This window comes from Lichenostomus cassidix, chromosome 23 (genome assembly GCF_008360975.1).
Source record: "Lichenostomus cassidix isolate B80296 chromosome 23, HeHo_3.0, whole genome shotgun sequence".
Classification (NCBI taxonomy): domain Eukaryota; kingdom Metazoa; phylum Chordata; class Aves; order Passeriformes; family Meliphagidae; genus Lichenostomus; species Lichenostomus cassidix.
Genome location: NC_139503.1, coordinates 1,345,631 through 1,412,282, shown reverse-complemented (window position 1 = coordinate 1,412,282; position 66,652 = coordinate 1,345,631). Strand labels below are relative to the sequence as shown.

General features: G+C 59.6%; 5 protein-coding genes across 9 annotated transcripts; 1 reads left to right on the top strand and 4 right to left on the bottom strand.

Moving 5' to 3' along the window:
* Positions 1–11,107: 11,107 nt before the first annotated feature.
* Positions 11,108–22,903, bottom strand: NT5C1A (5'-nucleotidase, cytosolic IA). The gene is made up of 6 exons (XM_085081269.1): positions 22,670–22,903; positions 16,563–16,730; positions 15,728–15,857; positions 15,338–15,460; positions 14,735–14,919; positions 11,108–13,904 (listed from the first exon to the last, which is right to left on the bottom strand). The coding sequence occupies exons 1-6, from the start codon at positions 22,886–22,888 to the stop codon at positions 13,536–13,538; spliced, it is 1,194 nt and encodes a 397-aa protein (XP_084937395.1). The 5' UTR covers positions 22,889–22,903; the 3' UTR covers positions 11,108–13,535.
* Positions 22,904–24,708: 1,805 nt separating this feature from the next.
* On the bottom strand, positions 24,709–28,089 carry HPCAL4 (hippocalcin like 4). Its single transcript, XM_085081144.1, has 4 exons — positions 27,961–28,089; positions 26,087–26,256; positions 25,769–25,984; positions 24,709–25,534 (listed from the first exon to the last, which is right to left on the bottom strand). Exons 2-4 carry the CDS (start codon positions 26,246–26,248, stop codon positions 25,337–25,339), a joined length of 576 nt encoding a protein of 191 aa, XP_084937270.1. The 5' UTR covers positions 26,249–26,256; positions 27,961–28,089; the 3' UTR covers positions 24,709–25,336.
* Positions 28,090–30,441: 2,352 nt separating this feature from the next.
* Positions 30,442–37,924, top strand: LOC146427744 (CYFIP-related Rac1 interactor A-like). 5 transcript variants are annotated; one of them, XM_085081111.1, is made up of 14 exons: positions 30,442–30,623; positions 32,814–33,063; positions 33,208–33,292; positions 33,748–33,828; positions 34,999–35,078; positions 35,574–35,695; positions 35,771–35,876; positions 36,016–36,152; positions 36,242–36,319; positions 36,402–36,518; positions 36,612–36,691; positions 36,783–36,909; positions 37,093–37,163; positions 37,294–37,924. In XM_085081111.1, the coding sequence occupies exons 5-14, from the start codon at positions 35,006–35,008 to the stop codon at positions 37,355–37,357; spliced, it is 975 nt and encodes a 324-aa protein (XP_084937237.1). In that variant the 5' UTR covers positions 30,442–30,623; positions 32,814–33,063; positions 33,208–33,292; positions 33,748–33,828; positions 34,999–35,005; the 3' UTR covers positions 37,358–37,924. The 5 variants fall into 5 exon arrangements, with proteins under 5 accessions (XP_084937237.1, XP_084937236.1, XP_084937239.1 ...); XM_085081110.1 differs by lacking the exon at positions 32,814–33,063; XM_085081113.1 differs by lacking the exon at positions 34,999–35,078.
* A 4,101-nt stretch (positions 37,925–42,025) lies between these two features.
* On the bottom strand, positions 42,026–56,332 carry TRIT1 (tRNA isopentenyltransferase 1). The gene is made up of 11 exons (XM_085081483.1): positions 56,143–56,332; positions 50,846–50,986; positions 50,359–50,457; positions 50,025–50,173; positions 49,038–49,180; positions 48,701–48,812; positions 48,485–48,597; positions 47,449–47,526; positions 45,801–45,910; positions 45,380–45,494; positions 42,026–42,626 (listed from the first exon to the last, which is right to left on the bottom strand). The coding sequence occupies exons 1-11, from the start codon at positions 56,296–56,298 to the stop codon at positions 42,487–42,489; spliced, it is 1,356 nt and encodes a 451-aa protein (XP_084937609.1). The 5' UTR covers positions 56,299–56,332; the 3' UTR covers positions 42,026–42,486.
* A 2,201-nt stretch (positions 56,333–58,533) lies between these two features.
* Positions 58,534–63,231, bottom strand: MYCL (MYCL proto-oncogene, bHLH transcription factor). Its single transcript, XM_085081485.1, has 2 exons — positions 62,608–63,231; positions 58,534–60,316 (listed from the first exon to the last, which is right to left on the bottom strand). The coding sequence occupies exons 1-2, from the start codon at positions 63,110–63,112 to the stop codon at positions 59,751–59,753; spliced, it is 1,071 nt and encodes a 356-aa protein (XP_084937611.1). The 5' UTR covers positions 63,113–63,231; the 3' UTR covers positions 58,534–59,750.
* Between the last annotated feature and the right edge of the window lie 3,421 nt (positions 63,232–66,652).

The window sequence follows — 66,652 nt, the reverse complement described above, 5'->3', positions numbered from 1 at the left end:
CAGAAAACCGTGGGAAAGAGATGGGACTGATAAAGCCTTGAGTTGTTTCAGGGAAAAATCAACATCCAGCCCCACACGCACACACATGTCTGCCCGGCTCCGCGCGGCGCAGGCACTTCGCAGGCTCATGATTCAGATGGAAACCAGCTCGGCTCGGAGCGGTGCTGTTGGAGTTCGCCGCTCAAAGGGCTCTCGGCTGGGATTAAGCGGTGGCCGCAGCCCGGGGCAGGGTGGCAGCGGTGGCACCGCGCTCCGGACGGGTCCGGCACCACGCCGCGGTGGTCCCGCCGGGAGCTCGGCCCCCTGCCACCCTCCCACAGCCTCGGAGCCTCTTCAAGTGCCAGCTCATGGCGCTGCCAGGCTGTTTGACACCTTACCCTGTGCGACAAAACGGCTTTAGGCTTTGCAACACTGCGATGGATTGCTGTTTTCGGGTCTCTTTCCACAATGCTGGAAAGTTTAACCCACAGCATCCAGCGAGCATCTCCCTTTTCTCTACTGCAGGAAGGAGGGAGGAATCTGTTTTTCAGAGCCCTGCGCTGCTAAAATCCCCCAAGGCAGCAAAAACGTGTGCGTGTGGGAGAGAGAGAGAGAAAAGGGAGGAGGGAGAGCGCCGAAGTGGAGGTTCCCAGTACGAAAATAATGCCTTTTATTTTGAAAAAAACAATCAGCGCTGAGATCTGGCAACACGTGGGTTTCCCAAAGCCCTTTTGCAGAGACCGTGGCGGCGATAACAGCCCGTCGCCGCTCGGGCCAGCCAAGCCACCCCACCGCCCGTCTCCCGTGGCCTCCTGGGGTGCTCCCTATCTCCCTCAGCCATCTCTGCCAGCTCACCCACGCTGCACCCGCCAACCCCGAGGTGTCTGCAATTCCCCAGCAGCTCCGGAAAAGCCAAATCCAGGCTCCCGCCTGCCCTTCGCCCACGCCCAGTACAAAGCACGGCCCCCCCCGAGCAGTTTTTGGGACTGGACCTCACCGTGCTCCCCTTCCAAAGTGAAGCAGCAGGGACTTGGACCGGCTGTCCTGTGCTGGAGTGGAAAACTGACATCTCTGCAGTGTTTGTAAACTGAAAAAGAGAGTAAAACCTTTGCTTTAGGTCACAGCGCTTTGTTTCTCTAATTCTGATGTTTTGTTTTCACTATGAGAAGTGGTCAAGAAGCCGAGCTGTTATTAGCTTACATTTCCAAACGAAAAGTTACTTTGAACCAGGAGAGTTAGAAAAGTGTTATTTTAGCAGTTTGGAGACCCGCTCCTCCTCCCTTTCCAAAGGGATTTCAGTTAGAAACACATACGTCTCCAAACCAAACTTCCCATAAACATGTGTTTTTGAGAGATTAATATTCTTTCCACTGATAAAACCATTTAAATGGGATCCTGAGATTGGTTGTTTCAGGCTCTTGTTCATATCACAGCGAGCCTCAACCGAGCAGAGCCCAGACCTGCCACAGAGGAACACTTTTCTTCTCCATTAGAAAGGAATTCACTGTCCAGACTCCATCTTTTCTGGGCCTTGTCTAAGCATCATTATCTGGGTTCAATTGAAGTGTAATTGGCAACATGTTTTTCTAGGATTACACTTCATTATGAACAGAGCAGGGGCCCTGAAACCCACTTCTCCTGTAATCGGATCCGTTTTCCAGCCTGTGCTCCTGGAGAGTCGTTTATAATCGACCCCAGGGATCCCAGAGGGGATTGTGAGGGGCATCTGAACCACCCCCAGATGAGGCAGAGATGGTGCTGAGACCCCTCATGGGGTCAGGGAAGGATTAAACGGGTTTAGCTGCGAGTGGAGCTGGATTTCGGGAGTGTCACCCACGTCCCATGGCAGGGAGCAGCCAGACCTCCCCCTCTGCAGGCAGGAGGAGATTGGGGTGCAGAAATGGGAGTTCTGCCCCTCCTGACCTCTCACTGGGCGCCTCTGCAGCCAATTCCCACGGTGCAGTGACCCCAAGGGCAGAGCCACAAGCAGTGGGTGACCAACCTCTGCGCAGAGCCGATTCTCTCCTCCCTGGAGAGCTCCAGGCTTTGCCACAGCCAAGCCAGGGAATTATCAGAGGAAATCTCTCCCCGAGCCCTGAATTAACAACCCTGGTCCTCTGGGATGACAGCAAGCATTGCTGCAATGCCTGCCCCCATCCCCAGGACCCCTGTGAGACCCTGTGGGGCTCAGGAGCTGCTGAGAGTGTCCCCTGCTCGGGCTGGCTGTGCCTCTCCGCGGTGGGAACAGCTTCCAGAGGATGGGTGTCACGAGGACGGGGCTAAGCCATCCATCACACCCAGCACTAATTGGCTACCCTGCTTCAGAGGCCAAGGAATAAGTGAGCTGCAAAGATTGATGTCCCTTCCCTGCAGCAGGAAAAACTCTCCGGGCCAGGATTGAGGGTGGATCCTTGCCAGGGACCTGGGATTGCCTAGGTTTGCCTGTGCCAGGCCTGTCCCGGGGATGAAGGGCTCCAGACTGAATTTCCCTGGAGGGGAGATGGTCAGCATGGCCACCAACCCCCCTCCCAGGCTGGGACCACGCTGCTCCCTCCCCTCCCTCCTTCTCAGCTCTGGGAAATGTCCCAGGAGAGCGGCCAGCTGTGAAAAGCTGCAGCAGCTGGAATGTGGGAGGGAGGGCAAGGCTTCTGGAAAGCCAGAGGCAGCCGAGGAGCAGGACTTATCTGTTACCTCCCCGTGAACTGACACCTCTGATTTAACCCCGTGCATGCCTGGAATGCCCTGTCCGCACATCTTCAGTCAACATCACCTCCTAACCTCAGGTCCCGCCGCCGCCTGCCAGAGCCACAGCTGTAATTTCCACAGCGGAGGCCTCGCAGGGATGCTGGGCAGGATTCCTGGCTGCGGACAGGGATTGCTCTGCGGCTGAGCAGAGGGATTCACCACCGGGAGAAGCGGGCAGGGCTTTCAGGAGGTGATTGGGGATGAAAGCGCGGAGGTATGAATACCGTATCACCTCCGCGGTTTGTCAGATCTGGAGAGCAGCCAGGAGAGGATTGTTTGCCGTGGCTCTGCTCCAAGCCAGAGGCACCACAATTGCAAACTCCCCCCCACTTCCCCAGCCCACGCGATCCAGAGCCCGCCCAGCCGACTGCTACGGGCAGTCCAGGGGAGGGAAAAACAGCATTTTCCCACAAACCCGTGGCCTCACCCTTCCCCAGGCAGGGACAGGGCAGATCCCGGAGCTGAAATTCGGCACTGCCCTCACCGCCCCGGCAGGGCTGTCTGTGCCCTCACACCTATTGCCCCACGGCGGGGCTGGGAATGAGGCTCAGCCCTGCAAATCCCATGGGATGAGGAACCACCAGGCTGCACCTGCCGAGCTCCCGGCTGGGACACCTCGGAGGTGCTGCTGTCCCCTTGAGTCTGTGACACTCTGTGTCCCCCAGGGGCTGGGGGAAAGCCAGGGGCAGGATCACCATCCTGCTCTGCAACCAGCAGAGCATCCTGATGGTTTAGATCAGACACCACCAGCGGTTTAGACCCTTGATATGCCTCAGTTTCCCCACCCATAGCAATGCTGCTGCACTGGGGACTGGCTTTGCAGAGAAGCCACGATGAGTGATAATTAATATTGCCCAAACCCTGCTGACAGACAGGGTTACTGCTCGTCCAGGAGCCTGAACCGAGGTCAGGGAGAGATTCAGTGCCATCGGACCCCAGGCTGCTCCCCTCTGGTATTTCAGACCCAGAGAGGGTGACAAGGTGAGGGTGACAGACAAGGTGAGCTGCTGAGGCACAGGATGCTCCCCATGGCCACTGCAGCCCTGGGTTCCTCGGCTCTCAGGGACGGGATGAGCCAACCCTGGAGTTGCCAGCCCCACTGCCCTCTCTGGCCGCTGGAAAGCCTTGGATGGCCTTAGGGCTGCACCCGTGCTCGGAAACAGGAGGAGCTGGGCTGGGAAAACCCGTGGCTGGTGAAGCAAAGTCCTGGCCTTCCCCCGGGGCCAATCCCCAGGGCTCCGGGGAACACAATGCCTTTGTTTGGGACTTGGCCTGAGCAAGGAGCCCTTCCCTCGCTCAGCCCCAAAACACCAACCCTTCAAAAGGCCTGCGCTCCCCCTCCCCTTCCCCCAGCGATGCTAATGTGCCAGGCCTCTTCTCATGAACCCTGGGAGAGATCAGGCTGGTAGACAGTTTCACCACTTGTTAAATGTGTGTTTAGCGATCTTGTGAGTAGACAAGAACAAATACAAACAAGCCGGGCTGGAGAGCCCCTGCCCCTCCGCCCTGCCTGGAACGCACCAGCCCCAGAGCCTTTCTTCTCTAACCACTTCAAACTTTCATTTCTTCTGAAGCCACAACAAGGCACACTTTGTAAAGCAAATGAGTAAACAGCAACTTTCAGCTTAAAAGGAAAACAAGGGGGAGGGACTGTTTTTAATTACGGGATTTTAAAAAGGGCTTTATTCGGTTAATTGCTTTCTGTTGTAAAATGTTCTCCTGCGCACAGCCCCGGTTCTAGCTGCGCTGCTGCTGGCCAGATGGCACTGCAGAGGCAATGACAGCATGTGCCTTCGCTGCTCGGGTACACAAGTGCCTTCAACATTCGCAGACATCACCCCCCGAGCCCTGCCGGCCTCACGGAAGCGACACGAGGCACCGAGTCTCGCCCAGACACGGCCGGTGGTTTGGCGTGTCCAACCCGCGACACTTCCAGAGCATCGGCACGCACGGGAAAGCCTCGGCAGCGTTTCAGGCAGAGCTCCCAAAAGGGGCTAATTGCTGCTGACTGCCTTGGCTGCAGAGTGTCACCTCCCCAGTGCGGGGTGAGCCCCGATTGTCGTGCGAGGTGCTGAGCTCTGTCACACCCTCCGGCTCGGAGCTGCGGCTCTGGTGTGCGTGGAGGCATGCGGGGCTCTCCCCGCGCCTGTGGCTCGCTGCAGCGGTGCCAGAAGGATTCCGACTGCAGCCCTGATGATCACAACCGGCTTGGGAGACACCCCGAGCCCCTGGGGGCAGATGGATTAAAAATAGAGAGCTAAGGGATGCACGGGAGGATCTCGAGCAGTAGCGCCACCAGTGAGGCAGTCGCAGCGCTGGGGACAGATGGCACAGGGAAGGGACAGGGAGAGGAGGCAGCGGGAGACTCTTGTCCGGTTGGATTGGCCCCAAGAGGGGAAGAGTCAGGGAAAGAAAAGGAGCAGGGATGGCCTTGGGCTCCTGGCACAGGGGGATCCTGAAGCCCTCACTGGGTGCTGCAGGGCTTTCCACAAGGCTCTGGGTGCCCCAGAGGGGGTCAGGCAGTGCAGAGGAAGAGGGAGAGAGGTTTGTTCCCGACACGGAGCTCGCAGGAGTGTGTGCTCACCCCTCCTTTGCTGATCTCCCTGAGGGAGCTCAGACCCGTGTGGGGAAATAGGGAAAACGAGGCTCCCAGTCAGTAGGGAAGAGATCATCCCCTGCCCTTCGCAGCACAGAGGGGAAGTGCACATCCAGAGGGCTTCCAAAGCCACCAGCCCTCCGCCACAGAGGCCCCAGGGTCAGGGATCACCCAGAGTTCAGGGCAGAGGGTGGCCCGGGGGGAAGCCGCGGTGCTACTGCTCCCTCCGGCACTGCGAGCTCCTGCCTTTCCCTCCTGGAATGGCTGCTCCCCGCTCGGTGTGTCCCCCACCACCACCGGCTGCTGGTTTCCATGCTGCTTCTTCCCACAGAATCGTTAAAGTTGGAAAAGACCCTTAAAATCGAGTGTAACCATTAACACAGCACTGCCGTGCTCTCCACTAAACCGTGTCCCCAAGTGCCACATCCACACGTTTTTTGAGCCCTTCCAGGGATGGCGATTCCACCACTGCTCCGGGCAGCTTGTTCCAATGTTCCACCCTTTCAGTGAAGATTTTTTTCCCTAATATCCAACCTGAACTTCCCCCTGGCACAACTTGATGCCATTTCCTCTCCTCCTTCCCTGTCAGCAGAGCCTGACACCCCGCTGGTTGCACCCTTCTGTCAGGGAATCTATGGAGAGTCAGAATTTTCCCCCTGAGCCTCCTTTTCTCCAGGCTGAGCTCCTTTCCCAGCTCCCTCAGCCTCTCCTCATCCGACTCCTGCTCCGTGGAGCTGCTTTGATCAGGCAATCTCCTCTCAGAAAACAAACGCGGGAGAGAGCAGCGACAGCCAGAGGTTCTTCAGAGCCCGCCGTGCCCATGGCATCAGGCAGCTTTTCCTGCCTTTCCCTGCGCCCACCGCGGCGAGGGTTCTGCTCCTGCCAGCAGCCAGCAGCTGCTGCTGAATGCTCACTTTCTCTAATTGAATAGCAGGAAGTTAAATCTTGTTTCTTTGCCTTTCAGGCTGTCAGCTGGAACAATCGCCCACCTGTGGCACCACCCCGGGGATATAAATAAGGAACAAAACACAATCGCTGCCGGAGGAACGGCTGGCGTTCCCAGGAGGTGTCCCGATACCACAGTGCGTGCCCGCACTCGGGAGAGGTGTCCGAGCCGCGGCCGGACACACGGACAGCCCCGGGAGCGACTTCCGTGCGCTGGGAATGAGGCACAGCGCTCGGGATGGGATGCACGGAGCACATGGCACACGGCGAGGAGCGGCGTGGGGAGCTCCGCGAGGACTCGGGTGGCACTTCCCACGCCCAGCTCGATGCCAGGCTCTCCGCTGCGCTGCCCGCTGCTCCCACCCGCCGCCGGCACTGTCCGGCAGCTGCCCCACGCCTCCAGGACAGCGTCCAGCGTGTGCCGGTGGCTCCCTCGCTGCTTTCCCCCCGTTCCTCCGAGCGCTGCCAGAGCCGATCCGGAGCCAAGAGGCAGCGAGAGCTCTTTGCTGGAGCTGCGCCTCCCTCGCCGCCACCCAAGGCGCTTCCCCGCCACCTCCGGCGCTCGCACCATCAGTTCCCAGCCGGGCCCCGCCGTCCCGCCGGGATGCTGCCGAGGCCGCGGCCGGCACAGCTGGGCTGGATCTGACAGCTCCGCACAGCTGGAAGGAGCCCAGCTGAGGACAGGGATGGAGGGAGGATGCGGCGCGGATGCTCCGGGAAGGGGGGAGAGGCGGCTGGGAGGGCAGCGGGAGCCCCCAGCACACCCTCGCACAGGACAGCGCTGCTGCCACGAGAGGAAATTATTAATTTGCTGGGAATAAAGTCGGCAGTGAATCAAAACCCATCCTTCTCCCGATGTGCTGGGGAAAAGGCTCCCAGCCTGCCCTGTCACCCTCCCTGCCAGCAGCCCCGTCGGGAGGGACAGGCCTGGCACCATGTCCCCATGGGGATGGAATGTGGACAGGCACTGTCTCCCCATCCCGGGATGGAGCACATTTGGGATTCTCCCAGCCATGGGAGCCCTCGTGGGACTTGTGACACCCTGACCCGGGGGTGCTGCATGGCAGGGCTGTGTCCCCCTCCCTGCCACCCTTTGCCAGTCCCTCTGGTGACACCCACGGCGCTTCCCTGTTTGTTTTCCCACTGCTGCCATGCCACAGCCGCCCTCCCTCCGGCTCCCCGAGTGGAGCCAGGGTATTCAGGGCTCGGCAGCCTGAATGAAGCCATGAAGCCAGATCCCTGGACACATTCCTGTGGTTGTTTCTTTCTTTTTTTTTCTTTTTTTTTTTCCCTTCCCTTTTTCTCTTTCTTCCCCCCTCCTCTTCTCCCTCGCTTGGCACAAGCTAAAGGATTCAAAAGGAAGCCAGGCTTGGCAGACGCGGGGGGAGGAGGGAGTGGGGAGATGAAAGAAGGCTTCTCTCCAGCTTTCTCTTCCAGTTCCCACACTCAGCCGGCGCGGAGAGCTCCTAATGATTCCCAGCCGCACCTGGAGAGGCCGCCGAGGAAGCAGGGCCTGTTTGTGCAGCCCCCAGCACCCCGGCCGTGACCCCACAGCCCCACAGCCAGCTCACCCTGGGTGACAAAGTGGCACCTAAGGACACATGGCCAGAGCTGGCACTGAGGGAAACCTCTCCATGCCCAGCTCGGTGGGCTTCGAGCAGCTGACAGTCCCCACGGAGGTCATACCTCAGATGGGGTGGGTTGGGGACAGTTTGAGGGCTCAGGTGGCTGTGCTGAGGCAGAGATTCCCACCCACACTCCCCAAAAAAACAGGAGCACCAGGTGGCTCAGTGGAAGGTGGTGATGCCACTTGGGGCATGCTGGCCCATGAAGGACACCAAGGAGGGGGACATCGGCCACCAGGTCACTGCCAGCGGCACCACACAGCCCTCCACGCCCTCTCGTGGCACCTGCTCAGCACCACAACTGTCCCTGTCCTTGTCCCCATCCTGCCCTCACAGAAATGTTCTCTGGTTCCCTGGGGCAAACGCAGTTCCATCAGGATGGGCATGAATTCCAGCCCACGCAGCAATGCCCACTCGTGCTCCTATTCCCACCAAAAGTCAGTGTAGGGCGGGAAAGCCAAGCTTCCCTCACAGAGCAGTCAGAGCAGATTTTGCCTCATTTATCCTCCCTGGCATCCACAGCTTCTCTGGGTAACCAGTGCCAGGGCCTCAGCACCCTCAGAGGGAAACATTTCTCCCCAATATCCAATCTAAACCTACATTTCTCCACCTTAAACCATTCCCCCTTGTCCTGCCACTCCATGCCCTTGTCCAAAACCCCTCTCCAGCTCTCTTTCAGCCCCAGTAGGCCTTGAAACCCCCCTTTCCTCCCCTCTCCTCGCAGGGGGGATCATGGCACAGTCCCATCCGGCACAGCACTGCCAGCAGAGCTTTGAAGTGCAGCCCTGGAAACGGAGCCTTCCCTGCAGGAATGGGAAAACGCCAGGACAGGGAGCTCTCCGCCTCCGTCGCTCGCTGGTCTGGGCAGACCTGGGAAAACGAGGCAGTTTTTTTTTAAATGGGATGTCCAGACAGGCAACAGGGTGGGTTTGCTCTGTTTTTCCAAGATCTTTGCCCTCTGGTGTGTTGCTCCAGCCCTGCAGCCAAAGGGAATAGCGAAATTCCTACCAGCGTGGGTGGAAATGGTTCCCACAGAGCCATCCCAACAGAGCCATCCCACAGCTCCCTCAAGGACCAACACCGAGGGGTTCTGAGCACTCCCAGTCCGAGCTGGACAATTCCCAGTTCGGGGGAGGTGGATGGTGGATGCACCAGCTCCTCCCGGTGAGGAGCCAAGCCCTAAACACAAACCTTCCGGAGCATCTCCGAGGAGCTCTTGGCAGAGCGAGGCTCTGGCTCCTCCACACACCCCCCGTTGAGTCACAGCTTCGTTGGTGGCCCTGGCGGCACGGGGTGGCCCAGCCCAGCCCCGGGTGTGCTCACTGGGGACCATTTTAGGCACCGGTGACAGAGGCATCAGTGACCGCGGCTAAAAATAGCGGCGTGGAAGGGACGAGATGGTCAGGCTGCTGAAACGCTGGCACGGCCCTGCTGGTGCTGATAGCGAGTGCCCTTTGCTTGTTCTCCTGCCGCCAGGTCCTCTTATCTGTCCTGCCAGCTCCGGGTGTTTCTGTCACCCTGTCACCAGCTCCCCTGCCCTGACATTTGATCCCCCTGGGATGGCTGCAGGTCCCTGCCCGGGGTTGTTGGCGCCTGTTCTGCCCTCCAGGAAGGGTGTAAAGCTGAATGCGCTGCTGAGGAGTTCCCACCTGGGATTTCTCACGGCCAACGCCACAGGACAGAGCTGGATCTGCGTGGCTCCACACACCAGGACCTGCAGGGGTTTTGCTGCACATCAGAGCACTCCTGGGTTTCTGATTTTCCTCCCTAAGGAGCTGGAATTGTCCTCCAGACCTGACATTCCCTCTGGATTATTCACCAGTTTTGGGCTCACCAATCTAGGAAGTGTCCAAGGCCAGGCTGGGCAGGGCCTGGAGTAACTGGGATAGTGGATGGTGTCCCTGCCCATGGCAGGGGATGGAACTGGATGAACTTTAAGGTCTCTTCCAACCCAAACCAGTCTGGGATTCCCTGACTCATTCTGCTCTCTGTCACGGCGATGGGGAAACTGAGGCAGGGAGGTGTCACAACTTCCCTGATGCACGTGAAGGACCAGGAGAGCAGAGTCCTTGCCCTGCCTGACCTCCCTGCCATGGTCACCAGGGGTGTCCCACCCTCACCAGGACACCCCACAAGTTCTCGGGGTTAAATCCTGGATTCGTCACGAGAAGCAGCTCCTGCTATTCAGGGCTGTGATTACCTCGGGAACATCTGTGCTGACAATTGCTGAGTGGCAGCATAATTCCCACCAGCTCTGCCTCCTCCTCCTCCTCCACGGGCTTTATTCCCAAGCACGCTGCCTGCACAGCCCTGCCGTGCCTGGTGAGGGGAAAAGCTGGGAAAAACAGGCAGCAGGATCAAAATCTAGGGTTTGCAGCAAAGCCCAGCCAGACCTACCTGCACAAACCTCCCCCTGGCTCTCCCTGATCTCAGTTCAACCCTCACAATCAAGGGCTTGGGGTGGTCTTGGCAGCTTTGGGCTTTGCCGTGGACATCCCGACCTCTCAGGGCTGCCTGGACCCACCTGGACTTCCCCTGGCGCATCCCAGCCTGGAATCTGTGCTGGAATTTGATTTTTTTTTTCCCCTCCAGGCATCTGGTGGGAGCACACAGCAGGGCTGGGGATGGGCTGGGGGAAGGCATTCCGGCAAAGCTGAACAACGCTCTGCTGAGGGCCATCCACCCCTTAAATGAACACCCATAGCAGGGATGCTGCCCCGGGGCCTATGGACATTCCTTGGCTATATTTGGTGATGGATGGAGAATTTGTTGCTTCCCCTCAGCCCATCTGTTCCCCTCATTGGCAGGGAGGAGGCAGCGCCAGGGCTGCAGTGTCGCTGCTCGGATGAAGTCGGTACTTCAGCAGCCATAAATCTCCTCTGTTGAGCTTTTGCTGCCTCCCACCTGTTGGCTGGGAGAAGATCAAGTTGACAAAAAAAGTCTCCTGCCAAGCTGTATTTTTATCCAGGGCTTCATCACGAGCCCAGGTTCCCACAAAAGCCCCTCACAAAGCAGGGGAGGCTGTTGTACCACAACACATCCCACCTTGGGAATCCCACAGCTCTCCAGTCTCAAAGCAGGTGCCTTAATCCCATTTTCTGAATTCCCTTAAATCCCAAATTCCCCTTTTTCCTCCCTGTCATCCCCACCCCATCACCATAAAACCTGGGAGGTCCCAAGCAGGGAGTTCAGGCTGTGAGAATGGAGGGAGCCAGGCTGGGACCAACACAGTTTTATTACAGAAAAACACCCCGAGGGATTCCATCAACCACCAGAGGACAATGAAGTGAAATCCACAGCAACAACACACAGCAGGGGAAGTCCAGTTGGCAGCCAGGACAGCACGAGAAGCCCTGCTGGACAATCTGGCTGGGAGAAGTGCCCAGAGATGGCACCGAGGGGACATGAGGGAAGCACACAAGCAGCAAGTCCCTGTCTTCCAGTGATGGAGGAGACAAAAAAAAAAAAAAAAAAACCCAACAAAAAACCCAGAGGAAGCCACGTGGATGAAAGCAAAAGGGACAGCCATGGTGGGAATGGAAAATCCTCCCTGCTTGGGAAGGATTTGGGAGGTCTGGCTCACCTGGGGCTTCATTCCTGAGCCCCACATGTCCCTGGCAGCAGGAGGACCCCAGCAGGGTCACTCAGACTCTGTCCCCAGCTTGCACCCAGCTCCCTGTGCAGCTGAGAGCCTGGAGGGACAGCAGGAACCTGCCAAAATCCAAATTTTGCCCCAAAACCACCACCCATTGCTTCCCCGGAGCCAACAGCATTCCCAGCCAGGGCATCCTGACCTCTCCTCCTGCCAGCCCAGCCCTGCCAACACCAGCATTCCCCCTGGATCACCCCACAGACCCTGTCCCCAGCGCTGCTGGCACCCTGCCCTGCTCCCCAGGCCTGGCTGACAATTCCATTCCTCCTGCAACATCCTCTCCCCTGCACGAGCTGCGCTTGGCTGGGCTTCCTCCATCCTCAGGAAACACCTTGGAAATGTTTACAGGCTGGGCTCACCCTCCCAGCTGCCTGAAAGGTCTCCAAGATCCAGCTCAGACCCCCAAAAATCTTGGATTCACATTGAAAAGAAGAGACCTTTCTATAAACCTGACAGATGTGATACTCAGAGACTCGTTTCTCCCAAGATTTTTTTTGTTTGTTTGGATTTTAGATCTCCCTCTGAGGTGTTTGTCACACAGATGTGACAATTAACAGTCTGTCAGAGAATCTTTTGGGGGGGAAAAAAGTGCAATTTGCTTTTCACTGCTAGAAAAGCAGGATTTAGTGCAATGAGAAAAGTCTCCCAAGCCACTGAAGGCATCACCAGCTTGGTTGTTTATATATTCCTCAAAAGGGTGATAACTCCAGCTCCAGCCTCACTGTTTGAGCTGAAACTTCCCTGGAAAGAGCCAGACACACAACTTAAAAAATTTCAGCCCATGGAGTTTGTAGAAAGCTACTCTGATAATAACTGAGCATCTTTCCTGCTCAGCCGTGGGGTGTCATGCAAAAAAAAAAAATAAAAATTAAATAAATAAATAAAGATGAAAAAAATACCCACAAGGAAGGAACAATCTTTACATTTTCCTGCCGAGTGTCTCCTCTGGGACAGAGCTTTGAGCAGAAATGTCAGCGTGATTTTCACACCAGTTTCTCTCCAATTGATTTCCCATCCTGTTTTTTTAATCAGAGATTTGGTTCTCTCACAGCATCTCTAACAGAGGTGTCTATTTTAGGAAACACCAGAGGTTTTGAGAAGCTGAGGAGAAAAAGATTATCGACTCATATGGGCTCAGCCTAGAAAGGGAGAAAAAAAAAAAAATCCTTTAATTGAAATCCCCAGGCTGAAATTCTCTGCAGATTTACCTAAATGGACTTCAGAGGATGTCCCTAATATATCAGAGCCTGCATTTCACTCAATTCAAGCCCTGGGCATCTGTCTGCAGCCCTGGGACAAGCTGGGCTTTGGATGCCTCACTGAGGTTATTAGTTTCAAGTGCTAAATCATGCAAGTGTGAAACCCAAATATAAAAACCTGGGCCAAACGACACTGCAGCCCAAAGCTCCAAGCAGGAAACAGGATTTTTTTTTTTTTTTTTTTAAAGTATGTTAAGTATTTGTTTCTATTTTTCCAAATTCAAGCTGGCAAAATCTCGGTGAAAGGACAGACATTGAGTATTTTCAGGTTGGGGAGCAGCAGCTGGGGCTGTGAAGGAACAATATCACGGTTTAATTCCAGTTCAAAGGGACAAAAATTCTGTTTCAAAGCTGCTTGGAAGGTTTTTGGGGTGCTCCCAACTTTCCAGTTCAACAGTTCAGCCTAAACACTCACTCGGGAAGCACCAAAAGGCTTCGGGAGCCACTTGGGGTTTTAAATAAATAGGTAAAACCTGCCTGGCACAAAGATCCCACACAAGGCAGACCCATCCTGGAGGGATTTTGCCTGAAGCAAGCACAGAGCTGGGAAAACACCTCCTGGCACTGAGGAGCCTCCAGTCCCACGAGGAGCAGGGACAACATCCCACTTCACAGGAAGCTTCTCCTCATCCCCCTCCTCTCTCCCTGCCCCTGACTGGGGGATAATTCCCATTCCCATTCCCACCAGCATGGGGTGAGCACCACATCGGGGTCTGTGGGATCACCCAGCCCCGCTATTTGCTGTTTGGGGTTTGCTGCTCGTCCCTCGCCGGCCGCTTGTGCTTCTGCGCCACGCCGTAGGGCACGTGGGCAGCCACGGCGCCCATCTCCTGCGCGCCCTCCACGTGGAACATCTGGTCGTCAAAGAAGATGTGGGGCCGGATTTTCCTGAGCAGAGGACCTTTGGGAGCCCCGGCCAGGAACAGAGCCTCGTCCGTCTCCAGCCCCCAGCTGCGCAGAGTCTTTAGGGCGCGAGCTCCCGAGCTGGCGGCGCTGCGAGCTGTCACCAGGTAGGTGCGGATGGGACACTCCAGCCGCAGCCCCTTGGAGTAGAACTTCTTCTGCAGCTTGCCCAGAGCCTCCAGGAAGCCTTTCAGGGGGCCCTGACAGAGTGAGAGGAAAGCTCACCGTCATATTCTGATCCCAGATCTGCCGGATAATCCCTTCTCCCTCTGCGCCCCAAAAGGATGGAGTGAGAAGAAATCTCCCTGTCATGCTTCTGATCCCAGATCTGCCCAATAATCCCTTCTCCCTCTGCACCCCAAAAATGAAAGAGCTGGGAGGATATATGATAATCCCTGTCATACTTCTGATCCCAGATCTGCTGGATAATCCCTTCTCCCTCTGCGTCCCCAAAATCATGGAGTGAGAGGAAATCTCCCTGTCATCCTTTCAATCCCAGACCTGCTGGATAACCCCTTCTCCCTCTGTGCCCCAAAAATGACAGTGTGAGAGGAAACCTCCCTGTCATCATTCCGATCCCAGCCATGCTGGATAATCCCTTCTCTCTCTGCGCCCCAAAAATGACCCCACAGCCACCCCACAGCCCACCTCACACCCCACTCTGGATCATCTGCAGAGCAGGAAGGCCTTGCAAAGCAAGTGCCTTGTAAAATCCTTGCTCACTTCTGTTACTTTGGCTAACTAAGAAAGCATTCTGGGAATGATTCAGCTAAACTAGGGGGGGAAAACAGGTTACAGAATTGTAAAACAATTATAAAACCAATCAGTGCTCACACCATGGGGTTCACAGTTGGTTATACCTGATGCTTTTTCCTGTCGTGGTCTATGGTGGTTAATGAAGCACATTTGTTGTGCCTCACAAGTATGGAAACTCATAACAAACTAACAGCATAAGAACCCTGGATTTTTGCAGTAAAATATCTTCATGCCTCTCTCCCAGAACCTCTTCCCGCCACCATCCCAGCCCTACCTGAGCCAGGGGTTTGTTCTCGTGAGCCTTTTCGTGCTCAAAGAACATGTCCAAGCCGTGCGCCTTCACGATCTGCTCCGACTCGTCCGAGAAGAGCACGGCGTCGCCGTCAAACGCCACCCGCAGCTGCTTCTCCGACACCTCCAGGTCCCTGCTGGGGCTGAAGATGGTGGCTGCGGCGATCCCTGAGGATGAGGCAAGAGGTGGCAGTTATCCCAGGATCCGTCCTGGCGAGGAGCAGAGCGAAACGTGGCGCGGCCGGGAGCGAAACGCCGCGAGGGAACGCGCCTGGCGGCACCTGCAGCTCTGCCCTGAGAGCTTCTGCAGCAAAAACAAACCCCCAGATGACAAATCGCCCTTTGCATGGGAGAATTAAGGAGGAAAAACACCGCCTGTGCCTCGGGAGAGATGTGGAGCTGGAGGAAAGGCTCATTTCTATGGAAACCGGAGGTTTTTCGGAGCAGCAGGGACGTGGGGAAAGCAAACCTTAAGTGCATTTCGGCTTGGGGACATAAATATTTGAGTTATCCTTCCTGGGATCGACCCCCTGAGGGCTCCAGGGTCCCCCCACTGCCCCTTGCCCGAGCTGGACCCCAGACTCACCCTCTTCAATGGCCCCACTCACTTTCTCGGCGTCGGAGGAGAGGTAGAGGTTGGTGTGATAAGCCTTGAGGTAACAGATGGGGCTGTTCCCTCCCGTCATGCAGAACCTCTCGATGAACAGATCTGGGGGCAAGAGGGACCCCGGGGTGAGCTTGGCTGCTCCCCAAACCCAGCCTTGAGGCTGGAAGGACTGGGGTTAATTTTGGTTAATTGGGCAGCAGCCGGAGCCCCTCCCCACCGCGCTCACCACCCAGGAAATTGGGAGAAAAGGAGAAAACACCTCCTTTTCTTGGTGCCAAGGAGAAAACACCTCCTTTTCTGGGTGCCAAGCAGCAGCAGAGCCCAAAAGCCCCCGAGGAAGCACCGAGGACAGCTTTGCTCCCCTCTCACCGTAGTGGTTGATGCTGTTGATCAAGCGAACCCCAACCTGGGCGTGGTTGTTGGTCATCAGGACGATGTCGAAGAGCTCCTCGCTGTCGGGGTAGAGCTCCCGGAGCTGGGTGTTCACTGCCTCCAGAGCCTGCAGGGACAGGGGGTGGTGTCAGCCAGACCCCCCAGGTGTGGCACTGACCACCCTCCCCACCCAGCAAAACCCTTCTGGTCACCAAAACCCTTCTAGTCACCAAAATCCCCAAACCACCTACACCCCGAGCCAAGCTGGTGTCAACTGGGATAAAAATAAATTCATTTTTTGGGAAAAAAAAATCCACCTAGCTACTCTTCTCTTTCCAAATACAACAGCTTATGAGTTATTAAATGAGAATAAATCAGCTCGAAGTGGTTTTTTCAAGCAATCAGAAAAAAGTCTCGCCCCACAGAGCTGATTAATTTATTCATTGGGAACAAGCTCCAGCACCCAAAACTGCACTAACTGGGGCAGGAGGGAGAAAATATTTTTCAAGCTTGAAATGCCTCCTTTCAACACGTCAGAATTAGAAATTGGCCGACTTGGTAGTAAAGCTAAACTCAGCCAATTTACAAGAATAAATAAATGGGAGCAATAATAATAATTTTAAAAAAAAAGATGATTCCCTAAAGGGAAACTTTAGATGTGATCCAAGGAGATGATTTGTCCAATTCTTGGGCTCAGGATGGAAAATCCAACCCTGGGAGCTCAAGATGGAAATCCAGCCCATCACTTTTTGGGAGGTTTTTTGCCCTCTCTTGGCTCTATGGCTCCATCCCACCCTGCAGCTCTGCCCTCTCCCCAAAATTTTTGGGTGACCTTGACGAAGGGGAAGGCAGCCCCGGGCAGGAAGGGCTCATTCTCGTGGTCCAGCTGATATTTCACATAAGCCTCCACGCCCTGCTCCGTGTAGATCTTCTGCTCCTCCTCCATGCGGAACAGAGCCCGCGAGGACACGGCGATGGTGATGGCGTTTTCGGGTTTGGGCTGCGGGAAGAGAGGAGAAATTGGGGAGGCTGATGGTAAAACTGGGCTTACCTGAAATAGAGGCCAGGCAGAGTTAGGAGGATGAAAAGCAGATTAATTTAAGGAAGGTTTTCGGGTGCATTCAGGGCAGACAGAGCCTGCTTGAGAGGCTGCACCCAAAATGGACTACCAGTCATGAGTTCTTCATATTTTATAAGTTTTGTCTATTTTCATATCGAACCTTAATCCTCCAATTACACCTTCAGGTCAATTACCCCAAGTTTGCTCCCCCAATTCACTGTGTTTACATCTTTTGGGGCTCTGAGGCAGCAAAGTGTCCTTGGATTTTCCAGCTGAGCAGAATTGCTTTGTCTAAAATTCTGGGAACAGAGTTTTTTAGCATTTTATATGCAGCCCAGGGCTACACACCAAAACCACAGACACACCAAAAATAGAAGCCAAAAACCCTTAAGGCATCATTGGGACACCTCAGATCCCATTCCCAAGCCCTCCCGCTTCAAACAGGATCCCAAACCCCGTGCAGACCCCGGGAGAAGCTGCTCAACCCCACGCAGGAGGAATTTGTGTGGCTTTTCCCACCCCCCAGCCGGGAAAAACTGCTCTGCGGCTGAGCCAGCTCCACATCCCGTGATGCTGTCCAGATGTGACAAACAGCCCGTGCCAGCTCAGCTCCTCCAAACACTCCACACAGCTCTCGTGGGTGGGAACATGACAAACAGGTGGTGCAGGCAGTGATTTATGAGTCATTATTATTAATGTTCGAGGGCTTGATCCAAAACCTGCTGAAGTCAACCGGGTGCCTCCAGAGGGACTTGGCAGGGACAGAGGGGACAGAGGGAAAGTCAGGCCAGTCTTGACCCCCAGCCGTCCTCCCTCTCCCCTCGGATGGCAGGGAGGGTGTTAATCCCTGTCACTCACTGACGGGACGAAAATAAGTTAATTACAGATGGCCAATGAGAAATCCTGCCTGCCAGGACAGCAAATCCTACAGAGGGACAGTGGCACAGGGAGTCCTGTCCCCTAGAGAGGAGTCCAGGGAGCAGGACAGGGCTCTGGGAGCATCCCTGTGACACCCAGCGCTGCAGGAACACCTCACCCCCTGCTCCTCTGTGGTTTTCAGGATCCTCCATGCCGTGTTATCCGTGAGTCATCCCCGTTTGCCCAGGGTGGAGGTGCCTCCTCCAGCTGCTCTGCACACCCAGCTGCTCCAAAGTTCAAGCTGCCACCCTGCCCAGGGCTGAACTTTGCAGGAGCAGCGCCTGGCAAGGCTGAGGTGTCCCATCTGGGCTGGGGATTTGCTCCCCACAGGGCTGGGCTGGCCCTGGGGTTTGCTCTGCCCCCAGCCCGGCGGGGAGACTCGCCCAGGAATGAGTCAGTGGAGCCTCCATGCCATTCCCAGCACCAGCTCCATCCCAGGCAGCTCCCCAAAGGCTGCATCCATGCCCAAAATCCCCCAAATCCCCAGCAAAGAGGTTAAACAGCAGATGAGACACCGATTAGCTGGGGCTGAGAGCATTGCTGAGGCCACAGGGATCTCTCTCCCAGTGTCTGCAGAGGAAAAAGGTTCCATTTGGAAGTGGATCCTTTGGGAAAGCAAGGGGAAAACCCCCAGGACAGGCAGGAGCTGATCCACAACACCAGCACAGCTCCAAGTGAGCCACAGCAGAGTCCCCAAGGAGTGTCAGCTATTAACTGGTCACGGGCCAAGCCTTGCCACTGCAGCTCATTAATTAATAACCCTGGTGACATGGGCCATTTATTAGCTGAAAATATTAATCACTCTGAAAGGTCTTGGGACATCCGGCCATTTGCTGGCTCCATCCTGCTCCCAAATCCCCGCAGTGCTGAGCTCCAGGTGTTTGCTCCCTGATCCCAGACCAGGGTCAGCCCTGCAGGGAGATTCCCAGGAGGGAAAACAGGTCAGCAGCCCAGCTGTAACAGCGCTGAGGTGTTTTCCAGGGGCTGAGAAGGATGTTTGGGGCCACAAGGCAAGCCAGGTGCCCGGAGGGAATCTCCATCTCCCTCTGCCCCCGGCACACCTTCAGCACCTTGCACAACAGCCCTGGCTGCTCAAGGTCCCTTCCCCGGTGCTGAAAGCCCTGCAGGAGGTTCATTTAAGAGGCAATAAACACTGCAATAAAAATAACCATCAGCTCGAGGCCTGACTCTGCCCCAGCGTGGGCTGCTGGATCCCCAGGTGCCTGCGGGCAGGAAGCCTCTGGGAATGGGACCTGCCAGGTCCTGCTGGCTCCTGCCGAGGAAAATTTGCACTTTTTGGAGCACTTGGGGCAGGAAAGTCTCACCGCGGTGCTAAAGCAGCTCCGGCTGGGCTGGAACGGCCCTGCTGCTCTCTGGGAAATGCTGACATTTGAAAAACGAGGCGATTCTGCTCTGCGAGGAGAGATCTGCATTTTGACATTTCTTTGAAGTGGAGGTTTCGTTTGGAAGCGTTCCCTCCTCGAGGTTGTTTGGATGCCTCTCCATCCCCATTAGCGCTGCAGATGGTCATTACAATGCTCAGAAATGAGCTGTAAAAAGCCTCAGGAACCACAGCACCTCAAATCCTCCATCAGAGAGCTGCAAACAGCCCACCCAGCCCCACTTTCCCCCAGAAACTGGGGAAATCACACCCAGAAATTGTGATGTTTCGAGGCAAACCTTTTCTTTGGCAACAGGAAGTGTGTGGCTGGGGTGGATTTGGTCCCACAGCCCCCATCCCACTGTGGCCTCCTGCTCTGGCTGCCCCAGCCCTGGAGGGTTCAGGCTGAATCACAAACTCTCTTTTCCCCTCGGAGCAGCATCCAAGGTCAGCCAAGGTCAGTTAAAGCTCATCCAGCACAAGTCCAGGCTCTGCTCGGCTGAATCCAACTGAATTTGCTGCCTGGGGGTTCATGGTGAGCTCCTCTCCCTTCCCACGGGAAGGTCAGCTCCAGCCCCATCCTGAACCTCCAGCAAGAGGTTAACGAGGGGTTTAAGAGGAGTAAAGCAGGGCAGGGTGGGAGATCCCAATCCCATCCCAATCCTGGGTCCATCCCTAGGGTCAGCCAGACAGGAAGGACAACCAGGGACATGTCCCACCAGCCCAGCTCTCTGCAGAGGAACCTCAGCCCTTGGCATGGCTCTGGGTGTCCAAACCCCACAAAGGCCAAACCCCACAAAGGCCAAACCCCATCTCAGAAGGGTAAGAGGCCTTTCCAGCAGGCTGCAGCTCCATCAAGTGCAAACCCCACCACAGACCCCAAACCCCACAGTTTTGGGGTAAAGGTGTGTTTCAGGAGTGACTGGAAACAGCCCAATTTTCCCCCTGCGGACCCAACAGCTGGCAGCCTTTAAATCGCTGCTCTAATCAGCTGTAAATCCTAAGCAGCCCCCCATGGATTAGAGGCAGGCATTTGGAAATCCCACAGGCTCCTGGGATGTGCAGTGGGACTGTGTCCTCCTGAGAGCCACAGGTGCCCACGGTGGCACCCAGCAGATTCACTGCCACCCCTCGAGGCCACCACTGCCACCATTCTGCACCCCTCGGCCCTTTTGCACTGCCTGGGGTTGAACCTGCTGGACCTAAAACCCTCTGGAGGAATTCTGGCAGCTCCAAGTGCTTCCCTGGATGCTGCAGGAGACCAAATTCTAGCGATTAATTCAATATTCACCGGTGGATTTTGGTCACGGAAAGGGAAGAGGAAAGGTTTGCTGCAGGTCCAGCATTGTCCCCATTGCATCCCAAAAATCAGGCCCAGGGTGAGCCAGAGGGGATGAGCAGTGTGCCCTGAGGAAGGGAGCCAGAAGCCCAGCTCCCCCTGACCCCGGAGAGGCTGGGGGACATTTCCAGCATTGCTGGAGGGTGACAGGTCTCATCGCTGACCTTTCTGGCAGCAGCGAGGCCAGAGCAGCAGTGGGAAGAGCTGGGAGCACTGCAAAGTGGGAATGTCCCCATTACCCACTCCCAGCCAGGAATTAGATTCCCAAAATCACCTTTTCTCCTGCCACCTCGCAGCTCCCACAGCTCTCCCCTGCTCCTGTTTGGCTGAGAGGACAGACAGACGACACCAAACCCCATTTCCTGCACGCCTAGAGGAGCCCTGGGCACCCTGAGCCCCCTGCTCGGGATCAGATTAAAGTTCAGCACGACGGCTGGGGTGGTTCTGAGTTTTCCAAGATTATTTATACTGTGGAAAAGCAGCAATCCATCACGGGCTGACAGCTGCCTGGCTGAGGGAGGGCAGCTGAGCTGGCTGCCTGCGGGCACCGAGCCCCAAAGCTGCCCCAGCAGAGGACCACAGCGCCTGGCATCACCCCCAGCCCCACACGGAGGGGTGGCACAGCGCCTGGCATCGTCCCCAGCCCCACACGGAGGGGTGGCACAGCGCCTGGCATCACCCCCAGCCCCACACCGAGGGGTGGCACAGCGCCTGGCATCGTCCCCAGCCCCACACCGAGGGGTGGCACAGCGCCTGGCATCGTCCCCAGCCCCACACCGAGGGGTGGCACAGCGCCTGGCATCGTCCCCAGCCCCACACCGAGGGGTGGCACAGCGCCTGGCATCACCCCCAGCCCCACACCGAGGGGTGGCACAGCACCTGGCATCACCCCCAGCCCCACACCGAGGGGTGGCACAGCGCCTGGCATCACCCCCAGCCCCACACGGAGCCCAGCTCCAGCATCTGAGGATCTCCTGCACCTCGGTTTGCAGTGTGAGCAAAGCACATCGCCGCCCCGTGCCTCAGTTTCCCCAGCTGGACAGCCGGGATGGGCTGCTGGTCACCGAGCTGGCGGAGGGGAGAGGAAGAGGAGGAGCCTGGGCTGCCATCCATGAGCAGAGCACGGCGTGAAAGACAAGTGGCTCCATCCTGCCGCCCAGCCAGGCTGCCCCTCTCCCCGGGAAGGGCAGCGGCGACGTGAGCTGGCAGCAGCTCCAGGAGCGAGGGTGACAGTCGGGTCCCCAGCAGGGGAAGCACAGGGGCTGCTCCGCTTGGACATGTCCCCTCGTGGAGAGCTCACACAGAGCTGTGCCACCAAAGGTGCCAGCTGTCACTGTCCCCGACCTCGCTGTGGACAGAGCCGCGCGTTTCGGTGTCCCACAGCCCCGGGGGTGGCTCTGGCTGTGGCTGGAGGTGTCACAGGCTGCAGGGACAGGGCCAGCCCGCTCCGGGCACAGCCGCCAGCCCTGCCAGGCTGCCAGCCCCGCACCGTCGCCGATATTCCGGGACACTGCCGCACTTCCAGGCGCTCCCATGCTCAACCCCGGCAGGCTCAGCCCTCGTTAGATAACGCAGGCTTTCCCTCTAATCTCCCGGAGCGGGGGAGCCTGGCAGGGGCAGCTAGAGCCCTTGACACCTCTCTGCCCCTGGGCTGTCCCCGGCTCTGTCACTGCCGCCCCTCCCGTCCCTGGCAGGGCCTCCCGCCTTGGCGCAGGGGACAGGCAGCTCATGGGGCACCGGGCACCCTGCAAGGACACCTCAGCCCAGGAGGGACCCAGGAACACCGCAGGGACCTGCAGGATCCCACAGAGACCGGGGGGATCCGGAGAGACCCCTGGCGAGCGAGGGTCACCCAGGGATGCCACGGAGGAGTGGGGACACCTAGGGAGAGCCAAGGCATCCCCGAGGAGCTGGATGGAGGCAGGGGGTCAAAGTAACACCAGAGACACCCAGAGGGACCCCGGAGAGTCTGGAGGAGATGGGGAACATGGAGGGACCCCACAGCACGTGCAGGAAATGTGGCACCTGGAGGGACCCCGGAGAGCCTGCAGGAGATGGGGCACCCCAGACACCCGCGGGGTTCCGTGGGGGAATTCAGGCACCCAGGAGGACCCCAAACATCTGCAGGAGATGGGAAACCTGCAGAGCCCCGGGGGCACCGGAGGAGACGGGCCAGGCGGGGCGGAGGGGCTGCGTCCCCCCGGGGCAGGGAGCGCTGCGCGGCACCTGGGGGGCTCTCACCGATTTGGGCTTCTTCTTGGGGGCGAGGTTGTCGTAGAAAGCCTTGGCTTCGTCCCAGGGCCGCCCCGGCGCCCCGGCGGGACCCGGCGGCTCCATGGCGCGGCGGCTCCGGGGCACCGGCGGCACCGGCGGCTCCGCTCCGTGCGCGGCGCTGGCTCCGCGCGTCCCGGGAGCTCCCGGAGCCGCGGCCGGCCCGGCGGAACGCGCTTTATAAGGCATCCCATGAAGCTCCGGGGTTTCAGTCCACCGGGACACGGATTAACCTCTTCGGGACCGAGAGCTCCTCGCCGCCGCCGCCGCCGCGCTCCCCCCGGCGACACCGCGGAGCTGCGGGGAATTGAGGAGGAAACTCCCGCTGCAGGGCAGAGCCAGCCGCGGGGGCAGCGAACCTTCGGGAGAGAGGGGAAGGGGCTGGGGACAAAGGTGCCATCAGTAGAGCCCCGCGGGGACACGGAGCAGGAGGCGGTGGGGCACCCCTGGAGGACACCTGCTTGTCCCAAGCGGCGGATTTGGGGTTTGGCCATCCTTGGAGAGCGTGAGGGTGGTCAGGGCTGGGATTTGCAGAGGATGGAGCAGCCAGGGTGGTGGCAGCACGGTGGCACAGAGGGGTGGTGGGACCCTGCTCCGTGCCAGGGCGACCTGTGCCCCCCGCTAATTAAGGGAATGAGTGTAGGTGTTAATTAGGGCTCTCCACTCCCGCGAGTGCTGGTGAGAGAAGTCACAGAGCTGGGCGTTCAGCTCGGGATAAAAGTTCCACCACGACCAGCAGATCCCCAGAAACCCCTGGGGAGCAGGGAGTGAACCCCAGAGAGCAAAACCCATCACCAGGAAGGGGCAAAGGATGAGGGATCTGACTTGGAACAGAGCAGCTCCTGGGGAGGCCACAGAGCCCCAGGACAGAGGGTTTTACCCAAATCCATGTATTTCACCCAAAAAAAAACCCTTCCTAGAATCCACAGCCTTGGGGACACCCATGTCCCCATCCAGCACCACCCCAGTGGCACAGAGACCCAAGCAGGAGAGCAGAGCCAGGGAAAGCTGTGAGCAGAGCTGGCTCCGGGAATCCCAAACCCTTTGGGAATCCATCATTTCAGCCTCACAGACTTCCTCTCCCCAGGGCTTTTGCATCTCCCTGCTGGGAAACACCTGAGCTTCCTTCGGGGTGCCCCCAGGGAAGCAGGAGCTCGGGAGGTCCCAGGATCACCAGGCTATTCTTGGAGCTCTCTCTCGAGCTTTTGAGTCGCTGCCCTTCCAGGCAGCAGCCCTGGCATGTCCCCAACTCCCACAGGGTGGGACAACCTGCCCCGTTCCCTCTTCCCCAGGCTCTGCAAACCCACACGCACACTCCTGGAAAGCACAGCCGCCCAACCCGAAGTGCAGAGCTCTGCCCTCAGCAGCACTCCTAAAAATACACTCCCTGCCGGTTTTTGGCACCCTCCCGTCCCCGTGCTCGGGTCCTGGCAGATGCAGGACACACCACAGGCTGGGGATTTGTAGATCCTCCTGGGATGGGGTGAGCTGGGAGCCAGTCCTGCCTGATTGATTACAGAGGAGGATTGAAATTTGGTGAGAGCTCCTTAGCAACAGTCACTGTCTGTGCAGGCTGCTGAGGGAGAAGAAAGGCCACGGGAAAATCTGTGCGGGGAAGATGGGGGTGGAGAAAAGAAGGACAAAGATTCCCTGAGAGCAGGGCCTGGTTGGTGGCAGATGGAGCCCAGGACAAAGCCACCCGCCCTGAGGGAAGGGCACAGCTCCTGGTGGACAAATCAAACCCGTTTCCAGTATTTTGGGGTTCTCCCCACCCCAAAAGTGGCATTTCCTTCCCCAGAGTTGCCTGTAGGACTGAAGGGTTTCAGTTCCATCCACCTTCAGGGTTTCCCAGCCTGAGCCCCACCGTGCTGTCCCCAGGGGTTTCTCCATCCCTTGGCGTGTCACAGACTGAGGTGAGACCCCTAAACGATGCCCAGGAGTGCAGTGTTGTCACCTCAGTGTCCCCAGCCAGCTGCCCCCCAATAAACCATCCAGGGGAGGACACACCACACGCGGGGAACAGTTTATTTGTCCATTAAAAAAATAGATAACAACTTCACCATCTCCTAACAGATATCACAGCCATCAACACCACAACGTGCAGACTAAACACCAACCTGGGACAATATTCCTGGCCTGGAAAAGCAGAGGTGGAGGAGCTAAAGATGGTGCAACACCCTTCCCAAGCCCCCCAGCATCCTGGGGCCAGCACTGGCCCTCCAGGCAGCCTTCCAGGGAATTGCCAGTGAAGGAGGGACCAGGAGGTGTATTTGGGACTTTCCAGCCTCCCTGGAAACATCACAAGCCATGGAGGGTGGGGGAACAGCACAAAGGGCACAGAGTTGGTCTGTTAGGATCAGAATGGAGCAGAGGGGGAAAGCAGGGAGAAAGCATCAGGGATTTGGGAACAGCTAGCCCTGGCCAGGCAGGACACAGCACTGGCTGCAGGGTGTGCAGCTCCGGGATGGGAGAGGGTGGGTTGGGCTGACAACACTCAGAGCAGGTTCTGCCCTCGGAGGGTGTGGAACGTGGAGGGGCAGCAGGAATGGAATGTGGCTCATGCCTGGGGAGGAAAAAACCGGGATTAAAACCATCACAGGGGGCAGAGTTTGGAGTCCAGCCCTGAGCCCCAGGGCTCTACTTTTGCATGTCACACTGCAGGAGCAGGACGATGGAGGGGTCACTCTTGGCGGCCTCCTTGAACTCCTCCAGGGAGATCTGGTCATCCTTGTCCTTGTCCATCTTTGTGAAGATCTTGTCCACTCGCTGCTGGGGCGTCAGCCCGTCTTGGTTCATCCTCATCATGATCACAGTCCCCACCATCTTGTAAATGGCCTGGAGGGAGGTGAGAAAAGCAATGTTGAAAGGAAAGAAGATCCCAGGACAAGGCAGGGGACAAGGACAGGATTGCTGCTCTGTTGGGACTCATTTCTATCAGATGCACATCAAATACCTCTCAGACAAAGCTCTGGGTGGGAAAACTTTTATTTTTTGGTGCTAAAAGGGATCCAATATCTATGAAAAGCCTGGAAAAAGCAAACAACCCCTGCTGATCCAAAGCACAGGTACCTCAATGATCTCCAGCATCTCCAGGCGCGTGATCTTCCCGTCCCCATCCAGGTCGTACATCTCAAAGGCCCAGTTGAGTTTCTGCTCGAAGGTGCCCCTGGAGGTGACAGACAGGGCACAGATGAACTCCCTGAAGTCGATGGTGCCATCGCCGTTCTTGTCAAAAGTACGGAAAGCGTGCTGGGCAAACTTGGAGGCATCACCATAGGGGAAAAACTGCAGGGAGGAGAGGAGAGAGATTGAAATGAGGAGGGGTTGGCTGGCTCCTGAGGTGCTCCAGCCCCCCTGGCTGCACTCAGACCCCCAGCTGGAGCCCACCTTGATGTAGAGCTGCTGGAACTCCTCCAGGTTGAGGATGCCGGTGGGGCAGTCCTTGAGGAAGCCTTTGTACCACTGCTTGAGCTCCTGCTCACTGAACTCCGTGCTCCTCACCAGGTCATCCAGCATCTCCGGGGCCAGCTTGCTGCTGTGCTTGCCCATGGCTGCCCCTGGGAGGGAGAACACACAGCAGGAGTGGAGAGGGATGGTTCTCCCAGGCCCTGCTCCACCCTGGCAGCTGGCTGATCCTGCATTCTGCTTCCCCTTGATCCACCTGGCTGGTGGGTGTCCCTGCAGGACAGCGGCTGTGGCACTGGAAATGTGGCTGTGGCATTGGAAATGTGGCTGTGGCACTGGAAATGTGGCTGTGGCCTTGGCTCCTGGAGGTGTGCAGGAGCTGGCCCTGGGGTAGCCAATCACAGCAGCCAGTAGTGTCACCTCCATCCCCTGGGCTCGCTTTGGGCTGCAGGAAAACACTCAAAAAAGCAACTGAAAATCCAGAACTCTTCCCATGACCTTTACCAGAGCATGACCATGGAATTCTAGAATGGTTGAGGCTGGAAAGGACCTCAAGGCTACCTGGTTCCAGCCACACTGCCATGGGCAGTGACACCTTTCACCAGACCCTCTCTAAAGATGAGACAACGAAAACTCTGCCCTTAAAGGACATCAAAACCTCCCTGGCACCATCGACCTCGCAACATCCAGCAATGCCCAAGCTGCTCATGGCCAGCCCGTGGTGGGGACAGGGTCTGGCCAGGGGGTGCCAGCTCAGGGAGCCCTGGCACGGCCCTGGCTGTGTGGGCAGCGAGCAGAGCTCGATACACACCATGCTCTCTCCCACGCAGCCTTGGCTGCCGGCGCCGCTCAGCCGGAGCAGCAGATGGTTCTCCGGGAGCTCCTGGAGCTTCTCTCTCCGTAAAGTTGAGGAGAAGTTCACTTGGAGCCCAACCAAGCAGCGTGTCCTTTCAGAGATCTGATGTCCTGGCCATGTGGGCTCGGGGGCACTGGGGGGACCTGGGCTGGGTGATGTGGGGTCCCTCGTGCTCCCTGCCAGCCCTGCTCCTGGCCAATCCCACAGGCAGTGGCTTCTTCCTGCCCCATCATCCCACCAGCATCTGTCACCGTCTGCCGCGGCAGCGCTGAACCCACCAGCTCTGGCAGGCAGAGCCCAGGGAATGTCCAAACTCCCACGGAGCACAAGGCTTCCCCAGGGACCCCAGCTCAGCTCCACCAGCCCCCCAGCACCACGGGCTGGTTCTGAATTGCTGGGGTTGATTATAAACCGTGCCAGGCACTGTGCATGGCCAAACCTGCCATGATCCACACCTCCCTCAGGAGGATGCAGCCCCTCAGCACACCTCAGCCTGCCAGCAGAGCCAGCAGAGCAGCCAGGACTCCAGAGCAGCATCCTTTGGTCCACAGTCCTCAATTTTCTTTTCCAAGCACTACCAGCCATGTCAGGGCAGGGAGCAGCACCCAGCGGGGCCACCCCACACCCCAAAGCACCAATATCAGCATGGACCAGCGGCTGCTGGCCCCAAAACAGGGCAGAGGGATGTCACTGCGGGTGTCCCCTGCAGGGCAGCGCAGAGCACCCCAGCCTGCAGCAGCACCCCAGGGAGCCAGAAAGGGGCTCGGGGGATGGATGGAGGTACGGGGATGCTCGGGGGATGGAGGGGGCACGGGGATGCTCTGGGGATGGATGGAGGCACGGGGATGCTCTGCCCGCCCGCAGGATGGGATAGCTCCGGGCCGCCTGCCCCGACACCCGCTGGCAGCAGCTCCGGGCGGCACCTGCCCCGACGGCGGCTCCGCTCCGGTGAGCCCGGTCCCGGCCCCGCGGGTGCGGCTGCAGCCCCGACGGCCCTTACCTGTGCTGCGGCGCGGGCAGTGGCGGCTCGGCGGGGCCGGGCGGGGCGCGGAGCCGCTGCCGGTACCGGTACCGGAGGGGCCGCGGTCCAGCCGCCGGCTCAGCCCCCGCCGCTCCCGCCCCTCTTGTAGCCGCGGGCCCCCCGCCCCCCCGGCGGCCATTGGCTGGGAGCGCTGTCAATCAGCCGGGAGGGGCCGCGGGGTGGGGGGCGAGGTGGGATGATGGGGGTACCGGGATGTTGGGAGGGGAAACGGGACCGGGATGTGGGACCGGGATGCGGGGGGATGTTGGCGTTGGGATGCCGGGGGATGCTGGCCCCGCACTGGGGACACTGGGACACACCAGTGGCCCTTCGCTTGGCAGAGCCACAGCTGAAGCGCCGAGGAGAGAGGGACAAGAAAACCACTTTGATCTCCAGAACCGAACGTGGAATGTTTCCATGGAGATCGCCGAGTGCTTTTCCCGGTGACCTTGGCATCCTGCTGGGATCCCAGTGCCACCCGGGCCTGGCCGCAGCTGCCAATCTGCAGCCGGTGGCCACTGGATGAAGTGTCCAGCCAGCCAGGGCTGCTCCCCATCCCATCCCGTCCCTAGGGGGGCTGTGGGGTGCTCAGCCCTTCTCCACGGCACCAGCTCTCCGGTGTGCCCACCCTGACTGCAGGGGGGGCTGCGTGAAGCAGCAGGAATTGCCCCAGCTGAAGGTGTGACAAAAACCCACAAATATCTACATCGCGGGGGCTGAAGGGCTCTATCCCCCCTCATCCTGCGGGTGGGAAGGCTGGGAGCCCCCATGGCTGGATGTGACATCCTTGTGCTGTGTCCCCAGCCTGGGCTGGACCTCACCCGGAACGAGGTGATTCAGCCCCGCGGATTTTGGGTCACCTCCGCAGCCTCTGCTGGGCACGGGACGTGGCTCGGTGTGGCCCCAAAGCCTCTCCGTGAGCCTCCCCGAGAGCTGGGCGGGATGATCCCCCCGGCCCCGCTGCTAGCTCTTGGATGTTGAGTAGAGAAGACATCAATTAACGGCTCTGCAAACCGCCCGTGCCCGGGGTGCTCAGGGGGACTGAAAAATTAATGAGGGCTTAATTGAAGCAGCACGGGCTGCCAGGGCTGGGAGCAGCCCGGCTCGGCTCATGGGAAGGGGATGCCAAAGGGGTAGGGAGAGGCTGGAAGAGGCAGGGGAGCTCCGGGATGCCCTTGGGATGAGGATCAGGGTGACAATGTGGTCCTGGGGTGGCATTTTTGGGGCTCTGACACCCCAAGCGGTGGTGCTGGGATGATGCCTGAGGGTCACGGTGGGCTGACCGCGCTGGCAGATCACCCAGCTGAGCCCAACACCCCGAGACTGGGGCACCCCAAACCCTGGCAGGAGCACAGGTTCAGCTGGGATTGTTGGCCGCGGGTTTGCAGAGGGGACAGCAAGGTGTCTGAGGGGGACAGGAGCTCTGTGACAGCCCTTCCCTGCCCACTGCTGCAGCTCCCACCCTCCGTGTCCCCCGGGGGCAGAGCTGCCAGGGCCCTGCCGGTTCCTAACCACCTCCCCATCCAGCGGCTCCGCGGAATGCAAAGGGCTGCAGCTTCCCCCAGCGGCTACGGGCTGCAGCAGCACGGCCCGGGGCTGTGCCCGCTGGGGACACCGCACAGCCCCGCTCTCCTCGGGCTGCTGCAGCCCGATCAGCCCCCCACAAGCTGCTGGGGGCTGCGGGGAGCGGGAGTCACCGCTGCTGATCCCAGAATGGTGACAGCTCCTGTGCCACTGCGCTGTCAGGTCACTGGGCTGTGACACTGGCACTGCTCAGGGTGGCTGGGCCACCGCTCTGTGACTCCCGGCACAAATGTCCTTGGAAAGGAGTGAGGAGCTGTTGTCACCCACGCCGTGTGCCTGGGGGACACCTCGGGATGCCACTGGGCAAGCTGGACCTGTGGTGGCCATAGCACTGGGGCTCCCTCTTGATGTCCCCAATGTGATGCCCAGCGCTGGCCTGGAAAGGGGGGAAGTCAGGGCAGAAAAGCAGAAATAGCCCAATTTTGGGTTTCTGTTCCTCCCACATCACCCCTGAGGGATCAGCTCTGTGGCAGTTCATGCCATCCAGACCCATCCTGGCCCCTGTCCTGGGGGAGCTGGTGGGGCAGAGGGTGCTGCCTGCCCAAAACCGCGGTGCCACCACATGGGCCTGGTCTGTCCTCGCTGCCGTGCTTGTCACCTCCCCGGAGAGGGGACCCGAGGAAGCAGTGCCACCCATGGGCTGGGGCAGGAGCAAAGGAACATTTGTGTTTTCCCCCATCCTTCTCTGAGCCGGCTGCTGGCGCTGGTGTTGACCCGAGCTGGCTCTGATGGCGGGGGACACCCTCTCGATGTCGCCGTGTCCCCCAAACCGAGGCGGCAGCAGCCGGACCCTTCTCCCCGCCAGGCCGCAGAGCTCCGCCGGCCGGCACGCAGGGGGTTAAGCATCCCCGTCTCCCTCACACTTGAGACGTCACCGTCACCAGTGGCGTGGGGGGGGCCGGGGGGCTATGGTGGTCTTTGTGGTGCATTCGGCAGCTGGCGCAGGGCGGCTCACGCACACGGCGGGCGGCTCGTCCCCGACACCCCGCGCTCGCCACCATCCGCAGACTCCCGGCCGCCGCCGCCGCCTGCCCACGCCTCGGGCTCGCACCGCCACGGTGAGCGCGGGCCGCCGCGGGCACGGGGACAGGGCTGCCACCAGGCCGGAGATGGGGCGAGGGGCTGCCCGTGTCCCCCGGGGACCCCGCCGGCAGCCCCGCTTTCCGCTTTGCACCCCCAGCCCGGTGCTCGCCAGGACCGCGGGCGGCGGGGCGGGTGATGGGGTGGGCGATGCTGGGGAGGTGGCGATGGGGTGGCTTCGCCCCAGCTCGGGTGCCGTAGCCCCGCGGTGGCCCCGGGTGGGTGCGGGGGCACGGGTGGGTGCGGGGGCACGGGTGGGTTCTCTCCCGCGCCGGCTGGGTGATGCGGCTCGGCTGCCGGAGCCCTGCGGTAAATCTGCTGCTCAGCCGCAGCCGCAGCCAGGCACAGCGGAGCCCCCCGCACCCCGCCGGCCCCGCTCGGGGGGCTCGCACATCCCTCCGGCCAGGCAGCTCCCAAAACCGGGGGGGTCGCGGCGCTGAGAAGCCCCAACTCCACCCTGCTCGGGGCTGGGGGTGCCCTGGCTCACCCTGGGGTGCGATCTGGCCCCGGCACCCCGATTCCCGGGATAAGCTGTGCTCCCCATGGAGAATTCTCCAGGCACCGCTCGCCCGACCCTGCGGCGGCTGCGGCGATGCCAGCGCGGCCATGGGCGGGGGGCAGCGGCGGGGGGATCGGCGGCGGAGGGGGGAACCCAGCGGGCAACCCAGCGGGCACCCAGCGGGCGAGAGGCTGCGGGGAGCGCGGCCAGGTCAAGGGGAAGGGGCAGGTAGCCCCCGGCCGGGGCTGCGGCTCTGCACCAAGCTGCGGCGCCCACAGCGGTGCCGCGCCGGCAGCGAGGGGCACAGCCCCAAAACGGTGACACCGGGTGGCCTGAGCCGGGGGCATCGCTGCCCCTCCGCCGTGGCCAGCCCGGGCACCGCCGGCTAGGAGGAAGGATGCTCCTGGATGCAGCACTGGGCTCTGCTTGGAGCCGGAGTGGGGTTCACCCCATCGGCTGGGTTGTCCCCACGGAGGTGACACCCGCCTGGGGTCCCCGTGGGGCAGGACGCTCGTGGGGAGCAGGGAGAGGCGGCGGCGCGGGGAGAAGGGCAAGTTCTGGAACGCGGCTGGGGTGCAGTGAGGCCACCGCAGGGAGGGACGGAACCCGAGGCCACCTCGGGTGTGGCTGGGGACAGAGAGCCTGCTGTTCCCAGCTCTCCTCGGGCAGCGCACTCCGCGGTGAGCCCTCCCGGTTTGGGGGACAGGGAATCCACCAAATCCACCTTTCCCGGCGGATTTGGGGCGCGCAATCCCCCAGTTCAGCAGTGGGCACGGGAAGGAACCCCTCGCCCTCTTCGACAGCCCCCCGGGAGCGACATGCAGTGGCACCCCGGGACGAGTGCCACCGCGGGGTTTGAGCACTTGGGACCAAGGGAACGATGTAAAAGAGGGGCTGAACCCCAAGCGGAGCCACCCCCAAACCCAAGGGGGGTGCAGCAGCCCCCAAACCCCCGGCTGGCACCGAACCCCTGTGCCACAGCTCTGGTGTCACCCCGGGCTGTCCTCACACTGGGGACCCCCGGGGACCCATCCGTGCCCCTCGCCGGGCACAGGCAGAGCTCAGCAGGGACAAATCCCAGCCCCAAGCTGCCCGTCAAGGACAACGGTGGCACGGTGGCACGAGGACGCCCGGTCACACCCTGTGTGCCAATGCCAGGGCAGAGCAGGTGCCAACCTCCCACCCCTCCGACTGCCCCAGCATCTCAGGGACCCCCTGCACCCCAGGGTGCCCCAGCACCCTTTTGAAACACCCAGCGCTCAGCAGGATGAACCTCGGGGTCACTGGGTACTCCAGTTACCCCAAAAACCAGCTGCATTTCAGCACTGGTGCAGCCCCAGGGTAAAGCCACCACTTAGTGGGCCTGGGAGGAAGAGGAGGAAGAGGAGGAAGGCAGAGCCATCAGTGCTGATGCCAAGGGGCTGAGTGGGGAGCACTGGGCTTGGGGCAAACAGCCATGAAGCCACCCCATTCCTCCCCATCACCACTCCAGCTCTCCCTTTCCCCTTCCCCAGCCTCATTAATTAAACCCAAGCGCTTAATTACAACCTGCTAAGTCCCGCGGCTGCTTCCTGGAGCCTGCTGACACCATGGGGCCAATCCCGACCCCCCACACCCCTGAGGGCAAGGTGGGGTACAGGGAACTGGGGGAACATCCCGTTGCCTGCAGGATTTGGGTTGTGGCTCATCGGCGGCATAAAGGGATCTTCACACAGCGAGCAGGAAAGAGCAAACCCAACCAGCGGAGCTGGGAAAGTCATCCCTGGGGATCTTGGCCTCTCCAAGGAGAGATGGGGACAGATGGCTCCGCTCTGGGGTTGTCCCCGAGCTGCTGGCAGGTCCCACAAGGGGTGAAGAGGGACGGGGATGCTCAGCCCGATGCCTGGTGAGCTCCCGGTGGCAATAAAAAAATGATCAAGGTAAATAAGGTGAAGGCTGGTGGCAGCATGAGATGGGGGAGATCCGGTGTCCCACCGTGTTTCCCCAGCTGGTCCCCCCGGTGGGTCCCCGGGGCAGGGAGGTGTCCAGTGGGGTCCCTGACCCTCTCGCCCCCCTGCCCGCAGGTCTCCGCCGGCCCATGAAGTGACCCGGGCGGGTGGCACAGCCCCTGCTCCTGCCGTAGCCACCACTGCCACACCAGGCACTGAGGTAAGGACCCGAGGGATGGCCGTGGGGTGGGTGGGATGTTCTGGCATGAGCACCAGACCCCCAAGCCGGGTCTGTGGGGCACAATTCCCAGCTGGGATCCTTCCCTGTCCATGGGGGATTCCCAGCCCCATAACCATGGGAATGGCATGATCCCATGGGGGTCACCTGGGGCATGCCGGGGTGGGGAACTGGGGTGTCTCAGGGGTGGCAGCATGGCCAGGGGTGCCCCAGGGAGCACAGAGCTCCCAGCCCCTCACTCCACTTCCCTCCTCACCTCTGGAATTGGCAGAAGGATTGGGAGAGCTGTCCCATTCCAGGGGATGCTCACAGCCTCGTGCCCAGCCGGGCGGGATCGGGGTGGGGACAGGGAGGTGCCGTGGTGACACACGGGGGGTCAGGGATGTCCTGCTGGTGGCACCGGTGCTGTTCCACTCTGTTGTGTTTCTCTCGCTCAGGTCTGCTGGCCATGGGCAACCTGATAAAGGTATTGGGCAAAGATTTAGAAAACTGTCCTCATTTTTTCCTGGATTTTGAAAGTAAGTCCCATGAGCAGGGTGGGCGTGGGGAGGGCGCCGGGGATGCCACCGCGGCTGCTGCCCAGAGGATGGGGACAGGCAGTGTCCCCGAGCAGCCCCGTGTCCCCAGGTGCCTCAGGGCCCTGAACTCAGTCTGCAAAGTGGGGCAGGGGAGCAGGAGCCCAGGAGATGTGCAGAGATGCCCCATCCCTTGAAAAGCGGGGAAGATGTCCTGGCTGAGCGCTGGGATGCAGGAGCAGCAGAACCTGGCCGGGGACCACCTCAGGCACACGTCCTGATGGCACTGGTGGCCGTGTGGCACATCCCGTGACACTGCCAGGACAGGGACAGCCTGGAGGCTGGGAAAGGAGGAGGGGATGATCTGTGCCACCTGCACTGCTGGGAAGGTCAGCGCGGCCGCCGCAGCCTGCAGGAGGGATCGGGATCGGGGATCTGCCTCAGCTTCCCGCGCATCCGGGCGAACTGGGGCAGGAAAGGACAGCTTTCAGACCCCCAGGCTGGACACGGGGACAGTGAGACACCGCGGAAGGGTGCCAGAGCGGGCACAGCCCCAGGGCTCCCCCGGGCACAGCTCAGCGCAAGAATGAGGAGGGTGAAAACAATGCAGTGGCTCTGCTCGCCCCAGCGCTGGCCCCAATTCCATCCCCAGCGGGGACAGGCTGTGCACAGCTCCCCACAGCCCCTCTGACACCCAGCACCCCCCAAAACACCCGGGCTGGGGTCACACAGCCCCCCAGTCCCACGGCGGGGGACCTTCCCGGCTCCTCCTGGCTCCTTTGAGCGGCACAACCTTTTCCTGCCTCCAGCCCCCTCCACAGCGCCCTGGCGCAGCTTCTGGGGCTCCCCAGGACCCCTCATTTCGGGCTGACTCTGTACTAGAGGAGGGCGATACTTGTGGCCAAGACTCCAGGGACTTCAGGGACTTTCCCGGCGGCTTCTCCTCCCTTCGCTCCTCCCTCTCCATCACCCCATCCGCCAGCGCTCATCACCATCGGGGGGGAAGAGGCTGCACCCGGGGCCGGGAGCAGCCGCGGGGCCACCCCGGAGCACCCCGGGGAGCGGCGGGGGGAGGACGGGGCTCCGGCCACCGCCGCTGCCCACAGCCCAGCACCTCTTCCCCGGGCTCCACCTCACCATCATGCTTTTTTCCTCTTGTTTCTTCTCTTGCAGGTTTCACATGGGGAACCTTCTAAAAGTGTTGACTTATAACGAACTTGACCAAGGCCCTAATTTTTTCCTTGACTTTGAAAGTGAGATGGGATTTTTATTTTCCGTTTTTTGTTTCGTACTTATCCTGAGTTCCACATCCACACCATTTTGAGTTCTTGTCCCCTCCCACCCCGTCGCCCATCGCATCGCGCCCATCCCAGACGTCCTCCCCCACCTTTGCCATCCGGGGGTCTCCCCGGGGAGGGGGGCCAGACCCGTGGCCGGGGGCTGTCGCTCCGCACCTCTCCCCCGGGGCGCTTGGCAGCCTCTTGGGGCCGAGGGCTGCTCGGGGAACCCTCGTGGTGAGCAGGACGGCGGGCACAGGGCAGCCAGGACTCACCCCCACCTGCCCCCCACTCCACGGCTTGACTCGAGCTCGGGCAAGGAGACGGATCAGGGGGAGAATCCCGCCAGGAAGGGCCGCGGGCCGGCGGGAGAGCCGTGCGATGGGGTGCTGGCACCCCGCTCTGGCTCTCGCCGCCCCGGGCCTCGCTCAGAGCCCTCCGGGTTTCTCTCCCCGGGGCGCTGCCCTGCAGATGCGCAGCCGACGGAGGCCGAGACGGCGGTGTGGAACCAGGTGAACGCCGTGCTGGAGGAGGCGCAGACCATCCTGGCCGAGCTGCAGTCCTACACGGGCGCCGGGCAGGAGATCCGAGAGGTGGGTGCAGCCCCGGCGACCCCTGCCCGCCCACCCGCCGTGCCTTGGGGCAACGCTGGCTCCCTCCCCTCCCAGGCCATCCAAAACCCCGGGGACCTGCGGCTGCAGGAGCGCGCCTGGAGCGCCGTCTGCCCCTTGGTCGCCAAGCTGAAACGCTTCTACGAGTTCTCCCTGCGGCTGGGTGAGTGCCTGACCTCCCCGCATCCCTCCCCGAGCCGGGAATGGGAATCCGGGCCGTGGAGTGTGCTCAGCGCCGTGCCTCAGTTTCCCCTCGGGGTCTGGGGAGGCGCAGAGGGGGACCGGGAGTGCTTTGTCCCCAGAGAACGCCCTGCGGAGCCTGCTGGAGGCCCTGACGAGCCCCCCGTACGCCCCGACGCAGCACCTGGAGAGGGAGCAGGCGCTGGCCAAGCAGTTCGCCGAGATCCTGCACTTCACCCTCAGCTTCGATGAGCTCAAGGTGCCTCTCTGGCCAGGGCAAGGACGAGGGGGAGTCCCCGAGACCCAGCAGAGTCCCTGGGGACCCCTAACCCCGCTGTCCCCCCGCAGATGACCAACCCTGCCATCCAGAACGACTTCAGCTACTACAGACGGACCATCAGCCGGAATCGCATCAACAACCTGCAGGTGAGGACTCTGCTGTCCCCCCGACCCGGGATGGCTCAGGGGGGCTTCAGCCACCCCAACAGCCCCCATCACACCCCCCCAGCTGGACGCAGAGAGCGAGGTGAACAACGAGATGGCCAACAGGATGTCCCTGTTCTACGCCGAGGCCACCCCCATGCTCAAAACGCTCAGCAATGCCACCACCAAGTTTGTTTCAGAGGTGAGGGGGGCTGGGGGGACCCTCGGGGCGGGGGGAAGTCCCCTGCAGCCACCACCGAGGTGGAAACAGCATCCTGGACCTGTTGGGTTTCAGAACAAGACCCTCCCGATCGAGGACACCACCGACTGCCTGAGCACCATGGCCTGTGTGTGCAGGGTGATGCTGGAGACCCCGTGAGTATCCCACGGCAATCTGGGGGGACAGCTCGGTGCTGGGGTCCCTCTGCCACCCTCCTAGGCTCAGCCAGCCTCTCTCGTGGCACAGGGAGTACAGGAGCCGCTTCACCAACACCGAGACCCTGCTGTTCTGCATGAGGGTGATGGTTGGGGTCATCATCCTCTACGACCACGTGCACCCCGTGGGGGCTTTCGCCAAGACCTCCAAGATCGATGTGAGTGGCCCTGGGGTCACAGCCATCCCATTCAACCTGGGATCCCTCTCCCTGGGTTGTCCCCACGGCGATGTCTCAGTTGGTCCAGGGGGGAGCAAGTGTCCCTGAGCAGCGAGGAGGAGGATGGGGAGGAAGGGGACAGTGCCAGTGGGACCTCACAGCCCCTCTCTCTGCCCCCATCAGATGAAAGGCTGCATCAAAGTCTTGAAAGATCAACCCTCAACCAGCACCGAGGGGCTCCTGAACGCTCTGAGGTGAGCAGGGGGGCTTGGGGACACAGCGAGGTGGCTTGGGGACACAGCAGGGGTGTGGCATCCCCAGTCAGCACCGCGGGGTGACAGCAGAGCAGCTCGGGGGCTCTGACCCGTGTCCCCTCGACCCCAGGTACACCACTCGGCACCTCAACGATGACACCACGTCCAAACAGATCCGGGCGCTGCTGCAGTGAGCGCGGCGCGGCCCCCGGAGCCACTCGTCACCGTGTCACCGACGCCCATGACCATCCAGCTCATTTTGTACAGAGGGAAAAGGGACAGCGAGGAATGCACAGAAATACTAGAAGCGAACCCAAACGGTCCGAGGCCACTCCTGCCCACGAGCTCCTGCCCCCCCTTCCCGCCCCCAAATCGCGGTGCTGGTGGCGCTGTGGGGACACCGTGGGGACACCGTGGGGACACCGCGGGGACACCGCGCCGGGGGGTTTGGGGCTGAGCGGGAGAGAGCCGGGCAGGGATGTGCTGGTGGGGCTGGCAGCAGAGTGCCCACGGCACGGGGGCACCTTGGGGAGGGGGCAGAGGGTGTCCCTTGTCCCCATCCTGGTCCCCAAGCGGAGGAGGAGGAGGAGGAGGAGGAGGAGGAGGAGGAGGAAGAAGTATCCCTGTGGATCTGCACTGACTCTGGAGGAAACGGCTCAGTCTCACCTGGTAGATTTTTAATATGAGCAATTAAATCCACACTCACCTCTTCTTTTCTACATTTTTTTTTGGGTGTGAAATAAAATGACATTTAATCTGTTTGTGGCCGGAGCGGGGCTGTCTCTGCTGTGTCCCACCCCACACCGCCCCGGGGTCCCTGTCCCCTCTCCATGACACCCTGGGGGACAAATTTCACCTCCTGCAGTGACCAGGAGGGACAGCAGCCCAGGGTGACCCCAGGGTGGTGCTGCCCCTTCCCCAGTGCCCGGCGGCCGCAGACTGGGAGCACTGGGCTGGCTGCCCCGGGCCGGTGACTTTGCCGGCAGATGGCCCTGTGACACCGCGACAGCGCAGCCCCGCTGGCCCCACCCGTGCCAGGCCAGCCGCGGAGCGACCCACGCTGCCCCCCAGCAGCCCCCCGAGCTGCGGGAGACCCCTGCAGTGCAGGACCCCTCGGTTAGGGCTGTGTCACCCCCGAGGGGACCCCCGGGACTCTCCTGGCTGTGGTCACACTCGTGTGGCGCAGGGCCAAGTCCCCTGGGGTTTGGTGTCCTGCCAGCCCCACCTCCTTCCCGCCACCTTTCCCGCCTTTCCCGCCGGGCACACTGCAGCTGCTGGCACTGCTGTCCCCCCGACAGTGTCCCCAAGGCCACCCCAATGCCAGGGGACAACGGGCACCCCATGGGTGACACCACGGATCCAGAGAGGCATTTCTGGCACTCTCTGCCTCAGTTTCCCCACAGCCTCCTGCCCGTGCTGGGGGTCGCAAGGGCAGTGTCCCCACACCCCCCGAGCTCTGCACCCCTCAGGGTGCCACCATGGGGACACCATGGGGACATCCATCCCACCCCCTGCCCCCCAGCCCACAAAGCCACCCCCAGCCATGGGGCTGCACAGGAGGGGACAAAGAGGGGGGACAGTCCCCAGCCTTTCAGGCACTGGCATTTCCCGGGCCCAGAGCCAGCCTCCAGCCGTGCACGGCCAGGTTTGCCGCCAAACCCGCCGAGCTCCCGCGCAGGGTGGGACAGTGACAAGTGACACGCTCTTGCACAACCCCGGCCAACAGCTCCTTTTATTTTTAGGCTCTTGCAACGTTTGGCTTCACCACAGCCACCTGAAACGCTGCCAAGGCATCGGGTGGGCCACAGGCTCCCCAACGTCCTGCGCTGCTCCCGAGCTGCTCCACACCCCAGCCGTGCCTCAGTTTCCCCATTAGCCCCCTTGACCCACCAGCCCTGCGATGGCAGCGATGGCAGCAGTGTCACACAGTCCTGCTGAGCCCAAACGGACCCCGAGGGCTCTGTTAAATCCCCCCAGTGCTCCCCAGCAGAAGATCCCACCTGGGAACTGAGGATGAGGCCAGGACACGGCTCAGTTCGGTGGCTGCAGCTGCTGCGTGTCTGCAGGAGCCAATGTCCCCAGGTGACACTGTCCCCCAGATGGTCCCCAGCCCACCCGAGGAGCGTCCCTGCAGTGTGGGAACTGGGCTGGGAAGAGCCAGGACAGCGTCACCACCCGGGACCTCCAAGAGGAGTCAAGGGACAGCCGGATCCCTCAAAGCCAGCAGCGAGCAGGGGCACAGACACCAGCTGGTCACCGGTGCTGGGAGAGGTGGCAGCTGTGTCCCGATGTCCCAGTGCCACTCAGGTCCTGGCACAGAGCCCATCATGTCCCCCCCGTGGTGCCCTTGCCCTGCGAGGGGAGGGATGAGGCCAAACTCATGTCACATCCCAGCCCTGACTGTCCCCAGCGTGGCACCTTTCAGGTGGCACTTCCCACCCCAGCAAAGGGCAGTGCTGCAGGGATGAGACATTTCCTGTGGGATGAGCAGATTGGAGTATTTCAGAGCCAAAACAGGGCGAGAAAAGGGAATTGAAAAGTGGAGAAGCAGAAGGAAACTCAACTCCTCAATCATCACAGACACACTCGGAGCTCAGAGCCCTGGGGACAGTGGCCACCCCTGTGGGCAGCGAGGCAGGGGCAGCTGGGTGTGGTGCTCTGGCAGGAGCTGCTGGAGGCAACAGATGGGATGATGAGGAGGTTCTGTCTGCACCTCTCACTGCAGGACACGAGAATTTGGGCTGCCAAGGTGCCAGGGGGATCCTGGATCTGCCTCTGCTCTGCCAGCAGCCTGGACAGCAGGACAAACCAGCACTGCGTCAATACGCCAGTGACCAAGCGAGGGGACACCCCGAGGACAGGCAGTGCCACCACGATGGTGCCCTGTCAGCAAGGACACCGAGCTCCTCCAGCTCAGGCTCGATGCTCAGCCAGACCAGAGTGCCGAGGACTTTAATTGATGGCGAGCCAAGCCACGCCGGGCCCGGACTGTTTTCTAATCCCAGTGTAATTAATGACCTTATCTTTGGCCAAAGCCATTTAGATTAAGTGGCTGGTGTGATGGGCTCGGCGGCTCCGGCTGCACAGATGGAAGAGCCGCGTTTGTCTGGGGATTAGCGCAGGGCAGATGGAGCGAAGTGCCATTCGCCATCCCCAAACCTCCCGGCACTGACAGCAGCCTGAAACCTGAGACCACAACAACTTTCTCAGCGAGCCCCGGCTGGGGCTGGAGAGCGATTCCGGCATTGTTTGTCCCTTCTGCAGGGCGCAGGGCAGGAGGAGGAGGAGCAGGAGCTGGTGGCAGCACCAGGAACTGGTGTGACCCTGCCAGGAGCTCCATCCCAGCCCCTGCCTGGAGACCTTCAAACAGCAGAGGTGCAACTCACCGAGGAGAGTAAACTCCTTTGGAGAGCAACCCACGGCAGGGATGGCTCTGCTCAAATAAACTCCATGTCCTCAAGGACAGCCCTCACCTCTCCAAGGAGGAAAAATCACCTGGATCGTGGTGCTGGCAGGATCAGGTTGTGCTTCCTCCTTCCACTTCCCACTGCACTGCATGGACAAGGAAATGTGCATACCCTGTTCTCCTGGGACACCTGGGACCCCCTGCTCAGCACAGCCCAAGCAGGATCCTGAAGGGAACAGGCTGCTGTGGAAGAGGAATAACATCTATCTGTGGGGATAACAAAGTTCATATTAAACCGATTAAGGATATTTAATCCATTTCTAACAGTATGGACATCTGACTGCACTAGGAGCCAGGGCAGATAATCCCAACCCTCATTCCCAGCACTGCCCCAGCGACCCTGGCCTGGCCTGGGGAGATGACTCAACATCTCAGTGCTGTCTGTCACAAACCACACTCAGCATGCTGGTGGTGAATGGGGCTTTGCTCCCCAGCTCCCAGCTCAGCCATGCAGGCTGGGAGAACACAATTCCATGCCATGACCTCGCAGCCCTGTGCTGCAGTGCTGGGCTGAACCCACATCCATTGAGTCAGCACGGACGGCAAACAAGTCTGGGCTGGAGAAAACACTCAGCTGGTGCTGCACAGACTCAGAGACACAACCAAAGCCCAGCATTCCAAAGCTCATGCCCAGCTCTGCCCATTCCAAATTCCCAGCTCTGCCCTGCCTGTCCCCTTCAGTCTGAGCTCCCAAGCCACTCCACATCCCAAGGCAGCAACCCCACAGAGCTCTATGGGAATAATTCCACGCCGAGGAGCACAAACCGGAGGTTTAACCTAATCCCCACCAAAGCAGGAATCTCCAGAGCCTGCGCCGGCAACTCCACCCACGCAGCCCTTCCCCTGGCAGGAGGAGCCCTGCAAGGTGCCTCTTGCCACACGGTGCAGCACCAGGAAAAACTCGTGCTCTACCAACCCCAAAACCCTCCCAAGGTTGCCAGGAGAACCCCAAACGCCCTGGAAAGGCTGTCCTGGTTGCACCAGAGAGGAATTCCAGGCACAAATGGCACTCACATCCTCCAGGAACAACGCTGGGACTGCCTGGCGGACACGGCAGTGGGAATTTGCTGCTCAGTAGCTTGGATTCAAATTCAGGGCTGATTCCCAGTGCCAAACCACAGTGTAACCCCCCGGGAATTCTGCCTGAACTAGGCCAGGCTGATCTGCTGCGAACTCGATGAGCTCATTCCCAAGTTCCTGTTTAACAGGTGCCAGCTCCTCCTGCACCTGCTGTGTGCACACACTCCCTGCCCCCTCCACGCTGGGAACATCTGCTCAGCTCCCTCAGGAGCTGGGGAAAAGGTGACAGGGAGAAGGAACCAGACCTGGAGCTCCTGCCCTGTGCCCAGAGCAGGGAACCTGGGCCAGGTGGAACGGGAGAGCAAGGAAACCGTGCTTGTTAACAGGGAGGGGAACCCACAGTAATCCTGCAGCTTTATTTGCATACAAAAGAACAAAAAAATATCCTCTCCACAATAAAGGCAGCGAGAGCTCCCCCAGCTCTGGAGCTGTGCTCCCGGCCAAGCTGGAGGAGTCAGGGTATTTCTGTCTCTGAGATCCACACAACCACATCCCAGCAGCTCAGCCATCCCAAGGATGTGTGTCTGGCAGGAATTCACACTTTGCATGGGAGGACACTCCCAGCGGCCTTGCCCCGGGGCTCAGCCCTTTCCAGGAGCCTGGGAACACAGCGGGATGAGGCCACATGAAGAGGATCCGATGCAGCCGGCGGCCTTTGCCGTCACACACCTGCCTCACCCCAAAAAAAATGACTCAGCTCCTCGGTTCAAGGCCGCCCAGGACTGAGGAGCTTCCTCTCCATGCAGGTGGATGCACAGCTGGTCCCTTTTTCCAGGCCTAAGGCAAAGGCAGGCTGCCATCCTCGTCCGAGGTCTCTGTGTCCCCACTGTCCCCCACGGTCCCTCTGGCACTGCTGTACACCTCCAGCTTCCTCCTCTTCTTCAGGTGGTGCAGGTGGGATTTGGACCGTGTGTGAGCTGGAGGAAGAGGCAAACAGAGCGTTCAATCAGTGGAATTTGGAGGAGGAAACACCCGATCTCCCCACGCAGGGCAGAGCAGCCTCCCTTCCCTGCCTCCTGCACAATTCACTCCCGAAGAAAAGTGAACTCCCAAGCCCTGCCCAGGCTGTTACTATCAGGGCTCAGAAGGGGGAAAAGCTCCCAAACTTCCTCAGGAAGGACTGGGAGAGGGAAAAATCCTGCTTCTGTGCACGCAGAACATTCCAGATTGCTCCAAGCCTGCTCCCAACCTCTCCCAGGAGGACGGGAGGAGGCAAAGTGTTGCCAAAGAAGTGACACTTTGGTGAGGTTGTGCAACTCTCTGCTCCCCGTGGAGCACTGCCAGGATCATTTGTAGGACTGGATCTCTGCACCACAGCACTGGGAATGTCCTGTGCATCCTGCAGGGAAGAGCCTGGAGCGTGATTAAACTTCTGAACAACTGCAGGGCAATGTCCCAGCCAGGAAAGCACCGCAGCAGGAATCAGATGGGAACAGAGGGGTAATCCCAGGGATTCGGCTTGGAGCAGCAGGAGCTGCATTTCTCTGTGAAATCACATCCTTAAGGACAGCCAAACCTCCTTATCAGTGGTTTTATCTCAGGGGAGGCTTTGTCTGAGCACCTTGGCGGGGTGGTTTTGCCATTTCCAAGAGATCAGAGCGGCAATTAAAGCACAAACTTTTCAGGCAGGGCCTTAATTAAACGAGGCTATGTACTCGCTGAATCAAGGCCCTCAGGTGTTTTCCAGCCGTCCTTTTTCTGCCAAAGGATGAAATCACATGCAAAGCTGCTGCTTTATCACCACGCTGGAGGGTCACCCTCAGCTTGAGAGAAAGTCTCACCTCCTGCAATTTGTCACAAGCAACACCAAAGCTACACTGGCTGAGGAAACACCAATTGCTGCTGCTGTCTGGGGAGTTGTGCTCTTTAAGTCCATGTAAATTGTAAAATCAGATGGAATTTTAAAATCTCCCAGAGCCAGCAGGGCACTGGGAAGCAGTTCCCAAAACTATCACCTGACCTAAGAAAACAGAGCAGATTGCAGATCCACCCAGCTCCCTCCGCTGTTTTCACCTTTTTCAATTTTGCAGGCACAAGTAACACCCAGGATTTTGGACCGTTTTTCTCCCACCATCTGGAGATCTGAGCCCAGCTCATCTGGACACAGAGAATAACAGCTGGTCCTGGCTGAGAGAGGCACTGTCACCATCGATTGGATCTGGGGTGACATCCCTAAGGACATGCAGCTGCAGCTGTGGGTTTGGGGGAACCTCGAGGAGCTCCCACTCAATCACAGAACTTGCTGGAGCTGCAAGGATGACAGAAACCCCAACAGCTTCCAGTTCTGGACAAGCAGAGCTCCTTCAAAGCACCTCCCGAGACAGCAGAGATCAGCTAAAACAAAAACTGCACTTAACTGATCTCATTGCAAGGATCCTCCTCCTCAGAGTCAGTTTGCTTGCAGCACTTCCCCAGCTCAGCAAGGAATAAGCAACTCCTTCAAACCCAACAGCCTGGGAAATTTATCTCTCCGTTGTGTCTGCATGTGCTGGTTTTGGCTGGGGCAGAGTTGATTTCCCTCCCAGTAGCTGCTCTGGGGCTGTGTTTGGATTTGTGCTGAGCGCAGGGTTGATAACTCAGGGATGTTTTGTTACTGCTGAGGAGTCCTGGAACGGTCTGCTCCTCACAGCAACACAGAGGGGGCTGGGGGGCCACAGGGGGTGTGGAGGGGACACAGCTGGGAGAGCTGACCCCAGCTAACCCCAGGGATAACCCAGAGCATTGGGGGAAGAGGGAGGAAAGGGGGGGACACTGGGGTGATGGAGTTTGTCTTCCCAAAGTCACGTTAGATGTGATGGAGCCCAGCTTTCCTGGGATGGCTGAGCACAGCAGTGAATTAATTCCTTGTTTTGCTTTGCTTTCTCCATTAAACTTTAACTCAACCCCCAAGTTTTCTCACTTTTACCCTTCCAATTCTCTGTCCCAGAGAGAGAGAGTGGGTGAGTGGCTGCAGGGGGCTTGGATGCAGCTGGGGTTAAACCACGACCCTGCACATCCTGCATTTGGGCAACACATGGAGATTTACCAGTTCCATTTCCACAGCCAGTTTCTCCACTGCTTTTTGTTTCTGGTTCTCAGCATGAGCCTCCCAGCACAGATAAATTCACTGACTTAATCTGATTCCAGCTGAGCTCTTTTAAAGTAAGTCTATTGAAAATAGAAAATCCCTTTCTATTACTATTACAGCTAGGAATAGTTTAATAAGAAAAAAAAAAACCCACACACAAATAGGAAATATTGGAGCAAAACAGAACTAGTAAAAACATTAAGAAACTGTAATTTACACAACGGGGACAGATTTGTTCTGTGCTTTTTGAGGAAGCATCCAGAGTGTTGTAAAGGACTAGGAGCCCTGACTAAACACAGCAGCCCTGAGCTTGATGCCACATCCACATCCCTGGTGTGATGCTCTCTGTGCTGTGATGATTTTAAAATTATCTGTTTTGGAGACTTTGCTTTTAAAAATCATATAGATGGGGCAGAAGCCCCTGATCTGGATGTTCTCTGTGTTTACAGGGGAAGGGGGGAATCCTGACAGATGTTTCCCTGTGGGCTTGCAAACAATCCCTGAGAGGCCAGGATTGTGATCTGAGGGTCAGAGGGGAGCTGCTCCATCCCTCCACGTCACCACAGCCCTCCCAGGTGCCCTCCTGGCCCAGCTGAGCCCTACCTGCCCACTCCCTGTCGCCGATGATGAGTCTGTCACACAGCTCACACACGCGGTGGCTCCGCTTGTTCTCCTCGTCGTGCTCCATCCTCAGCGGCTCTGCTGGGGGCTCACGGCCCTGCAGATCACAGAATGCCTCAGGTTGGTCTCTGCCACGAGAATTTGCCTGTCTGTGCTCACTTTTATAGGTGTGAGCTTGCCAAACTCAGACATTAAGGTTGGCAAGGCAGACACTGGGGTTTGAGCAAGCAGAGAACACTGGGAAAAATGTGCAGCTGAGACAACAAATTTCTACTCCTGCAAGGAAATGCCAGGGCTGGGCATGTGAACAGCCAGCCCTGCTCAAGGGAGGGACTGTGTGCCATGTCAGGGGGGCTGGAGGCCACAGAGAAGGCAGACAGTGCTGCTGTGCTAACCCCAGTACCTGGATGAAGCTCTCCACGATCTCCAGTGCAGGTTTCAGCACATTCTCCTCCCAGCGCTGCAGATCAGACACTTCCAAGCCATAAACTGGGGGCACATTTGGCCCAGGACCTGGAGAGACACAACATCAGCACCACAAAACCCCAGCATCCCCTCCCAACAGCCACAAGGATCTGCTTTTTCCCTGTCAGCATTCAGGAGCCAACAGCACCAGAGCCAAAATCCTCTCCAGAGCGAATCTCCTGCGAGCAGCAGGAACACTTCAGGACTCAAGGAAGCATCTTCACAGCTGGCTGCCCTTGGGAGAGTGTTACGGAATGTGAGGATGCCAACAGCCTGGCACCACAACCAGCACCTCAGCCCAGCCGTGGCCACGGGAGGCTGGGAGGATGAAAGAGCTGCAGCCAGGCACAAAGGCAGCACAGCACGCTTACAAGGAGATGCAGGCATGGGGCCTGGATGAGGCATGTGAGCGTGCAGATTCCCACTCAGAGCTGGAATGGGTTGTGCAGGGGCTGATCCTGCTGGTTTCCTGGCAGCAGGATATGGTGAGAGATGCTTTACTGATGTCCTGACAAGGGACAGAGTCACAGGCAGCCCTTGGCCTCCCCTGGCCCCACACCAGGCACAGGGCACTTGCTGCAGGCTGGACAGGGTGACACAGCTGCCACCAGAGCCACCTGCTCCCGGGGTGACCTGGCTGCTCTCCAGGGCTCACCTGCCCTCCGTGGGCACCTGGCTGTCCCTGCTCGGACAAAACCATCAAAGGCTCCACATGCCAGTCCCCAGCAGGTGCTGGTTTTATGCTGTGCCCACAAAGCAGCCCCTGACAGAGCCCATCTGAAGCACACCTGCCACCAGAAAGGTGAGCCGAGCCACCCAGCACATGGCTCTGGCAAAGCTCCTGCGCCTCCTTCAAAGTCCATCTTTTTTTTTGACTCAAGTTTCTCCCTGCCTTCTTTTTTTTATTATTAATTTTATTGTTGTTTTGCCCCTACTGAGCACCTTTCAACAAGTGCCCGGCTCCCAGCTGCTGCTGCTGGCTCTGCTCCAAGGCTGGGGCTGGGACGGGGAAGTCCTGCTGGCTCCCTGCCACCGCAGAGCACAACCCAGGCTCGCTGCAGCCACGGGGCTCCTGCTCCTAATCTGGAGGGCAGCTGTCAAATGGGCTTTTCTCCCTGCCAGCAGCATGTGTGGGTACGTGGGGAGCCCTCCTTGAGCCCCTCAGGAGCATTTGGCAGGATAAGCTGCAGGGATGCTGTGACCATCATCATCATCATCATCATCATCATCTCCTGGTGCCTCACACGGGGCTGAGCCTCTGCTTGGGATTTTATCCCTCCTGATGGCACTGCTGTGGGGAGGGGATGGAGTACAGAGGTACAGGGAGCAGGAGTGAGTGTCTCAGGAGTGCTCCTGAGTGTCTGGGAGCAGAACACATCTCAGGAGGGGAAGGAGATCTGCTCTGCAACCCAACCCAGCGGGATGGAATCGGGACAGGCAGAGCCTCGTGGGTGGATGGGGACACTGGGTGGCTCCTGCAGGGCTCTGGTTGGGAGCAGATTCCCCAGCACAGGCTGTCCCAAAGCACCAGTGTCCCCCCTGGAGCTGGAGGGGGGGATGAGGCGAGGTGGGAGCAGAGGACTCACGTTTCAGGAAGCGATTCCGAACCCATTTGTTCTGCCGCCGGGCGTATCGCTTGGTCACCTGCTTGAGGGCCTGGATCCCTTCAGAACAGAGGGGTTGAACACAAGAAAAAAAACCCCAAAGGTCAGTGAGGAGAGGCTGTCCAGGGGAGGGAAGTCACACAAGAAAGAAGTCAGTGCTGGGTGGCACCATGGGGATTATTTTTACTGTCAGTCTGGGGTCTGTGCCTGCACTGAGAAGAGGCTGAGCCCTGACACACAGTGGAGGGACAGTGACAGCAAGGAAAGGCTGGACAAGGTGCCCCAAATATCCCTGAACAAGCAGGGGGCGGAAAGAGCCCAACCCCTCCACCCTGAAGCTTTCAGCTTTCAGGTAGGACAGCCTGCTCAGGGGCTGCACTGCTCTCACCATGCCCAATTCTCTGCACAAATGGAGCCCAGGGCTGCTCATCCCACCCTTCAGAGGATGATTTACCACTGCAGAACCATCCAATATTTAGTACCAGGCTTATCAAATCCCTCCTAATCGTCTCCTGAGCAGACATAACAATTTCCTTCTGCATCAGACTTGTTTTCAAGCCTTTTATCACTTCTGTGGTTTCCTCAGCCTCCACCTCCACTCCACACTGAACCCTCCTTGGCACAGATGGACTTTTCCTCCCTGCTGCACCAGCCCAGACATTCCAGAATGGAACACACCATCCCAGGGTACATCCCTGCTCACTGATCCCTGCATTCCTTGTCACCACAGAGCTGCTGGAATGCTGTGTTCTGCTTCATCCTTCCTTCCCAGCCCTGCTCTCCACAGCATTCCCACATCCCATCACCCAGCCCCAGACCCCAAATCATGCTGTGCCCTGTGCATCTTGCAACGAGGCCTGAGGGAAAGGAGGAGCTGCTCTGGCTGTGCTCAGAGATTCTCTCCAAGCACTGGAAAATGAGTCTCTGATGCTCTGGGCTAGCAGATGTGGGAAATGCACAGAGACCATCTTGTAGTGTCACCTGGGGCTTCGTGGGGCACACAGGGTGCTCCTCCCACCTTTTTCCAGCAGCAGGGCACTGGTCTCAGGGGAGCAATTCCCTTCACTGACAAGGTACTCGTGGAACTCCTTGAAGCCAATGGACTGGAAGATGCCATGCTGGTAATCCTGCCTGGAGAACCAAAGGCAGAGGTCACAGCCATCTCCTGGGGAACAGTGGGAGACCTCAGCCTTTCCCAGAGGGAGGAGCAGAGAGGCTTTGGCTGCTCACCCACCGGTTCTCTGCCACCTTCTCCTGGTTGTAGCGGCGGTGGAAATCCCGCAGCTCCTCCAGCAGCCCCGCGGCCACCATGTCATCCACCCTCTTCTCCAGCCGTGCATCCAGAGCTGCAGGAGGAGAGCAGGACACGCTGAGTTGTGCCCTCGGGGCCGTCAGGACATGAGTCAGCACTGCCAGGCTCCACCTGAGGAAGGCAGAGCCCGGCAGGTCAGGGGAATGAGTTCCCAGTCACGCCCCCTGATGCCAAAGGAGTTGCTGCCTTCTCCAGAGAGGAGGCTGGGGCAGGAGCAGGGAGTCAGCCCTTCCCCAGGCAGCCAGGAGCTCGTTCTCACCTGCCTGGTCTGCGTGGAGCCACAGGATGCAGGAATGTGGGTATTTGAGGGGCCCACCCAAGGGCCCCCCGCCTTCCTCCTGCTGCTGCTGCTGCAGGATTTCACTGTGGGGGATCCCTGTCTCTTCAAACACTTGGAGGCTCCTGGAAGCAGAGACACACAGAGCTCAGAGGCTGGCTGAGAACGAGCTTTCCCATTCCCCCAGCAGCCCCGGGGGCTCCAGCAAAGGCAACCGCAGACACTCGCCCAGATCCAAGCCTCTCATGTGGGGGGGAGGGCAGGTCCCAGCCCCCTGCCCTGCCCGCCATCCCAGCACACCCAGCTCCCGGGGCTGCATTGCTGGCACCCTAGGAGCCCAGAGCACAGCCACCCACTCCTGCCTGGCACAGGGACAAGCCCTGCAGGGGACAGGGATCTGGCTGCAGCCCTGCCCTTTCCAGCCAGGCAGGGCTGCAGGGAAAGCACCAGCGCTGCCATGCTGCTGTGGAGCTTCAGCAGCCCAGCCCAGGCGGGGAGGGAGGTGGAGGAGCCGTGCTGCTGCCCAACCCTCCATCCCCCTGCACCGTGCGAATGCGGTGGGCGGTGTTCTGCTCCCCGGGGCCAGGGCTCGGCTGGGATGGAGCAGCAAGCCTGGTCTTGCTGCCGTGCTATTCCCACAGAGCTCAGCTATGTTACTCAGCCAGCACGGCAGCTTGCTCTTTAAATAGCTCCAGATAAACCCTGCTGCTGCTGGGGCACGGAGTGGGAGCAGCCCCAGAGCACAGCCCAGCACCCCAAAGGCAGCTCGGGCTGGGCTATGTGGCCACAAGGCTCAGATCACAGCGAGTCCCAAGCACCAGAGCTCCAAGGTCCCCCAGCACCGGCTAAGAAGCCAGGAGCACCCCTGGGAGGTGGGAGAGCCCATCCTGCCGTGCTCCCAGGCACAGAATTCCCTCGGGAAGGGCTGCTGGCCCCTGGCACCTCCTGCCCCTGGCACGCAGAGCTCACCTGGCCACTTTGCGCTTGTCGTGGGGGTGCAGCTTGGCTGCCATCTCTGGGTCCACCTGGCTCAGGCGCCGATGGAGCTCAGCACTGTCCAGCTGCTCCAGCTCCACCTTCCTGTCACTGGCTGGCCTGGGGGCAGTGCTGGGCTTCTCCTGGGGACACAAAACAGCCTTAACCAAACCCTGAGCAAGGCCAGTGCAAGCAATAAGATCCCCCAGAGCCATGGGGTGAAGGAGGGGCTTTAGGCTCTTCTTGCCCACCGTGCCCAGTTGCAGGAATCCCACCCTGAACATTGGCCTCACCCTTTCCCAAAGGCTTTCACAGCCCCCCACGGTACCTTGGTGTTGATAAGGACCTTCCAGAGCAGGGACTCGATGTAGTAGTTGGTTCCTCCCACAACAATGGGGATCTTGTCCCGGGCAAAGATGTCTTCGATGTGCCAGAGTCAGGGAGTGTAAGCAGAGATGCAGAGCAGGGAGGGCTGTGGGCAGCAGCAGCAGCTCAGATCCCACTCTCCCAGTCCCAGAGAAGCAGTGAAGCTGCAGGACAGGGTTAGAGATGTCCCTCATCTCTCATTATCCTCTGTCACCTCTGCCAGCCACCACCAGAACTCAGGGACACCCTGGGACTGCCAGGGAGGGCAACACCCAGCACAGATCTTCCCTGGGCTGTCCTGAGCGTTAGCTGGGTAAAAGAAGCCCCAAGCCCCTCTCACCAGCTCCTACCCTCTGAAAAACCAGAGTTAGCTGGGATGTGGAGAGCCCAAACTGGAGGGGAGAAAGCCATTGCTGCTCGGGCAGGCAGGCTGCAGCATGAAAGGATATCAGAGGCACAGCTTTGTCCCTGAAATCCACCACGGTGTAGTTGGAGACGAGAGGATCCACAAAGCTGATCATGTGGTGCTTGCAGAGTCGCTGCTCCTGTGGGGAAACCTTGTTGGTGATGATGTCCAAACCCTTGTACACCTGGGGAAGAGAAGAGAAGAGCCTGGCCTTCACCTCTGTGTCCTGGCAAAGCTGCACTGACCACTGCTCTTTCCCCACACACAGCCTGTCCCAGTCACCTCTCCCAGCCCCTGCTGGTCACTGGGGCAGCCAGGGGACAGGCAGGGGACAACAGGGGCACGTGCCACGTTCAGGCAGGGCAGCAGGAATCCTGCCAACACCTGCCATGCCAGGGCCAAGCTGCCTCTCTCTGGTGTTTGTTCCTGCCCACAGGAGATGAACCGTTGAGCCCAACCACTCATGACTGCTTCCCTGGTTTGGTATAACCCTGTGATTAGGGCTGGGAGGGCTGATTGAGCACTTGGACAGCAGAGTCAGAGCCCAGGCAGTGTCACCAGCCCAGCACAGAGCTCTGAAAGGAGCCACCTCCAAGCTGCCACCTCCTCATCTGCTGCTGCAGCTCAAAGCTCAGGTGTGCTGCTCTCCAAACATTTCCAGCACAGCTTGAGTCTCATGTGGGGCCAAGGATCACTGCTTCCTGCAACATACAAAGATCTCTGTGGATGCAACACACAACTCCATGGAGCCTCTGAAAACACACAAACAGTCTCGGCTCATGCACACCTTAAAAGCCTGATGTGCTGCCTGCTCTCCTTGAGCCCCTTGGATACAGAAGGGTCAGTGATCCCAGGGGAATGAGGAACTGTCCTGGCCAGGGAGAGCCTGATGGGCACAACCAGCAGCATCTCACATGCCTTCTCTCAAATTTGGGATACACAACCTGTGAGAGCACTGCTGAGAGCAGAGCAGGCAGAAAAGCCACGCAAACCAAGCCCTCAGGAGCATTCCTGGTAACGAGCCAAGGCAACCTGGATCCCAGCAGATGCACCAAATCCACCCTCCAGGCTGTGGAAAGCACCAGCCACAGCCCAGCCCATAGATCCAAGGGCTGGAGCTGCCTCAGCTTGGTGTTCCATCACCTCCCTCCCCCAGGAGAGCAGATTCCAGCCAGGAGAAGGGAGGACAGCTCCTCACCCTGCTCCCACCCTAGGCAAACACAGCCCTCCTCAGCACAAGGTGCTGGCAGTGGGGCACAGTGGGGCACAGTGGGGCACACAAAGCCTCTCTGTCCAGCCCAGCTCTGCACCATGCAGGACTGAGCAGGGGATGGCAAAAGAGGTGCTTTGGAAGGATGTCTTTAGTTCTCAGAGCCTTCCTGCTTAAGGGAAGTCTCCCAGCATGGGATAAACCGGGATGATGGGAAAAAGGACTGGAAATGGCTGTACTCATTTCCTCCTCCATCCCCCCCAGAAACCACCCCAGCCAGACTTCAAGAAATAAATTTCCCCTTAATCCCCTCTGAGAAGCTGCCGAGCCTCCGGCTGCAGCGCAGCCTCCACCCACTGCTCCCCTGGTCCCAGACAGAAGGACAAGGTGACACAGAGGTGACCCACGGGCACCAGGCACCGAGAGGCAGCAGGGACCATGCAGGTTAGTGGAGCAGGGAAGCCCAATCCCTGCCTGGAGCAGTCAGGAGAGCTGCTGGAGCTGCCAGGGCTGCTGAACCAGCTCTGCTCCCGTCTTGCTTAACTCAGAGCTGGGAGAGGCAGGGCTGGCTGCTGCTCCTATCCCAAAAGGCTGGCCCGGGGGGCAGGAAGAGAGGGGGAGAGGGAGGGCAACCAAAGCCTGCAGAAAGGCAGCTGCCCCAGGGGATGGTGAGGAGGCAGGACAGGCCCATGGGCAGCTCTGCCAACGTGGCTGCAGGCAGCATATTGATCCCCATTCACCACGGGGCTGCAGTCAGCACCAAAAGCCTTTGAATTCAGTGAGCTTTGGCTCCATGCCTGCTCTCCCCATTTCCAACCCTCCAGCTCCCCCAATTCCCACTGCCTGCCTGGAATCACAGCGAGCACCGAGGGCTGACGAGCAGCTCAGAGGCAGCCAGCAGCCCCCAGTGAGTGCCCTGCACGGGCAGAGCCAGCATCCACAGCTCAGGCTGCTATCCCCAGCTTCTCCTGGAGATTAAACACCGAGAGCCTCCCGGAATATCTGGCAACAAGGGCAGGAATGCGGCGTCAGTGTGTGGGCTGGGAGGAAACAAAGGCAGCCTTTTACACACAGGCAGCAAAGCCCGGAGAAGGTTTCCACCAGCTGGCTGTCGGCAGGGCCTCGCACCGAGACGTCCTCCTGACACTCATTTCTATTTTCAGCCAGCGGCTCAGATAAGCCTTTGTTGCTTTCTAAGGCCCCAAAACAGATTAGCGGCAGCCTGGAGCAGCAGGGCTCCGAGACACGGAACACAAGCCAGCACTAAAGATGCTTAGCCTTGATGGCATCCTCCCACCTCTGCGCTGAGCCCCCCTGGAAGGTCAGCGCTGCCCCTCTGTGAAAGGTGGGGAAACTGAGGCAGGAGACACACACAGCCATGATTCTCGGGATCTGCAGTTCAGGAAGGGCAAGCTCTCCCAAATCTTGGCTCTCCCAAATCCTTGCTCTCTCAAATCCTTGCTCTCCCAAATCCTTGCTCTGCCATCAGTTCCATGCACGATCCCAAACACTGTCACTCTGTCACCATCAGGGGGAAAGCACTGTCCCTGCCCTGAGTGCAAGGAGTGCAGAAGGTGACATGACAGACCCCAAACACATCCAAGTCACCTATGGCTGGGAAAACATCAGGATTTAACCAGGGCCATGCTGGAGAGGAGCACAGAGGACCCAAACCAAGCGAGGGTGCAAGGAGAGCATGACTGACTCCCTGCCATGAGAACCATGTTAGCAAAAGCTCTGGAGATGTCCTGACTCCACACACTGACTGAGAAATGTGTGCTACAGCAACCTCTGGAGAAGGACTGCATCACCACTCCCAAGGGTGAAATCCAGAAGGGACAGTGGATGAAGCCCTCATCAAGCTGGCACAGGGATCATTGCATGTTCACTGCCAGGAATGAAGAAACAGGACCGACTTCACCCTGCCTGGCTCTCCAAGGAATTACTTACTCCTCAACAAAACTCACTGCGATGACAAACAGCAACAGAAAGGATAAAAAGAAAAGATTAAGAGGCCAGCAGATTAACCAGAGCTCCTGAGCTGCAAGCAGGCAGCAGCTAAGTCTGTAATTTGAGCACAGCGACTCAGAGCCATGACGAAAACACCCTGGAGATGGATAGAGGGGTGCCTGTGTGTGGGAACAGGTGGGCTCGGGGCTCCCCAGCCCCTTCCCGAGCCTGGCTCTCGCTCCAGCAGCTGCCCAGAACACTGCCAGCATTTGTCAGAGCTCCTCGGAGCCCAGGGATGAATGCACCGGGGGCGACACGGCAGCTGTCAGCTCCCAGCGAGCAATGGGATTTCCAAACCCCGGCGAGTCTCCCGCGAGGACAGCCCTGCGTGGCAGGGGGACACGCCACGGGGAGAGCCAGCGTGCCACGGGGACAAAGGCAGCGCCGGCTGGGGGGCACTGGGGGTCAGTGGAGCGTGGTGGGGGCTGTGCCGCGGGGCTGCCCGGCTCCCCCGCCCCGCCAGCACGCTGCATTACGGGATAAAACAGCCGAGCTGCTCGGGCCTGGCTCCACAGTCACGCTAGAATGAGATTAAAAGGAAAGCAGGACAAGAGGCACTCGAGCCCGGATGCCATTGGGCGCCTGCAGCAGGGTCCTCCCCGCGCCAGCATTCCCACAGTGGGGCCTGGGAGAGGCAGAGAGCAAAACACACGCTCTGGAACGGCCACAGGGGGAATTCACAGCGAGCCAGGAGGCTGCAGGCACGGCTGCAGAGGATGCTGTGGGCACAGGAGCATTCAAGGCAGCAGCCACTTCCCCAGTATTAAAGATGAGCAAAGCTTCTGCACTTCACATTTTGCACTCTCAGGATTTTGGTTCAGCTCAGACCTCAAGCACTCTTTCTTCCCCACGAGGTTAAGGAAAATATTCCATAAAATTACTTTCTGATTGCTTGCTCCAGATTCAGGAGGCTGAGGTTTTAAATTTAGCTCGCTGGGACACAAACAGTGACCAGCGTGAGCAGCAAACAGGGAGGCAGGCATGGAACAGCAGGAGTTGATCTCTGAGCAGCACCAAGGGAGTTATTTGCAGAAAACATCTTTTTACATTGAATAATAAATACATTAAGCATTAAACTTGATGGAAAGTTCAGGCGCTATAGGAAGAGAAAGTGAAACACATGAAAGTGTCGACCAGTAAGGAAAATATTTTGCTAAACAGCAACACAATTGTTATTCTTGTGGTGGCTGAAATGTCCATCCTGTGACAAAGCTGAACAAAATTAAGACCAAAAAAATTACTTTTGGCACCTCAGTGTTGACTTAACCCGACTCTACAATCAATATATTCCACACTGCTGATTGCAGGGAGAGACAAGACCACGGTCACTGTCACTGGCAAGTGGAAAATATAATTTTTAATACTCTTTCCCAAATCTCTCGGTGTCCCTTTACTGATGTCAGAGGACACCACCCTGGGTGTCACCCGCTGCCAAGTAACTCCAGCTGCTGCCTCCCTTATTCAACTCTGCACATCTCCACGGAGCACCCGGTGGGTTAAAATTAAAACACCTTCACTCTGGTTTCCTTCCAAAAGGTGAATTTATTGGGGATGCGGGGCTGGAGCAAACACAGCTCTGAGGTTTTGGCTGTGTCGCTGTGCTCAGAGAAAGAACTAATCCCACAGGACACTGTCCCCTGACAGTGGGAGGGGACACGGGGACACTGCTCACCGAACCACTGCTCACCGGGATCGGGGCACCGGGGCTGGGACAGGGACACGGGTACAGGACAGGACAGGGACACCGGGAGCGCATTCAGCGGGCAGGATCACCCCGTGGGCTCAACCCCACCGGACACGGGGCCCGGAGGAACCGGGGGGGAACCGGGAGCTGAGCTTCTCCAGGCCCCGAGCAGGCCCTGCTGACCCTCCAGGCCCAGCCGGACCTTCCCCGGTACAGCCCAGGCCGCTCCCGCTGCAGGCCGAGCCGCCTCGGGTACAGGCCGGACCTTCCCTCGGTACAGGCCGGACCTTCTCCGGTGCAGCCCAGGCCGCTCCCGGTGCAGCCCAGGCCGCTCCCAACGCTCCGGGCCAGGCCCAGCCCCGCCGGGGCTCCAGGCGCGGCTCCTCCCCGGCCCAGGCCCCGCCGAGGCCTCCCCGCCGCCCGGCGCCGGCCGTACCTGCATGGAGTCGGCGCTGACGATCTCCCCGCCGAGGCGCAGCCCGAGCTGCAGCGCCAGCGCCGATTTCCCGGTGCCGGTGGCGCCCAGGATCACCACGAGCGGCCGCGGCGGGCGCGGGGCCCTGCCCAGGCACAGCGCGGCCGCCGCCGCCATGGCCCTGCCGGTCGGGCGGGCGGGACGGGGGCGGGCCGGGCCGATCAGCCCGCGGCAGGATGGGGCCGGGCCGGCAGCGCGGAGTGCCCCTGCCCGCCGGGGCTCCGCTGCGAGCCCGGTCCCCCTCCATCCTCTGTGTCCCGCTCCGTCCCCACACCCAGCCCGCTCCCCTCCCCGCGTCCCGGGCGGACAAACCGATCCCCACTCCCCCGGCCCGTTTCGGGTCCCCCGTTACCCCCCAGGCCCCTCATGCCCGTTCCGCATGTGGGGCTCTGCTCCGGGGTCCCTTTTTTTAGGACGGGGTGGGAAGGATGCTGTTGCCGTAGCAACGGGGCAAGGGGATGAGGAGCGGGGCTGTTGCCATAGCAACGGGGCAGAGTAGGATGCTGCGAGGGGGCTGCTGCCATAGCAACGCGGAGCAGCGTGTTGCCGTGGCGACCGCAGCCTCCTCCAAGGCTCGTCCTCCCTCCTCATCGCCACGGCAACAGGAGGAGATGGGGAGCGGGCGGCTGTCTCCGTGGCAACCGAGGGGAGGAAAACGGGAGCCCGTTGCCATGGCACCTCCGCGGTGCTGCTCTCCCTGGCAACACACATCCCTCGCCATGGCAACTGGGAGAGGGAGGCTGCGGGCCAGGGGGGTGTGGGCAGCCGGCCCCCCTCGGCAGGGAAGGGATTATCGCCGCCTCGGGAAACTGTCCTAAAAATTTGCCAGCCCAGGCGTGAAGGCGGCATCGCGCCCGTGACACCCCCGGGCCGGGGCAGGGGTGGGAGGGAAGATGTGGAGGGCGAGCAGAAGTGGTTTGGGGGTCACGGCAAAGGGCAGGGTGTTAGCAGGGCAATGTGCATTAAAAAATAACTAATTCAAGCCCTGGAAATGCCGACTTGTGATGATTGTGGCTGACAGTCCCAAATTGCAGTGCTGAACAAGCGAGTAGGAAAGCCCTGTGTGCTTATTTTGTTCACTTCATAGAGCTGTCAGTCTCCTTCCCTCATCCTGACCATGACAATATGAGGGGAGACACGTGCTCCAGTAACCAGGGAAGTTTCAGGAGGATAATGCATGCAGGCTTTAGGCAGGAGAACTCAAAGATATTTGCAAACTGTTCAGTTCTTCAGTTTGATTTGGGACCAGCTACATCTCCCACTGGTGATGGTTTCAGCTCAGCCTGTGGATCTGCTCATCACTTCCAAGAGAGATAATTAATGTTTTAAACTTCCTCTGCGCTTCCAGCATGAAGATAAAAAGCCCAGCTTCCTAAAAACCTTCTCAGGAGGGTCACCTTGAGCCGAGAAAAGACACCAGGCTGCGAGTGTGAGTGTCACAAAAACACAACAAAAATAAACCGTTCGAGGGGCTGGGACATCTGGGCTTTGTTTCCTGCGCATGGGCGAGGTGTCAGATTTAGGTCACCCTGCTCCCTGGTTAAGCTGTGGGTCATGGGAGCACCTTTTAATGCAGCTCTGAGAGGCTGTGACACCGTGTGATGCAATACAGAGTGTGAAATGTCGCTGGGACCGAAGGGCATGGGTGTTTAAGGGTTTCTGTGTGGAATTGTTGCTGTTTAACTCTGGTTTCCCCCCTGGGTGATCAAGGCTCCAGCAGCAGCTCCTCGCTCCTGACTCCTCAGCAGTAACATAATCCCACATCCCTCCTGCATTTCGAGTAAGACTTTGCTGCCAGGACAAAGGAAACCCAAACGCATCGGGTTTGGGGGCAGCGGGGAGAACACACATATATATAATTTCATCCACTTAGCAGATCTGGGATATGGAGCTCTCCAGTGCTCCTGGAAGCGAGTGGATTGCATTCCCCCCTCCCTATAGGGTTACTGCCAGCCCCAGCCCCAGCCCCTGACCTGTGGGGCAGAGATCACCCCACACCCCCTGCCCCAAACCCCATTAGGGGGGTTTACAGTTACATCAAAGCCTTCTCCGAGCCCAGCCTGGGCTCTCTGCCCTTCCCTGCCAATAAAACCACTTAAAAGGAGGAAAAATAATCCAGGTGATTCATTTCCCTGGCCCCACCACCATGACCACTTCTTCTTCCATTGCTGGGAGAAAAACAGGACAAAGAGCTCAGTCTTGGTGCAGCTAAGCCCTGATGCAAAATAGATTAATTTCTATTCGTGCTCAGGATACCCCCAAAACCTGGGGGCCACAGCAGCCCCCCCAGGAGCACCACGGTGTGATACATGGAAACCCACAGCCGACTGCATGGAAAAAGCCAACCCAGGCTGTTGCAAACTTATTTATTTATGAAGTGTGAGGTAATGAAGAAAGTGCTAAATCCAACCAGTGTTAACTCTAACAGTTCTCAGCAGGTCAGCAGGGACCCGAGGGTGCCATCCTGCAGGACCACCCCTGCCAGCACCCCTGGGAGGGGACAGGGGACTCTGCCACCCACACACCCCACCGCAGGCTGGGCAGCAGCAGGGCACAGACAGGGAAGGCAGAGCAGCCCAACCTGCAAAGCCCAAAGCTTCGCTGGGGATTTTAAGTGGCTGCTGGTGAAGGGGTACTCACAACAGTGGGAAAAGGGGTCACAAGGATGCTCACAAGGATGGGAAAGGGATAAAAATCCCCTGTTATTGCAAATGAGTGGTTTGGAGAGCTGCAAGGGGGTGAATGGCCTCTGCGAGGACTCAGCTCAAGGGTCCAGCAGGAGCCAGCCCCTTCCTGATCTCCCTAAAGTGCAGCAGGACTGAGCCCTCCCCCAGAGCAGGAAATCCCCCCCTTTAAAAAAAAAAAAGTTTTTATATTTATATATATATATATATAAAAAAGCAAACTCTTTACCAATACTTCTCAAAAAGTGGTACAAAAATACAGTATAAAAACACAGCCTCCAGTATAAGACTCGCAGTTACAGCAGCAGTTTCTAGAACATAAAATCCAAGATCAGCTACTGCGTGAAGTGACAAGGAAGTGAGGTACGGTCCAGCCGAGCAAGGGGATTGCCCACAGGGTGCTGTTCATCCTGGTGAGAGACACACCCTGCCATCACCATCTCCATGGGATCCATCCAGAGGTGAGCCCCGTGCTGGGCTCTGTGTCTGCCTGCTGCCAGGAGCCAAGGCAGACATGGTTGCTTGGGATTTTTAGGGCAAGGCAGATGACCAAGGGCAGCTCCCAGCAATGCTGTCGGTGGCAAATGGCAGAGAGGGGTGTAGGGGATGTGGGGAGGGGGAAAAGGCTTGAGCTCTTGAATTGGAGGAGTCACTGAGGAAGCTTCACAGTGGGGACAAGGGAAATCTTGCAAGACCCGGTGCCAAGAAGCCAAGCCCGGGTAGGCAATGCTGTGGGGACTCCACTGTGGATCCATTCCCACAGCCACTGCATGTGCTCCAGCCCCCGGGGCCAACAGTTCAACAAGCAACCAAAAAATAAAAAAATGTGCAAATTGAGAAGGAGCTGGGGGGTCGTGGGGACCAGGGCAGGGGGCACACCGGGTGCTAGTGCCCCTTGAGGTGAGCAATCCGTTTGAGCAGCTGGGTCTGGCGCAGCTGCAGCTGCCGCTTCTCGGCTGCCATCCTCCTCTCGGCGCTGATGAGGGACTGCAGGTACTCCGAGGATTTGCTCAGGATCACCACTTTGGGGGTCTTGGGGCAGCTGGCCAGCCCGGGCACCTGGTCCCGCAGGGCCAGGAAGCGCGAGCGCAGGTCGTTGCGCCGCTTGCGCTCCAGGTAGTTGTGGTTTTTCCTCTTGGCCACGTCCTCGCTGTCAGAGCCGGGGCTGCTGCTGGCCTTTGGCAAGCTGGGCTCAGGCAGGGTCACGGCAGGGGCTGGCTCCGCAGCACTGGGGGGCTCATCCTCCTCCTGGTCCTGCTGGGGTGACTCCGGTGGGGGACAGGAGTCCGGCGGCGAGCGAGCGGCGTAGTTGTGCTGCTGCTGGTGGACGGAGATGTGGAAGCGTTTCATGCAGGGGTCCAGCGGGTCGGCGCGCAGCGTGATGGTGACTGGCTTCCTGAGGCTGAGCGATTGTCTCTTGTCCACTGTCACCACGTCGATCTCTTCACCTTCTGCTCACAACCGGCACGGCAAAGAAAGAACAAATCCTCATCAGCTGGGAATCGTCAGTCACCCCCAGCCACCTTTTTGGGGATCCCCACAGCCCCCTGGATGACCTCCCCACTAAAGTTTGCTCATGCGCTGCAAACTCTGCCACCTGCAGAAGGGACTGTGTGATTTAAATGCCCTTCCAATACCATCACGTGGGAAGGAGTGGAATTCCCTCCCTGTTCGTGCGCCTGGTCCCCCAAAATCGGACTGGGAGGCTTTATTTCTGCCTCACTTCAGCACCAGGAGCACCATGTGTTCATGATAAAGGATCATCAGGCAAGAAACAGCCGAGCCCTCCTGCGTGGTGAGGGGGGTAGCTGGAGGAGCAGGATGCTGGGACAGCCTAGTTCCAAAGTTCATCCCCGTCGGGTGCTTTCATGGCCCATTGGAATTGTAAATGAGGGATATAAGGGCAGAACTACCCTTTGTTCCCCTTGGCTGCAGCTTCCCACCTCGGTGACTTGTTACTTTTCACAAGTGATAAAGCCCATTCAGCCCCGGCTTCCCGGGGACAGAGGGGACAATCCCCCACTGTGCAGGGAGGGAGGGAGAGGTGAAGAGGTCCCTACAACAGACTCTGAACCTCAAAGGCATCTCAAGCTCAGGAACAGAAAGACCTAAATAAAGCATAGCTGGCCCCAAAGTACCCTGCCTGTTGCCATTGCGGTTGTCCCATCCCAGTAAAGCCTGGTGGCAGGGAGCTGGCTCTAGGGACAGCCAGCCGAGCGGGCTCCCGACACATCCGCGATCGCCCTCACTTTAGGGGATGAGCCTCCAACTTCTTTCCTAGGCTTTGGGGACAAATACAGCCACTTGCTAAAGGTCCTCCGAGATGGTCAAACCCCCACCAGCATCGTGAACAGAGGCTTGGCCCCCACCCTCCTGCAAGGGGGTCTCCTGCTCGCAGCTCCAGCCCCAACCCTCCAGGCTTTGGGGGCTCAGCCCAGCAAGCCCAAACCTCCCTGGTACTGCAGTAACTGGGATGGGGAGCACTCATCAGTGTAACAACCCGCGCGGTCTCAGCCCCGTACACACACACACCTCGTTAATAAAAGTCAGACCGCATAGCCCCGCCTCCCGAACCCGCTCATTGGCTGTCCCGCGGGGCCAGCCGGCCATCCTGCCATCCCATTGGTCGGTTCTTCCGTCCATCAGCGCTGCCCCTCTCATTGTTCGCAATCTGTTGCTTTTTGTTCGGCGCCCACGTGGCGCGGCCGGACCCCTCCGGGACCCCCGGGCACCGGGACCCCACCGGCATCCCCGCCGCTCCCGCCAGGCCCCCGCATATTTGGGTTAAGCCTCTTAACGCCCGCGACCTGGCTTACCGTCCCCGGGCTACTAATGGCATTAAGTCCCGCGCCGTGACTCACCGGCGCAGGTGGCGGCCACCGGCAGATTTGTTAACGGGGTCACGGCACGGCGGCAGCGCTCCCACGGCAGCCGAGTCAGCCCGGCCTCCGTGGGAGCGAGGGAAACAACGTACGGCCCCCGACGGGGCTGCGGGGTTTGGGGAGAGCCGGAGGGTGTTTGCAAATAAGCACCGAAAATCGGCGTGAGATCGGAGAGATGCGGGGCAGTGGCGCCACACCGCCCTTGGCGGGTGGGTTCCGGAGGGATCCCTTCCCAGCCCGACCCCCTGCCTCAACACCCACACAAACACCCCGGGCGGGACGGGCAGACGTGCCCCGGGGCTGGGCTGGGACACACCGCAGCTGATGCGGCTGTTCCTGCCCGTCCTACCGAGCCACCGCCTCGGGGGACACGCCGCTGCTCCCAAACCTGCTGCCCCCAGGGCGTATTTTGCCTTTTGTCCCGAGGGAAACCCGTCCCGGGTGGACCGTGGGAGGAAGGAGGGGGAGCAGCCGAATTTGCGAGCCGGCGGCAGAGCAAGGCGAGAAACCCCAAACTTTCCGCGGTGAGCTGCAAACTTGCCCTTCAGCCTTCCCACGAGGTTTCCGTGGGGCCAGGAGGAGCGAAACGGGCTACCAGAGTCCCACGCAACAGCCGGAGGGAGCTCCACGCACCCTCCCGAGAGGGGCAGGGGTTTCCCGAGCAGAAACCCCGCGGGAAAGGGGAGCAGCCGAGCCTGCTTTGTTCGTGGGGCCGGGACCGGGGCTCGCTTGGAGTCTCAACAAAGGCGCAGCCCGGCTGGGAGGCTCCCGGCACGCACATGTGTGGACACGCGTGTTCCCCACGCCGGGCTCCAGCAAGGCTGGAGGCACCTGGGCGGCGGAGCGGCTCCATCCCTTACCGGAATCGCTCTGGCCCTCGGATCCCGAGGATGCGGGGATCTTGCTCTCGGCCAGCGGGCAAAGGAAGACGGCAGCGGGATCCACGCACTCGCTCACGGAGCTGCTGAACCCGAAATCCTGCGCGAAGGACGGTTTGTGCGGGGTGGCTCTCTGCGTGCCCGTGGAAAGTTTCTCTGTCATTGCCTTCTCCAGTCTCTCCCGCGCTGAAAATCCGCTCCACATGCAATCCTTGAGGATGAAAGCGCTCAGGTTGCCGAAGATCTGCCCCGTCCCTATGAGATACTCCGGTTCTTCCCCGGCCAGGCAGTACCGAGAGAGCCATCCCGAGCGCTCCTCCGCCGCCGAGCAGCACCCCTTCTCCCCGGGGACACCCAGCGGGGACAGCGGCGGCGTGGGGACCAGCTCGAACTTCTTCCAGATGTCCTCGCTGGGCGCCGTGGAGCGGTGGAAATCCTCCTGGGCGTCGTGATCGTAGAAGTAGTGCTGGTACGAGTCAAACTCCATCTCGGCACGGGGAACGGAGCGGCGGAGAGAAAACCGGGGACAACCCCCCGAGAGCCGCGCTCAGGAAAGGGGCAGCCCCAGGGATGAGGGGGATCCCCCACCCCGGTGCCAGCCCCCGAGCCGGGACCGCGGGCGCATTGTTCCCCCCGCTCTTATAGCCCGGCCGCGGCGCCCGGTCCCGCCCCCGCCAATCGCCGCGCTGCGATCTGCATAAAGGGCGCGGCCATGCACCGGTCCCCGCCCCCCGAGGGGACACGGTGAGGGGAGCGCTCGGGGGTCACCGGGGTGCCGATCCCGCTCCGGGGATGCTCACGGGGTTCTGGACCGTGCGCTGGGCTGGGGGATCTCCAGGAGATTTCCCGGAGCTCCCAGCGCCGTCCTGAGCCCACCGCGAGGGGCAGCGTTTGGGGGATCCCCCTCTGCAAGGGCTAAGGAGGGACACCCGGCTGTGCCACCAGCCTGGGGGCGACAGCAAAGCAAACTGGAGAAGAGCGGACAATTCATAGGGAAGCATCGCCTGCTGCCAGGGACCATCTTCGAGTGCTCTTTCTCATCTGTCCCCCCTGCCTGCCTGTCACCCCAATTCCTGTTGGGCTCCCGAGCTCACACCGGATGCTGCCACCACAGTGGTTGTGGCACTGGGCAGCAGTGGGGTCACTCGGTGTTTGTGTCCAGCTCAGGGTGCCACCCTGGATGCCACCCAGAGGCATCCCCACTCCTTCCTAAAGCCCTCACAGAGCCAGCTGGGAGCTCTTCCCCTCTGAAAGCCACCAACTCCGGCAAAAAGCTGGTTTTAAGAACGAGGAGCACCAAAAATACAGAATCTCATAGTGCCCATGAGGAACGAGGTCTGTGCATGGAGGAATGGCCATGGAGGGGTTGGGAGCCACCAGGGATGTCAGGAGCCACGGGCTTGGGATCTCCAGGAACACACACAGCTCCCACCACCTGCATTTTGCCCACGCAGCACCTGGCACATCCAGCCGTGGGGTCCAGAGGGACACACTGTGTCCTTGGGGACCCGGGTGAGCCCAGCAGGATGCTGCGTCTCTCCAACGCCAAGTTCCTTCTAGAAAGGCAATAAATGTTGTGAAAACAGCGAGGCTCTCACCTCCGGCACTAATTGTTACACACACGCACACACATGGGTACAAAGTCCACCAACGAACAGATTCCCCTCGCAGTGTGTGAAACCACTTAACCCCAGCGCCTTCCTTTTGCTGTGGATGAGGCCACAGGATTTGCCCCAGCCGGCAGCACCGGGAGCTGGGGGTCTGGGGGCTGATGCTGCGGGTGCAGCACCGGCCCTGCAGGAAGGAAACTGTCCCAATCCAGCCACCAGTACAGCCCAGTACAGCCCAGTGCAACCCGGCTCTGCACGGCTCGGTATGGTCATTCATGGGCCAGTCCAGCCCAGCATAGACAAGCCCAGTCCAGCCCAGCCTGGCATGCATCAGTGCTGCCCAGTCCGGTCCATCACAGCTCCCCCCGCTCCCCCCCGGTCCCCCTCGGTCCCCTCCGGTCCCTGTCCCCATCCGCCGCCACCGGCGGGCGCGGGGCGCCACCTGCCGGGCCCGGGAAGCACCGTCGGCGGGGACACGATGGGGACATGGCACCGGGCACAACCCGCCCGGGGGGACAGCGCTGCCCAGCGCTCCGTGCCTCAGTTTCCCCATTGCTCATGCCCACAGCGGGCACTGGGCTGGCGGCTGTCCCGCGGTCCCCAAGCAGTGATGTGTCCCTGTGTGCCCCGCTGTGGCCCAGGGCAGCTCCGGCCCTTCCCTTGCTGGCTCGGAGCATCGGCGGAGCTTGCAAAGCTTTGCCATCCCTGCACCTCGGAGGATGCTGTCCCGGGACTGTGGTTGCCCAGCCGTGAGGTCCCCGTGATGGCCCTAAATGCCCTCTTGGCCCTTCCAGGGCAGCCCTGAGCATCCCAACCCTGCTCGCACGCCCGCGGGGCTCGGGCAGGAGCTGCGGGATCCGGGCATCCCTGCGGAGTCCGGGCTGATGTTCCCTTTGTGCTCCGATCTCAGCCTTGGCCACAGTCCCCAGTCAGGCTGGCAGCCCCGGGCATGTCCCCAGGGTGTCACCAGCCGCAATCCTCCCACCTCAGGGCAGCGCCCGCCCTTTTCCCTCTCTGGGAAGCCCGGGTGAAGCCCTCTCTACCTCCTTAGGAAACAAATCGCCCGGCATTGAGGGCAGCGGCTGAACTGCCACAGAGGTTTGTCCTGTCCCAGCACCTGCAGTGACAAGTGGCCATGGTTGGTGACACGGCTGGCACTGCCCCCAACCGTCTGTGCCAACACCAACACATCTGCGGGCACAGGAGCAAACCTCCCCCAGCCTATAGCGCCCGGCCACGTCTCCTTCCTTCCTCCCTCCCTGCTGGCCTCTGGGATGCCTCCGGCTTTTCCCAGGGCGAGGCAGGGGCTTGTCCCGGTTTCGAGGGGCTCCGGATGCTTTGAAGCTGCAAAAGCACCGCTGGAGAGGGCTGGAGGGGCAACGCAGCCCTTTCATCGCAGCCTCTCCAGGTTCTGGGCAAACAGGAGCCGAGAGCCTCTCGCTGCGGCGCCGGCTGTGCAAACAGGGTGGGTGGGTGACAGACCCGGCGGCTGCGGTGACAGCCACAGAGAGGCCACCCAGGGGACAGGACAAGCCGCGCCGTGCCCCACAGTTGCAGGGTGCTGGCACAGGCGCCCAGGCGGCACTGAGTGCGTGTCCCCAGCGCTGGCACAGCCCACGGGAGCTGCCGTGGCCCCGCTGGTGGTTGGCACTGCTCCACACATGATGCAAGGGCAGCTCCTGGGGGCTCTGTGCCCTTTGGATCCCCACTTCCAGCAGGGCTGGGCTTTGAAGCTCGAGACTCCAGAGCACTTTCCCGCAGTGGGAAGCCACCCCCCGAGTCTGGAAGGTGTCCCAGGGGTGTCCCAGGGGTGTCCCAGGGGTGTCCTGGGCTCTGCCTCTGGCTGTCCCCATCCCACTGCAGCAGCAGCCTTCGAGCCAATCTGCCATCCCCATGGAGACTTGGATCCTCAGGGAAGGAGCAGAGGCTGTGAGCCCTGTGCCAACACATCCTGGCTCCATCTTGTCCCCCTCAGCCTTGTGACATGGTCCCCAGGGTCCCACACCGGAGAGGGCTGGGCAGCACAGCGCAGATCCACGTGCAGCCATGCAATGTGTCCCCTTTGTCCCCAAGAAGCTGTTGGGTAACAGCCACAGAGTCTGGCTGGAGGTTTGCAAAATGCCATCCCAAGCCCCTTTGGGGTACAGAGCACCACTAAATGCTGCCCAGCCTTACAGGGAAGGGGACAATGCCCACAGTGCCAGGGTCACACCAGCCTCAGCTCCCTGGGCATGCAGCCACCACCCTGAGTGTGGAGAGAAAGGAGAGGAAAATGCACCATCGGTTCTTGTCCTGCCGCCTCCTCACCCACCTTCACTCCTTTTGTCCCTGTCATGCCCTGCCTGACACCAGGAGGTGCCCTGAGCCCTGGAGAAGCTCTGTGGAGTGCAGACAGTGCTGCCATGCTGGGGAACCAC

Coding starts and splice junctions, on each gene's coding strand:
- MYCL (XM_085081485.1), bottom strand. CDS start 63,112: ATGGAGTTTGACTCGTACCAGCACTACTTCTACGATCACGACGCCCAG. Junction 60,317..62,607: donor CGAGGGCCAGAGCGATTCCG/GTAAGGGATGGA, acceptor GGTTGTGAGCAG/AAGGTGAAGAGATCGACGTG.
- TRIT1 (XM_085081483.1), bottom strand. CDS start 56,298: ATGGCGGCGGCGGCCGCGCTGTGCCTGGGCAGGGCCCCGCGCCCGCCG. Junction 50,458..50,845: donor GGGACAAAGCTGTGCCTCTG/ATATCCTTTCAT, acceptor TGACTCTGGCAC/ATCGAAGACATCTTTGCCCG. Junction 47,527..48,484: donor TGCCCTGCTGCTGGAAAAAG/GTGGGAGGAGCA, acceptor TCTGTTCTGAAG/GGATCCAGGCCCTCAAGCAG.
- LOC146427744 (XM_085081109.1), top strand. CDS start 34,967: ATGCTTTTTTCCTCTTGTTTCTTCTCTTGCAGGTTTCACATGGGGAAC. Junction 35,079..35,573: donor TTTTTTCCTTGACTTTGAAA/GTGAGATGGGAT, acceptor GCTGCCCTGCAG/ATGCGCAGCCGACGGAGGCC. Junction 35,877..36,015: donor CGAGTTCTCCCTGCGGCTGG/GTGAGTGCCTGA, acceptor CTTTGTCCCCAG/AGAACGCCCTGCGGAGCCTG.
- HPCAL4 (XM_085081144.1), bottom strand. CDS start 26,248: ATGGGCAAGCACAGCAGCAAGCTGGCCCCGGAGATGCTGGATGACCTG. Junction 25,985..26,086: donor TCCAGCAGCTCTACATCAAG/GTGGGCTCCAGC, acceptor TCCTCCCTGCAG/TTTTTCCCCTATGGTGATGC. Junction 25,535..25,768: donor AGATGCTGGAGATCATTGAG/GTACCTGTGCTT, acceptor ACCTCCCTCCAG/GCCATTTACAAGATGGTGGG.
- NT5C1A (XM_085081269.1), bottom strand. CDS start 22,888: ATGCCTTATAAAGCGCGTTCCGCCGGGCCGGCCGCGGCTCCGGGAGCT. Junction 15,858..16,562: donor CTGCCTTCCCCTTCGTCAAG/GTCACCCAAAAA, acceptor CTGTCCCTGCAG/GCTCTGGAGGCAGTGAACAC. Junction 15,461..15,727: donor CAACAGCATCAACCACTACG/GTGAGAGGGGAG, acceptor TCTTGCCCCCAG/ATCTGTTCATCGAGAGGTTC.